The sequence below is a fragment of the Pinus tabuliformis genome, chromosome X (genome assembly GCF_031772625.1).
Source record: "Pinus tabuliformis cultivar Carrire ecotype Pingquan chromosome X, CPIR1, whole genome shotgun sequence".
NCBI classification, from domain to species: Eukaryota; Viridiplantae; Streptophyta; class Pinopsida; order Pinales; family Pinaceae; genus Pinus; species Pinus tabuliformis.
In genome coordinates this window covers 1,236,513,622-1,236,585,710 of record NC_142308.1, presented here as the reverse complement: position 1 = coordinate 1,236,585,710, position 72,089 = coordinate 1,236,513,622, and positions in this window count along the sequence as shown.

The window sequence follows — 72,089 nt, the reverse complement described above, 5'->3', positions numbered from 1 at the left end:
GTCCCTATCAAATTGGGGACTTGTAAGGATTGGGGTTTGAGTCAAGGCGGTCTTGATGCCCTCAAAGGCCTGTTTGGCCTCCAACGTCCATTTCACTTTGGAATCTTTTTTCAACATGTGGTTTAGTAGCCTTATCAATTCTGCTAGGTTTGGGATGAATCTTCTTAAAAAGTTGATTTTTCCCAAAAAGGCTTGCAATTCTTTTATATTTCTCGGTTGTGGGACTTGTAGAATGGCTTGAATTCTGTCCGGATCAATTCTAATTCCCCCTTTTGAAATAATGTGGCCTAGCAATTTACCCTCCTCTAGACCAAACAGAGACTTCTTGGGATTTAAGGAAATGCCATATTTCCTACATGTCATGAATATTTGCCTTAGGTGTCTAAGGTGTTCTTGGTCTGATTTTGAAAAAGGGGTGAGGTCATCAAGGTAAACAACTAGGAAATCATGTATCTCCTTGGCAAAGGCAATATCCATTGCCCGTTGAAAGGTAGCTCCTGCATTTTTCAGTCCGAAAGGCATTTTGACATATTTAAATGTTCCCCACGGGGTTGTGAATGTTGTTTTATCCTGATCATCCGGGTGGACCAGGATTTGATTAAAGCCTGAAAACCCATCAAGTAATGAAATTCTTGAAGCCCCCACCACTCTTTGGAGGATGTGATCCATTTTAGGTAAGGGGTAATTGTCTTTGAGGGATACTTGATTCAAATTTCTGAGGTCAACACAAAGCCTAATCTCACCTGTTTTTTTCCTTGTAGGGACAAGATTAGAAACCCACTCTGAAAATCTAATGGGCGCTATAATACCTGCTTCAAACATTTTCTGTACCTCTATCTCAATCAAAGGGAGAAGAATTGGGTTAATTCTCCTTAGTTTCTGCTTGAAAGGCTTTTGATTTGGTTTGAGAGGAATAGTATGTTGAATGACTGAAGTATCATAGGATTTTAAGTCCTCATAACTCCATGCAAACACATCTTGGAACTCTTTAAAGAGGTCAACATACTTCGGCTTCTGATCAGGGGGCAAAGACTTTGATAGTTTTATTATCTTGGGTTTTTCAACTGTTCCAATGTTGCATTCTTCAATGGCAGCATTTAGGGGCTGCATCTTTGGTTTCCTAGGAATATCATTGGAGTCAAAAATGTCTTCCAAAGGAGTCAGGCCTGTGGGTAAAAAATTGTCTTTTAATTCAATAACTTCAGACTCTGCCTCAGTTATTTCATCAAGATTGATTTTTTTAAGCTCTTGCACATTCTTGTTATCAAAGGTCGTAGGGTGCAGCATTTTACTTGCTGTTTGAGCTGATATGGTTTGTTGGTTTTGGTTCATCTGCTGTTGTAGGTCATCCATAGCATCAACATCAATATTTAAACCTGAAAATTCATGCTGTAAAGTTAGGAAGTTATTTATTTGTGCATCATTTTCAAAGACTTGCCAGTCTTTGACATTGTTTGGAACAGCAGGTCTGTGCTTTATCTCAGCTATGAAACAATGATTAGGCTCAAAGGGCAATTTACAAGTGCTAGCAAAAGTGGCTAGACTATGTGCATGGAGGTTATGAGTTCTTGATATCTTAGTAAGTTGGGATTCAGTGAAAGTGTCAAGTATTTCAGTTGCAGCAGATCTGTATGCTCTCAATCTATTGTCATTAGTGACAAAACTGCCTTTCATTTGTTGAATAATCAGGTCAGAATCTCCTAGAATTGACACTCTTGTTGCCTGTAAGGATTTGATTAATTTGAGCCCTAGTAGGAGGGCTTCATACTCCGCCATGTTGTTAGTGCATCTGAAATTTAGCCTATAGGCACGACCCTCTGCATGATTGTTTTGCCTATTGTGGATCCACACTCCTGCTCCTGCTCCTAATCTGTTAACTGAGCCATCAAACTCAAGGTACCAGAGGATGCCTTGATTTTGAACAGTATTAGGAGGCTCAGTTGAATTTGGAATGGACAATTGAGATTCTTGTTTTTTATGTGATTTATCTTCTAAAACAGTTTCAAGGTTTTGGACAACTGACTGCTTAATTGTGAGTGTTTCTTGTTCCAGGGCCAAAGGTTTATCATCAGCTATAGGGCAAGCATCATCATTAGACAGGATAAAAGAATCCATGTCAGAATGAATTGCATAAATAGGAAAATTTTGGGGTTTATCCTCACTGCTCACTACATATTTCATCAATGTCTCCCTATACAGTCTCTTTGGTTGCCCAAAGACTGAAATAGTGGCATAGGACATGTCTAATTGGAGGGATCCCTGGAGTTTGGCTCCCCAGGATCTTGATAATAGCATCCCATATTTAGGTGGGATATCAGCTACAACCACATCCATCAGGATGGTTTTGTTTGGGTATTGGACTAGAGAAACACACAAATCTTTGATTAGGCCCAAACATTTGACCTGGCTAGAGTCAAATGAAAATAAGTCCTTGTATGGTCTTGTAATGTCTAAGTTTAGTTTCTCCATTACAGATTTAGGCATGAGGTTATGTGAGGCTCCTGAGTCAAACATTGCATTGTGTAAAATCTTGTCATGGATGTGTAGACTGACATAAAAGGGTAAGACACCTGTATTTATTGTTTTTCCATCAACTTCTGGTCCAAAAAGTAACTCAGGTGTGTCATCCAGTACATTAACATCATCTCTATTCTCAGACATTTTAAGGGACTTTTTAATTTGCTGTTTATACACATCATGTTTGGCGAGTTCTAAGAGAGGAATGGTTATCTTCAATTTGGAAATCTCTGCCTCAAGATCAAAGGGTTTTTCAGATTGAATTTTGGTGTTATGAGTGACAGACTTTTCTTTTTCAACTGTGTTTTTAGTGACTTTGTCTTGATTGTCAGTTTCCTGTTGGAGTATATCTGTTTTGGAAGCTTTCTGAGGGGTATTATCAGGGTTGTCCTGTGAAGAAGATGTTACCCATGGCTGCTTTTTTGCGGGAAATATCTCAGTCACATCTTCTACTGTTATTTCTTTTGGGTCTGGATTTATTTTGTCAACTGATTCTACGAGGATAGCCTTCTCCTTTATCATCTTGGGCTGTTTGGTATCCTTTGTTTTGGCAGGTTCAGGGACATCTATGATCCTGCTTCTTAACTTATATTGCTTGTGAACTTCATAGACAGCTGTGTCATAGCCTTCTTTGAAGTCAAATGACTCCCCTGACTTGGTTTGAAACTGTTTGATATCATTATCCTCCTGGTCTTCTTGTGTTAGGAAAACCTGCTGCTCATCATTTAAGCCCATCAAGTTGATGTGAGTGTCATCTATTGGCTCATTTGATGTTGATGCTTAAGTAAAGTTTTCTTGGAAAGGAGGTCTTATGTCTTGCTCCAGGCCAGCCCTACCAGCATTTGTGTTCTGGGTTTTCCTAAAATTTGGGTTCCTTGTAGTATTGGACTGTTGTCCTTCCCATGAAGCTCTTCTCTCTACACTTTCTACTCTGTCTCCTAGTCTTTGCATGCCACTGATAATAGCATCAAGCTTTTGCTCTAGGGCTGAGGGTTCTTCCTTAAAGGTGGTTCTTCTTTCCATTCTGGCCCTATTTCTTTTGGCAATTAGGTTGGCTTCTACACTAACAGCAACATTTTGCATGTCTGCAAGAGTTTGAGGGGCTCTTTCCTTTAACTGGTAGGCCATATCTGGGTCAAATCCATCAGGGAATTTATACAAGGCAAGGTCGGGTGGAGGCCTTAAATTCTGTGGTATTGCATTATAGACATTATTGAATCTTGCACAATACTCCAGGACAGTCTCCTGTGGGCCTCTTCTAATTGTGTCATACTCAGCTAGTATGTGCAAGGGGTCTTTCTTTTTCTCCCATCTGTTGGTAAAGGATTGATAAAGCTCATCAGGAGTAGTTATGGAATTTGCAGCAAGTGATCTGAACCAAGTTCTTACATCACCTGTTAAACTTTGAACAAAAATTCTCATCCTCACACTATCATCATCTATTTCATAATTCTCGAAATAGTCTTGCATTTTCTTGGTATGCTGAAGGGCTGTGGAAGAACCAGTGCTATCAAAATATGTGATTTTGGACTGGTAATCTTGAGGCAAAGCCCCAGGATTAGCAGGTAGTTGCAGGGGCGCATATCTATTAGCCATATTCACAGGGACAAAAGGAACAACAGGAATAAAGGGAACAACTGGAACAATGGGGATAATAGGAGTAACTGGAAAAGCAGTAACTGCTGCAGTGGTAGTGGTAGTATGTGCAGGAAATGGAGGTGTAGAAGGAGTGCTTTGAGATGTGGATGATGAACAAGGGGAAGCAGGGGATGAACGAAATAAAACCTTGACAGGGGTTGGAACACAGCTTGGGTTAACTGTTTCAGGAGTATTGTCAGCAAAATCTTCTACTTGCTCTTGCTTCCTCAGGATCTTTGGGATTAGGTTCAGATTTTCAAAAGCAGCAGGAGGATTTGGATCTGGGTTGGACCTTGTATAACGAGAATTATTTTTGGGAGCCAGCTTCCGAATACATTTTGGTATTTTCTGGGAATACTTTTAGAACTAGCAAGGAACTGATCGAATTTTGAAACAGCTGTATAAAACTTAAGACTGAATAAAGATTGAGTGAAGCAGCTTTTATATACTCCTGCAAATGCAAAGCAAAAACAGTTTCCAAGGCTTTCTGGCTGTCATTCAGAATTTATCTACAGCATTAAGGAGTAGGCAGCAGTTGAAAAATTTGTTCGTTCCCCAGTGGAGTCGCCAATTATGTTATCACTCAGGTTGTTCCCTTTGACTCCTAAGGGAATACGGCCGAGGTAACCACAAACCAATCTTTGGATTGCAGGTTCTAGCCTACCTGCAATCAGAGAGGGCTCTCTCTTTCTGATTTAGCTTTGTTTTGGGAATTTTAGGCTAGCTATGAAACACTGAATTTTGTTTGAAGTTTGGTTGAATGATATCTTCTAAAAGAGGGGCATGCAATATTCAGAGAGTTTTATTCCATTGGGCAATGGGAGTCCATGATTGTGTGTCACTTAGAGTATGTGATAAAGATAGTGTCACTGCAGAGCCAGACAGGTATTCATGAAACAAACATTCGATTTAAAGGAAAAACAGTATGAACTCACACAATGAAAGGCAATGAAGATTTCTTTCACTGTAAAAATGAGAATAAAGGGTTGAATGCTATTCAAGAGAAAATAAGAATTCCTGAATAGATTTCACCATGGAAAAGTTAGAGTAAATGGGAGCATTTAAGAATTCCACATTTATAACTAGTTCTGGAGAAAACATAATTAGCAACAAAGATTGAGTTTAAGGTGCCTCTATGGACAAATCCTGAACTATTCTTTTTCCTTGCTGCTAAGATTATTAAACATAGAGCATAGATGGGTTCTGTAAACAAAGAAAAGACAAAACACAGTTCAGAAAAACTTATTGCATCATGAGATAACACGGGAATCCTGCAGTAGCCAGCAATCTCATCACAACATGTCCAAGCAAAGCCAAATTGGGAAAACTAACAGCATCTTGTATTCAACTCTGAGAAGATACAACAGAGCTCTCCAAAATAAAATCAACAACCCCAAATAAGTTATGTTTGGGGATATATATACAAAAGTGTTTCACAAAATATCTGAAAGATGAGTCATTAACTCATAACTTTCTTACCAACTTCCCAAAAATAGTAGATACAACAGTTATTGCTATTAAAATAGACAAACAACAGCTATTCATTTCTGTCAGAGTTCTTTGACTTTGCAACCAATTGGGCCGGCCGAGTGCTTTGCATCCATTTCGAGGAATTTCGCCTTTTGCTGCCTTGTCACGGCGCGGCTGCTTTAGCCCCGTCATCTGTACTCGTTCATTTGTGCCAAGTCACTATCCTTGTTATCCAGCTGCTCTTCCTATTGCCGCCCAGGTAGATTGAACATGTGAGTCATTTGAAAATGCTGACTCGAGATTGATCAAAAAGACTTCAAACAAAATTTGATTTATCAAAGTAATGTTTCTATCATGCCTCTCCACCAATCTTCAGTAGGCAATTGGTGTCTCTGTATTTTAATCAGAGTCTCATCAGCTTCAATGTATTTGTAGTAATTTGGAGGCACTTCAAAAAGGTGCTTGATCTCATGCTCAATAAAAAACAAATTTTCTAACTTCTCATAGAGAGTCTGCCCAGATGGGGGCCCTGTTTCCTCTGAAATGCTTGCAGATGCTGTTATTTGATTTGTTGCATAATTGTTGACCCTCTTGGCATAATGCTCATGTGATAATAACCTTCCTGCACTAGTTACCAAGCTGGGAAGACGTCTGTTATGCAATGCTGTGATTTTTGCAATAAATTCATTTACCTCTGTTTGCATTTCTTGACACTTTCTGTCCAAGGCCTCCAAATAATTCCTCAAGGTAAGCACCCTCTTTATTAGTAAAATGGTATCAGTCCTGTCTCTGATACCCATTCTTGCTAGCTGAAGGCTAGTGCGATTGTTAAGGACTTGAATCATTCTATTGGCTATTTCAGGCATATTCCCTAGGGATGCCCGGGCTCTTTGATTTTCTGATTTGGCCCTGCTTAGGAGATCCATTTGCTCATGGATAGTTTCAATGGACTGCCATTGGTCTGTAATGGATTGACCAATGTTGGCCCATAGAATCTTCTTGATTTCACTTATAGTTTTGTCCAGAGTAAGCTCTTTTTCTAACTCCTTTATCCTTTTTTCAAGAGCTCTTATCTCTCTTGCCCTTTCAGCCAAATTCTGCTTGGATTTGTCATATTTTTCTTCAAGCTTGGCTAACTTTTCTTTAGCCTCTTTCTGTTCAGCCATTTGTACTTCTAGAGCTTCAAGCTCCTTTGTCATATTCTGCATGCTGAGGCTGGGTACCTGTTTTGATGCTGTTACATGTGCTGTCACTTCCGGTGCTGGTGCTAAGCCTGAAAGGCCTGCCTCTGATGTTTTCCCGGTGGGAGGAGCTGGTGGAGTTATTATTTGAGGAGTATCCTCAATATTTATGGTTGCATGTGGTGGCTGAGGTGCTTTCTCTTCTTGCCTTTGCTTTAGGGTTGCCTCCAAGGCACCCTCTGTCTCTATCAGCCTCTTATGTAGGGTTAAGAGCAAAGCAACCACATCTTCATCTTTCTTTTGCTGGGCAACACCTTCAGTCTGAGCGTGAAGGGTAGGTGGTCGCTTAATTTGCTTTCTCAAAGCTGCTATGTCTTCATTTTTTTTCTTCATTAATGCCCGCACACCCTTAGGGTCATTTGGATCATGTCCCAGCTCTATAATAATTTCTTCCAAGGACTTGATTCTGTTGTCCTTGGCTTGAGATGAAGCCTTCTCTAATTCTAACTGGGCAGTAGTGTTATGTAGAGAATTTTGCAATCTGTGTGCTAATAGAGTTTTATCAGCGAATGTAGAATAGACCATCTCCCCTGTTTTCTTGTGTAGCTCGATCTGGTCCATGAGGTGGATGTCTTTGGCAAACACTTCCGAGTTAGTTCTGATGTAGTCTGCAGCTGACTGAGGTTGCTGTATGGTAGGTATAAAATCACTGAGAATCATCTTTCCTTCTTGAATATCATAGGCTGACATGAGCCTTTCTTGATTGGTTGGTGCCATTCTGAGCAACTGGTTATAGAGCTGGTATCTAACCGGCTCATTTCTTGCTTTTATGTCTGTGAACTGCTTTTTGATGCTTGATTCTGATCTTAATTGTTGCCCTGAGGAGCTGACCTCCCCTCCTTGCTGTCTCTCTTGCTCCTGCTGAAAGGAGCTGGCTGATGCTTCTGTGCTAGGAGGACCCATGCCCATAGTTGGTCTGTCAGGCATTTCCTCCTCAGAGAAAGGATTAAGTCTTTGCCTTTTCTCACCTTACTGATCTGTTGAAGTGGTAGGAGGAGTCTCCTCTTGTCTATCCCTTTTCTTCATTCTTTCCTCATTTGCTGGTGTTTGTAAAACTGTAGCTTCAACTGTTGCTTCCTGCATTGGAGGTATTTTTTCTTGAGAATGTTGGTCTGTGGAGGCAGGTTGCTCAGCCATTTCCTCTGGTTGCTCCAAATTGGGGAGTGGCTATTGTTGCTGTATTTCCCTTTCTTTAGCTGTGGTTGCTTCTTGGCCAGCTGCTTGGGCAAACTGCTGGGAAACAATGGAAAATGAGGCACTTTCTCCAAGATGCCGAGGGGGTGGGGAGCAAACCTGTCCAAAATATTCCAAGTCAACTGCCTTTTCCAATTTCTTAATTGCTCTTTCTGCTAATTCTTCTTCAGAATAATTCTCCACTAATGTGCCTTCTCTCCACTCCAGTTGGTTAGCATATTTTTCAATTTGTGGAATGCTAAGGTGATCATAGGTAGCAAGCCTATACTTGATTCTTCTGAGGCTTATGAAATGATTAGGGTCATATGGTGCCCAATAGAATCTTGTTTTGAGCTGCAAGCTTTTTAGGATCTTGTCTGCCTCTTCCCAAGCTTCTTCCCTCTTATTAAAAGTGAATGGACCCAGTTGGTGCTTAATTTTCAGCTGTGCTTTCTTATTTTTGCTATGGAAGTGTACCATGTCTGAATTGCCAAATTGTCGAAAGTACTCTAGGGAAAAAAGTCTCATGGGAACGTACTTTGGCAATTTGTATGGGGCGAGCTCACAGCCATATACTCTGATTACTGTGTGGTCATGGTAGAAGTACCAATCTCCAATGCTATAGTTCTTTGAAAGCTTGAGGATCTTCTGCATTTCATCGGTGAGTCTAGGAGGAGGAGAACTCAACAACAGGGACGAGGCTCGATGAATGAACATATCAATGAACTCACAGTAGTTGTATGGAGAGTAAAAGATATGGTGACAAACTGGTGTCCAGAATATCACTGACCTCCTGTTTCCCTTTGCATCCAGCTTCTTGAAGAAAATAGGGAAACTGTCAGGCTGATTGTATAATATCAAATGATATATGTATGAGGTATATTTGAATACTCTCTCTCTCTCCAGATTCATGAATTGCTCATGAATTCTGTCAGCAATGAATGTGGCATAATCATACTAGGCAGCAGGGGGCTGTCCTGGAGTGAACATGGATAGCATTACCAAGATAACGTCATCAACATACTCACTGGTATTGAATCCTAAGATGCAGGATATCATGTCTACTAGCAGTCTCCCTGTTTTATTGAACCAGACATGTAGATAAGGAGGAGGTTGCCGGGGCTGGTAATCTGGGAGCATGAACAATTGGCCAATCCTTGTGACCTCTGAGCTGGGCAGCTTGGTACCTTGGTCTATCAGGTGTTCCATAGAAAGAGGAGTCAATGGTTTTTCTGATTGAAAATGAAGCATTTGGTTGATGGCTTCAGGGGTGATGCGGAATAAAACAGAGCCTGAAGGGCTGAGGATAGCCCTTTGATTTGGATCATAATTTGCACAACATTGGTGAATCAAGTCAGGGAAGACATTCACCTGAGGAAGGTAATAAATTGGCAAGTTGGACTCCCAGATACCCATGTCATCAGTACCGCTTATGTGTTTCCTCTTTAGCTCACAAACGGTTTCTATGTGATATTTGTTGCTTATTTCAACCGTTTCCTTCATTTGATAATCCCTGTCAGCAAGAGCCAACCATTTTAGGTTCTTATGTGGGGCATTCAGGGGTGCAATATTCAATGCCACAGGGGTCTCCATTGCTTAGTTGTCACTTGGAGTTGAATTGTGCTTTGGTTTAGCAAAGCTGGCACTGAACAGTAAATTATGGTCGATGAAATAACTTGCAGAGATGAGAATGAAGGTGAATTGGGTTAACAGAGTGAAAATGCCGCTGAAAGAGGTGGAAGGGGTGAATTGTAATCCAGCGGGCTGCCTTGCGAAGTGGAATGTGTTTGCTAACGGATTTGAGTTGGAAATGGAGCAAGAATTGTGAGGATGGAGAAGAATGGGACCCGGGACCCCCTTTCAGATTTGCTCTGGTTTAATTTGGCAATTACAGGGTCTGAGAACACAGGGAATTTGACCGTTTGCTTAGAATTTCTTAATACAGGGAAACTGGAAAACCAGGTTGCGCAGAGGAAACGGTAAATACCTGATAATTATGAGGCCTGGGGTGTCGACAGTGGTGAATCCACAGTGGCAGCAGCTCAGGAGTTCAATTCTGGAGTTGGCGGACAACAACGTGAAAACAGCATGCAGGTGGTAAAGCGCTTCGTCAAATGAAAAAAGTGAGAAAAATCGTGATTTTGCGCAAAATATGGAGAAAATGAGATTTTTGGCGCCTTTTTAATAAATGACGTCAGCATGACGTCACTGGTTAGGTCCGGGTACGGCAGGTGACGTGGCGATGCGTGACTGGGCTGACGTGGAGGGATGACGCGGCGGCCATGTCGGATAGACAGCGAAATGGGAGTTGACACGACTGCTGACGTAATTATGACGCAACGGTGACATGGGCGGAAAAGAAACAGTGGTAAGCGGTTTTATCGGACCGCTTGTGGTACGGGTCCAGTATCTGTCAGAGGCCACCCGATTCAATAAGAAATGGACGCGCGTCCCTGGCAATACGTCAGCAGTCTGACAATTTCGGGCGCTAACGGTCGGACGGAGGAGGGGTTCCGAAATGCCCGATGACCGTCGGATGGGAGGGCCCAGATCCGACGGTAGACGGGAGACGAAACAGCCAGCGCGATTACGGCGGGACCCGGCCAATATTTAATTATTTTCCTTTTTTCGGTAAAACGCGCCGAGACATAAAAACTTTGGATAAATGATAATTGTGGGTTTTGTGAAAATTTACATAATCAACGAGGAAAACATGACATTACAGTTTATAAGGTGGGTAAGGGTTATTAAATCAACCAGGTGTTAATTTAATTCCTGATTATAGTATGAACAGATATTTACATGGGACTCTGACTTCATCACACTTCCAAACTTTGGGATATATGGCTAAACTGCCCAAGGGGAGGATATGTACATATTTTTGGGATTTTTACATAGAATGCTATAATAATAAGGGAAGGGGAAAACTTAGAGAGCTATATAGTAAGTTTAGAAGTTAATATGAATTTGGGATGTGAAAGAGGAACTGCGAGCTAAGTTTAAGGAGTAAACTTGGGTTTGGAAGCAGATGAGAGTGGGAAATGATTTTACACAGGAAATGTGGCTTTCTTGTGTGATGGAAACCAACTCTTTGACTTGATGTTTCTCAAAAGAGAAAGTGATAGCAGGACTTTGTTGGGAAGAACCCAATGGTCCATGGAGGGATGTTAGAAAGAGGTTTTATGGGGAAAAGGGGAAATTAGACATGCTTCCATATTTTGTTATCAAGATGCTGAATAGACAGCTCTGTTCTTGCCAATATAAACTTTCTTTGTCAAGCTAACACATGAAGAAAATCAGGCTTCAGCAACCCCTGTCTACCTACCCATCTTAGTACCTAGCATTTTTTGTTACTTCAGGGAGGGTGCACTTAGACTTGCAAACCCTCAATTGATCTTTTCTTTTTCTTTTCAAATGATTTGCTATCTAAAACTACCCTTATCACTTCCAAGGGCCCAGATTAAGCAGTTGGGTGCCTTTGTTCTCTACCTAACTACTAATCTGCCAAGCTTAAACTGTTTGGACAGATTCTCTTTCTCTATTCTACAACATCAATTTAAACATGGCATGATCCAGATTATACTGTTGGATCACCCATCAACAAGTAGGACATCAACAAAATTGTTTACAGATGTGTTTTTACACACAAATATGGGACCTTTGCATCATCAAAGCAGAACATATTTGGAATTTCCCCTGCCAATCATGATATATGAAACCTATTGGTATAGGAGGCTAACACATGGGTTGTATGCCACTTCTCCTCACATCCGTATGATGTCCAAAGCTTCTTTGTGTGTGGAAAACTTGCCATCTTTTGTTCCTAATATGTTCAATCCATAAAACAATGCATTCTTTTTTGGGCTCATTATGAGAGGCTTGAACATTCCCAGTGAAAAATTAGAGAGTGACTAATAGGCCTTACTGAGGTAGACCATAAGTTTCTATAGCCAAATCCACATTGGCAATGAGAAGGATTATAGCCGAATTTTCATGAATATAATGACTATAACTCTTTGGAATACCTTTCCTTCGTTGGTTCTTTTATTCATATACAATTGGATTTCAGAATGTGTATCGAGATCATCTTTCATTTCAACAATACGACTTGTCCAAAAATCCTCCATGTAAAACAAGATATGAACCTTTTTTGGAAAATAAATCAGTGATGTGAACCATCTGAAAAAGACTACCATCAATCCAAATAGCATGAACGCAACCTCAACACTAACAATAATTTTCTGAACGAGATCATAATCTGATGGAAGTTGCATGTTTCTACATTTAATGACTAAGATAACAATAGGAATTGAGACTAGTAGGCCTGCCAATGCACTAAAAATTGATCTGGCCATAATATAGTCAGGTTGGGAGGTATGAGTCATAATGCAATGTTTGAGGATGTGATCCTCGATACCCTTGCAATGTCTTTGTTGAGGGAAATTAGATTCACAACATGAGAGTGTTGAAGGAACCTTTTGAGACATGAGCCTATGGATGCTTGTACCAACTAGGACCGCATAGCTCAAGAGCAGAAGCAACAATGTGCTATCTATGAATAGGATAGCGGAGGAAACCATGAACCATTTTGATCGGGAATGGTAGGATATTTGGGAATGAGTCTTTGATTTCGAAACGAAGCAAATATCAATGCACATATGGAACATTACAAGCAACACTAATGCTCCAATATCGCTCCACACAATACACCAACCAGAACGTACCATTTGGGGGATCAAATAGCTAAGGAAGACACACATAGTAAGCTTCACGAATTACCAACTGATTTGCTTCCAACAAACTACTGAATTTCTGTTGTGTTTTGTATTTTTTGGCTGTATAACTTATATGGGAATATTCAATCAAAACGAAAAGTTGGATAGAAAGGCGCTTAGAGCGAGAGCTTCTGTAGGAATCCATAGTGCCTTCCTCTTGAACACCTTGATCACATCATGTAGCAAGAATATAATAAGTACAACTAAACAGGCATCTGATGACAACAGATTGGCATGCTCGTAATCCATATTGGAATAGGAAACCTAACATATAGGCGATGCCTTCACCAATGACAGGAGATGAGACGATATGTGGGCAACTCATATTTCAGACCCTATAGCATTTTAAATGCGGCCTGACATGGCCGCTCGATACCCAGAGCATATTGATCTCCGTTTCTTTTTCAATGGTAGTGGCATGGTGGTGTGTTATATCGTGGTATCGAGCGGCCATGTCAGACCGCATTTAAAATGCTATAGGGTCTGAAATAGGAGTCACCCAATATGTGTTCTTTGCATTTCCGAAATAGAGGGCCATCATTGTCACTTTTTACAAAGTGCGGACAAAATGAAACACATTGGACTAAAACAATATGTTTGTACAACGTGTTGAGTGGTCTATTGAATCAAATCTGAGGTTCAGCCGGCATTTTCCCGAAAAAGGGTTAAGGTGGTCCAAAAATGAGAATCAAATATGATTGGTCGGTGTTTATGTTAAACTTAGGCAAAGTTAAACATGCTTATATTACTTTTACTATAAATAATGATCATTAGACTAATTTATATATTTCAAAACCCAATGGTTTTAAGTGTTAGTTTTGGAATGTATTCTGGTTTATTTTTCGATCTAATTTGTCCAGAATTCAACATAAATTTATGTTAGGGTAAACAATGGGAAGCCACCACCCATGATTCGTTATAGAAGTTTTACTTTTGAGTGTGTCTCTTTTGAGTGTTGTTCATGTAGGCTGCTAGATGTTGAAATGCATGTTAGAGCATAGCATATGTTGAATCTTCAATATGGATGAAGTAGCTTCAACATGTCTAACATAATTCCAATCTTGGGTCACATCGTTTATGCAGGTTTTTATGTGCCTCATACAATCCTTAACTCTTTTATTTTGCATTGCCTTATGGGTCACATTGTTTATGCAAGTTTTTTGATGTGCCTCGTGCAACTCTTTCCTCTTGAATTTGCATTATCTTATGTTTCGAGGACGTTTATATGATTTGTCTTTTGATTATATATATACACATTCATTGAAAAGTTGTTTTATAATTTTAATTAAAATATGGAATAGGAATTTTAGAATTTAATTTAATTAGAGTAGTCACATAAATTAAAGGTTATAGAAGTACATGCAGTTTTGGATAGATGGTGATTGTGTACATTGTTAAGAAATTCATAAATGTAAAGTCACTAATTCGATTCGCCGTCTTATTTGGGTGTTATTCTTGAACATTGTCATGATGTACTTTCATTGTTGTTGAACTTACAAAAGAAAATAAAAAAAATAAAGGTTATAGAAATAAAATAAATAAAAAAACACATCCTAGATTAAAAAAAATTATAAAAAATTAACTAAATTATAACTTTATTTTAAATTAGTATTATTTATATTATTAATTATAAAAAAATTGCCTAGAATGGGGTGACTAGTGGCAAAAGGAAGTGGGGGGAGGAGCATTAGATGCCACCATCTCATTTGACCAATAAGCTAGGGGATGTGGCAACACACCCCCAACAAATGTAAGTTCCCGTAGAGAGGCGTCAATTGACGAGTGATGGGACATATGATGGTATGCCAAGTTATGGAGAAAGGTGGACAACAATGTGTGAAGGGAATGGTTTCAATGTTGAACTTGTGGATATTGTTCCATATGTAGGATTTTTCATATGAGAGAACATTGGAGATACTGGGACTGGGAGACTAGACTAAAGCTAGCAAGGAGGATTCAAGGGGGAGAGGGAAGAGAGGAATTCTAGAGAATTGCAGAGGGTAGAGACAAATTGGAATTGGGGCTATTGTGCTATGGAAGAAAGGCATTTCCAGTTGGAAAAGGGACTTAAATCTAGAAAAATATATGCCAGGAGAGGAAGCAGATTTGGGAAGTTGCAACATAATACACCTAGAACAAAAATCACCTAGAATAGTTGATTTCTTTTATCGATTTTGGCATCTCTACACAATGCTTATTTGTTGATTGCTCTACCTTAAATTAGCTTGAGAGACCCCCTCTTTCCTTGCAGGATTTTTGGAGGAAGTTAGTACTTCCCTTATAATTGCATCTCCTCTTTTGAGCTAGGAGTTCGACTAGGTATGGAGATTGAAGACAAGTCGGTCTAGTTTTCTTTAGGTGGGGTATCTTTGCACTACATTTGGTATCTATAATTTCTATGTCGTAGTTCCTTAGTCTAAAATTAGTCTTGAATTTGAGTGTGGTCTATTTGGTGAGGACTTACATTCTGAGATTTGGCAGAATTGGGTTTGGTCTATGCATATGTTGGATGAAAGATAGAACACATTTCTAGACTCCCAACATTGTATTTGGTGTTCTAAACATCATCCTTTTTCATGGGTTGAAAGAAACTTGGGTCTTTTCCCTTGTGATTCTTAGTGAGTGGGGCGGGACCTCTATGTTCTTACTCTAGGAAGATTATTGAATCTAGAAGGGAGTAGCTAGTGTGTGAAGAAATTTGAAGCTAATCAGGGGTTGGATGCCAGAAAAGGCTAAAACTGGAAATTTGAGTAAGTCAGGTGGTATATTGAACAAGGCACCTTGCTAGTCATCTTACGAGCCACATATCATGCAATAATTAGCCACTAAAAAGATAGCTAGAAGGGGAGGAGAGAAGCTCTATATTCATAGAACAACTCATATTATCAAATCAAGAGGCCTAGGACTACATTCATAATTCTAAGGGAGAGAGTTTGAGTGATAAGAGGAGCAACATAATATGAGGATCATGCCCACAAGGGGAACTCCCATTTACAAAGAGAAAAGGTTTTTTTCTAGATATAGAGAGAAGACCTCTATGAATGTACATGAAGAATTGGCGTAGTCATAGCAGGGAGCCTCCTCTTAATGAACTTCCCTATCATATTCTAAGGTGTTGGTAGAGTGGGTAGGATGTGTCCCTAAGACAAGACATACATGTAGCAGAGCTAACAAATATTTGCAATCAGAACATCTATCCTGGCAAATGAATTTTCTCCTAGGACCCACACTATTGGATAGCCAGAATTGTAGGATGGACCTATTGTGATCCTTGGACTATATGTAAGGACACATGAAACATTATTATTGTAGGTTGGAAATGATAGATTGCAGGTTAGAAAGGATCTAACTGCATCTCGACATCCCTCCAACAGCAGCTAGACTCATGGCTAACCCAAAAAACCCTATCCTAGTTGTAGGACCTAACTCTAAATTGCTTCCCTAAGTATGTGATGGATGGTGTTTATGGTTTTCCTTTTGTACCTGATTATGTATTTGGCTAGATAGGTCAATATTCTAGCATAGGCTTGCTTGAGTTCAGTTATGTAATCATATGTTTGTCTCTCATTACCCTTCAAAGGGTACAATTTTGGCTATGGTCTGGTCTCCCCTATGAGAGACCAGTGTGGACTATGATAAGATCTGATGTAATCTCTAGCTTTTTAAGTAATAGAATATATTTCATTTCACCATATATATATATATAGAGAGAGAGAGAGAGAGAGGGAGAGAGAGAGAGAGAGAGAGAGAGAGAGAGAGAGAGAGAGAATTAATATATGGATTAAACATATATACATTTAAAAACACATGTAACAAGATTCTTAATCATGAGGATTCACTCCCCACTTTACCATGGAAATTATTAACCTATAAATAGGTTTCATTACAATACTATGGGCCAATAATATCACATGCCCAAAAATCCATAACTCATGTTCATATGATATTTTTTAATAAAGATCAACCTTTGACCTATGAATACCACTAAGAATATTCTAGAATATTATTTGGCGGTTAAATCCATACCACTCATCTAATAGTTATTGATAATTAAATTAAAAGTTGAGAAGCTTTATCCCAAAAAATAAACATGCCTATCCACTTAACTATGGAGATTCACCCCCACTTTATCATAGAGATTAAGTTAATCCATAAATAAGTTGTGTTATAATACCATGGATTACTAATACTACATTCCCAAAAACAATAACTTATGCTCATATCACACATGTTCATATTACATTTTTTTTAACTAATCAATTTAATTAAAAGGGCATAACTATTTTTGAGAGAAATCTCAACCTTCGATATGGAATACCACTAAGAATATTCGAAAATATTATGTGGAAGTTAAATCCATACCATCCACATTAAACCTATCATAAAATAGGCATTCCTATAGGCATAATTAGGTGGATGTTAAAAATTTAATCTCCATGTAATATTCTAGAATATTCATAATATTAGTCACATTTCAAATGTTGATATTTATCTCAAAAGTAGTTATGCCCTTTTTAATTAAATTGATAGAATAACATTGAATTGGGTGTTTTCCAAGACGAAAAAAGGAGAGAGGGAGGAAGGGAGGGGGGGGGGGGGGGGGGGGGGGGGGGGCAGGGGGCGGCGCGGCAAGTTGTCGTCATCTCACCTAGCCCAAGGACCATTGGACATGGCAGCATGCCCCCATGATAAGTTTAATTTCTCTGAGCCAAAGCATGTTGATCGTCATTGAGTTCAATATGCAATCGGCCTATGGTGGTTACTCAAATGTTTTATCTCTCATTTGGGAGCTCGCTTGTGTTCTCCAGTGGAAGTAGCATTTACTCATGGCCCAAGGTTATTTTTCCATTATTTATGTAGCATTGTAGAGCCTTGGGGGTGTAGAAATTCCTTGTAGATTCAAACTGCTAATCGTAATTTACTAAAACAATAGACTTGAATCTACTCTACTCATCAGCAAAAACAATTAAACGATCATGATATCACGAAGCATACAAGAGAAAGAATTCAATCAATGCATTACATAATGATTTCCTGGGGAAATCCATAGCTAAAAACCCTTGCTATATGTATATTGCATTAGTTAGAAAATATGAGAAGATTACAATGCTTTTCTCAAGCTCGAGCAACCTCTACATTATCTCTATCTGTCTCACTACTTCCTAGAAAAGCCTAGGTCAATACTTAACCAAATTTTTGCTTTCCCAGGTCCATATTTCCTTGTGCTATTTCCTTGGGAATTAAACCCCTATTAATTAGGGAAATTCCTCAATATGAATTGTACAATCCTCATAGGCCTTCCTCTGACTGCATGCACCACTTGTACAATTCGGATGAATATAAAATTGATAGTACATTGTCCCTAGACTCTAATCTCAACTAGGTAACTCTTAGATCTAACATGCATGAGTTATTTATGAGTGAATCATCGGTTAACTGGTTGAACACATGAAGAAACACCCCACTCTATGACCCCCTACTAGTTCGTCCATCAGTTAGAACTAGTTTAACTAACTTTAACTCAGTTAAACTAAATTAATTAATTACAACTCAAAATAAACTCAATCAGGGCTCCTATTATGGAGGATACACTATACATGACTCTAGTTATACCCTCAACTCGAATTAACTGAGCCAACTAAGTCAATTTAACTTAGTTAACTCATACAAGTTGTCTTTTGATGTGGAATTACAATTTTATTCCTAATTTAATTCAAGGACAAAATTAAATTAGGATTTTCTTGTTGCATTTTCAACACTCCCTCTCAACAAGAAAGGGATTATCAGATACCCCAATCCTGCCTCTATGGAACTCGAATTTTCCTCTTGAAAATTCCTTAGTCAAGATGTTTGCATCATGTTCTTATGTAGGAATGTACTCCAGCAACATGATTCTCCTCTACACAAAATCCAATAGATAGTGATATCGAATGTCAATATGCTTGGACCGATCATGAAAAACTAGATTCTCAAAGAGTTTGATACAACTCTGGTTGTCACAATAAATCATTGTAGGATCCATTTGTTGACCAAATAACCGAACAAGGATCTCCCTCATCCAGATAGCTTCACAAGTTACTTGACTAGCATCCATGTACTCTCTTCTGTTGAACCGAGTGTAACTGATATCTGCTTCTTAATGTAGCAAGAAACTGTTGTTGATCCAATATTGAAGATTCACCCTGATGTGCTCTTCCTATCGGATGGACTCCTTGCCCAATCTGCATCTGCGAAGCCTTGAAGATTCACTCCCTTTTTCCATTTGTACCAAAGACCAAACTGAGTGGTGCCTATGAGGTATCTCAACACATGTTTAGATTCCTTCCAATAGAGTTTGCTTGGCTTAACCATTGCTTGACTAAGTTGGTTAACTGAAAACATATGTATGGTCGTGTGTTCACCAAATAAATAAGTGAACCCACAAGCTGCCTATAAATAGTAGCATCCACTACTTCACCTGAAGTAGCAAATTCCTTCCTCTAATTCCCTATTAGAGGACTCTACATGGGTTTGCTGCTCTCCATGTGGAACTTCTTCATTATATTTTTATCATACTTTCCTTGAGAGACAAACAATTCCTCATCTTCTTGCTATACTTCCATACCAAGGAATAATGCATGAGCCCTAGGTCCTTCATCTCGAATTCTCTTACAAGATCTTCTTTCCAATATTTTACCAGATTCTCATCACCTGTTAGAATAAAATCATCGACATATAATACTATAATCAATGATTTACCTTCAACCACAATATGGTAAAGATTTGCATCTACTTCATTTTTGGTAAGGCCCAACCTAGTGAAATATTTTTCAATCTTGGTGTACCAAGCATGCGGTGCTTGTTTCAATCCATACAATGCTCTCATGAGTTTTCACACAGGTGACTCTCTGTTGAAGGTCTCAAATCCTTCCCACTTCTCAATGTACACCTCTTCTTCAATAACTTTGTTGAGGAATGTTGTATTCACATCCATCTAATGTATCTTCCATCCCATCTGCATTGAAAGTGGTAGAATAGATATGATTGAAGAGTACCTAGATATTGGAGCAAAGGTCTCCTCGTAATTAATTCCGTCCACCCAAGAGAACCCTTTGGCCACAAATTTGGCCTTGAGTTTCTCCACACTCCCATATTATGCTTGCTTTACCTTGTAAAGACATATGGAACTCACCACTGACTTATCTGCTAGTCTTGGGACCACTTTCCAAACAATTTTTTTAAGAATGGAGTCATACTCGTCTACCATAGCATCAACCCATACTAGTTGTTGCACTACTTCCTTGAATGAGGATGGCTCAATATTTTCACTCTCACTCATCAGAGCCATGTAGCCAGTGTACCGATCTAGTGGCCTCCTATGCCTGTGCTGTGAAGTGGGTGCTCCCACATTGTCTCTAGAATCATGCATCAATCTATCAGCCTCTCTGGTGCACTTCCTTCCATCTCTAGAAGTCTCTGCATGAGTGGGTGCTTCCACTCTCTGCTCCTCTGCATGTGGTTGCTCCAGATCATCCTCAGGTTCTTCCTTTAGAGCTAAAAGCTCCTCATCTATATGCAACTTAAGCTCCCTCTCAAGGGAACATCTCATGGCCTTCTATTCATCGAACTTCACATTTCTACGAACCACTATCATCACTGATTGCAGGTCAAATAGAAGCAAATGGTTGGATAAGTTTCAGCATAGAAAGTGAAACCAAATTTGGAGGAAAAAGGAACATCGGTTAGAAACATGGGGAAGATTGACCCTACTGCAGTCCATTGTTATTAAAGCTTACTTCTCATAGTGATTGCAAAAGTAACGTGAGGTACATGACCTTATGAAGAGAAGGAGATGATTATTAGGTCCTCAGGATCAGTGATATGTGATCTAAGGCGGAGCTATACATGTGTATATATTGATGATGATTCACATGTTATTTTGATATTTATGTTGCTTATATTACTGACAATGCATTTGATGTAGAAACAGTGAACAGGAACATATAGTAAAGGCTCAAGGGGAGTTTTGGTTATAAAAATCCAACATTTTACTTTCTGTACGAGAATATTATGAAGGACAATCATGTATATACGTGAGTTTTAATCTAGAGAGTCGTGTATGTTTATCTGAGATGAAGAAACTGTGGGACAAACTCAGGGAGAAGTTCTGATATGCTTCAGTTAGTTATTATTTCGCTTTTTGGTTCTGACTGTTAGAAAATTATATATTACAGAGCAATGGAACACATAAAATATTGCAGAAATATAAACACAGAAAACGCACAAAACAAGAGAGACACAGATATACGTGGTTCACCCAGTTTGGGCTACGTCCACCCCGAACAGCCAATCCTTCCTTTCTATTATCCAGCAAAATGAAGAGACACAACCTACAACAGATCCTCTATAGTATCCTTTGTTTTCTCTCACAGTCTCACCTCTCTATTTCTCGCTCAGAGAATACACATCTATTACACAGCCTCAAATACAATGCCCTCATACAAAGAGAGGGGTTGCCTTCTAGGGCAAAAAACCCTAAACTAAACATAAGTTCTACCGTCAGATCATGCACCTAATGAACGGCCCAGATTGACTAAAATTACTATACTTTTACAAGGCAATTTTACAGTTGTTTTTAGCTTCGGGGGCGCTGCCCCCGAAAACCCCCGCCAGGGGGGGGCTCCCAAAGGTCGCAGCTGTCCCCCCTTAGACCCCCCCTAAAGCGAATATTTTACAGGCGGCGTTGCCGCCCCCATTTCAAACTAGGGTCCAATGTGGCGATACCTTTGAATATAGAAGATAATCAGGCTCCACACCCAACAATCTCCCACTTGGAGACTGATTGTAGCAACTCCACCGCTGCTCCATTTGTTGGACAATGACTCCTCTTTGGACCTAGTTGTTTCTCATCTTCATCATCATCCTTGAAGACCAATTGAAACTAAGCATATTCTCAGTTTCTCCCTGGTTACAACTTTTGTTAGCATATCTGCAGGATTCTGGCTAGTGCGTATCTTTTCCAGCTTCAACACTCCATTTTCCAACACTGATCGTATGAAATGGTACTTGAGCTGTATGTGTTTAGTCCTGGAATGAAATGCTGAGTTCTTTACAAGATGAATGGCACTTTGGCTATCACTGTATAGTGTGCCCATATCATGATCCTTACACAATTCACTCATAAACCTTTGTAGCCAAATCATTTCTTTACTAGCCTCTGTAGCAGCAACATACTCTGCTTCTGTTGTTGAAATTGCAACAACATTTTGGATTTTTGAAACCCAATTGACAGCTGTTACACCAACAGTAAATACATATCCTGTAGTGCTCCTCCTGTTATCTCTGTCACCTGCCATATTTACATCAACATATCCCTGTAGGGAAATGTTTGAACCACCAAAGCATAATGCTTGATTTGTGGTACCTTTCAAATATCTGAGAATCCATTTCACTGCCATCCAATGTTCCTTTCCTGGATTGTTCATGTACCTACTTACAACTCCCACTGCATGTGCAATATCAGGCCTTGTGCAGACCATTGCATACATTAAGCTTCCAACTGCTGATGCATATGGAACTTTAGACATATAATCCATGTCTTCTTGGGTCTTTGGGCACATTTCCTTGCTAAGTTTGAAATGGCTAGCAAAAGGTGTACTAACTGGTTTTGCATTGTGCATGTTAAATCTTTTCAACACCTTTTGTATGTACTCATTCTGAGACAATGTTAATTTACGATTTTTCCTGTCTCTAGTTATTCTCATACCAAGGATTTGTTTTGCAGCTCCCAAATCCTTCAATGCAAATGAATTTGCCAATTTTCTTTTGAGCACATTTATTTCCTGCATGTTAGATCCTGCAATAAGCATGTCATCTACATACAATAACAATATAATATAGCTGCCATCATTTTTCTTTTTCATATAAAAACAATGATCAGAGTGACATCTAGTATAACCTTGTTCAGGCATAAACTTGTCAAATTTTAGATACCACTGCCTTGGAGCCTGTTTTAAGCCATACAAGCTCTTCTTCAAACTGCACACTAGTTTCTCCTTCCCTTTCACTTCATATCCTTGTGGCTGCTGCATATATATCTTGTCCTCCAAATCCCCATGGAGAAAGGCTGTCTTTACATCTAACTGCTCAAGATGCAAATCTTCAACTGCCACTAGACTTAAAATAGTTCTGATTGAAGTCATTTTAACAACAGGAGAAAATATTTCATCAAAATCAACACCTTTGTTCTGTGCAAACCCCTTCACCACAAGTCTAGCTTTGTACCTCTGTTTTCCTCAATCTTCTTCCTTCAGCCTGTAAACCCATTTATTCTGCAATGTAGTTTTACCTGCACGAAACCTGACTAAGTCCCAAGTCTGGTTATGCATTAAGCAATCCATCTCTTCTTTCATGGCTACCTCCCACTTCTTCCTGCTTTCAACCTGCATTGCTTCTTCATAACATTCGGGTTCACCGGAGTCAGTCAACAATAAATAATACAATGAAGAAGAGTATCGTTCAGGGGGTCTACTTATCCTGGTAGATCTTCTAACACCACTTTCAGGTGTTTGGGGTGCCTGTTGTTGTTGTGGTGGTTGTTGTTGTTGTGGTTGTTGATTATTATTGTTTTCAGGCACCTTTACTTTTTCAGTGATTTCATCAAGAACTGCGTATCACTTGTTTTCTTTTTCCTGTTTCTTTTCCTGCAACTGATTCTTATACAAGACCTTTTTATTGAATATTACATCTCTACTCCTAATGATTTTGTGATTTTCGTAATCATATAAGTGATAACCAAAATCATTAACACCATATCCAATAAAGGTACATTTCTTTGACTTTGCCTTAAGCTTTGTTCTATTTTCTTTATCAATATGGAAAAGGCCTCACAACCAAAAGGCTTTAAAAAGGAGTAGTTTACCTTTTTACCTGTCCATGCTTCCTCTGGAACACTACCATCCAAGGAACTTGAAGGCCCTCTGTTTATTAGATAAACAACAGTATCTACAGCATCCGCCCAAAACTGTAAAGGCAATCCTTCATGCCATCTCATGCACCTTGCACGCTCCATGATTGTTCTGTTCATTCTTTCTGACACACCATTTTCTTGTGGTGTTCTTGGAACTGTCTTCTCTCTATGAATTCCATGCTCTGAACAGTACCTATCAAACTCTTTGCTACAATATTCACCTCCATCGTCTGATTTAAGACACTTCAATTTCTTCCCTGTCTCAATCCCAACCAAAGCTTTCCATTTCTTGAAAGTATCAAACACATCAGATTTATTCTTAATACAACAAATCCAAGTTTTTCTAGTTGCATCATCAATAAATGTAACATAATAACAAGAGCCACCGAGAGATGATACCTGAGCAGGTCCCCATACATCTGTATGCACAAGCTCTAATTTTTCGCTCTTCTTTTCTTTCCCAACTTTGAGAAATCTAACTCTCTTTTTTTTCCATAAATGCAGTTCTCACAGAAGTCCAAATCAAAATTCTTCAAACCTGGCAACAAATTCCTTGAGTGAAGAATCTTCATCCCCTTTTCACTCATGTGTCCGAGCCTATGATGCCATAACGCTGCATCTGCTCCTTTGGAAGTTAAAGCATTAACAGAGTTAGAAATACCATTGCATAAATACAATGTATCAACCTTTTTGCCTTTTGCTATTACCAGGGCTCCTTTGGTGACCTTCCAAGCTTTATTTGTGAAATTTGTCACACAACCTTCACTGCCTAACTGCCCTGTTGAAATCAGATTTTTCTTTAGATCTGGAACATGCCTTACCTCCTTTAGTAGCCATTAGTTTCCATTCTTCTGTTTTACAAGAACCTTACCCATTCCCATAATTTTACAGGGTTTATCATCACCCAAACGAACTTGTCCAAAATCTCCTTGAACATAGTCATGAAAGTATTTCTTATCAGGTGTGGCATGGAATGAGGCCCCTGAATCTACCACCCAGGAATCAGTAATATTTTCGAAATAAAGAATCAAGGCATCTTGTAACACCTCTCCTGTCACATTTGCTTCATGATTGTTTTCTTGCTGTGAATCTCCTTCTTTTCTCTTCCGAGATCTACAATCTTTCTTTAGGTGTGTTGTGGGGAAAAATGCCTATGCAGGACGATCCTATCCACCTAAGGTGTGACAGTGCCTTAGCAACAAACAGAAACAGCTATTCTAGTATTCTTCCTTTATGAATTAAGAATGAAGAGAGATAGATGGACTAACCGGTGTCTTCCGTTTGTCCCTCGATCCGGTTTCTCTTCTCTTTGAGAGTTCCCAGCTACTTGCCTTCTCGCTCGCCCAGCTTCAACAGGTTCCTGCAAGATCACAAGAAGAGAACACTACAAAAAGACATAGATTCATATTCATAACTAGTTCAGGATTAGAAATAAACTAAACACACTAATGAAATCATACATCAAAGACACATCAGCATATAGGAGAAACCAAGATAGCTTTATTGATGAATAACAAGGTTTAGGAGGAGATACAACCAAGAGGGCTCCAATCCAGCATCTCCTTCCCAACAAATGAAATTCCTATCTTCACCTCCCTTAAAAGCATTAAGCACCCAATGATTCCAATCTCAAACCAACAAAAATTCTTTGCAATAACAAAATTCCAGCCTCCTGGATCTCATGGAGGAGAGATCCATATATAGATGTTTGGAGAGAGGATGAGTCAGCTTGGGATCTGACTAGTGTCCTCTCCCTCTGTCAGTTCTTGCTTCCACTTGGAGACTAAGAGCCTCTTACTCATCACTAGTCGAATTCATTAAGGCAAGTGTCATTGGAGAAGATTTTGGAAGCTTCCAGGGTCTTTCCACCTCGTTGAATGAACTTGCCATTTGTCACTTCCCGCTCAGCGCACCCTGGTAGTGCTTCTACCTACGTTGCAGTGCACCTAGCCAGTGTAATCTCTGCATTTCAGCACAGACAGCTAGTGGAGCCTCTGAATTGATCCTGAATTGACTTGTTTTTGAGCAGTTTCTGGTGGAGAACTTCTATGAATTGCTGTGGTTTGCTAGCCTTGTTCCTCTAGGGGTAGGAACAACATGTTTTAGGGACTTTGGATCCCTTAGATTATGAACATTTCATGCTTATAGCTGTAAGGCACAAAAATGTCTATAACAGTTGCCCCCTAAAGTATGAGGCCGTTTATCGGGTGAAATGCTTTATCAGGAGGATCCGAAGTTCATCCAATGCTGGGAGGATACCTGTAATAAGATACAATACAATACATTATTTTTCATACTGCTTTCATGATCTAGCTGAGGCGGGCATTCCCATGCTCAGCTTTATAAATTCATTTTTCTGTACATAGAACAGACAATCGTCTGATGGTAGACTGATAATTTTGATGAAATTATCATCCTTTGGGTAGGATGATTATCTGCTGCAATGATGTACATGTCAATGTCTTTATCTTTCCTGAATATATATCATAGCCCGGATGGATGAAACTAAATCCGGGGTCTTCAAACTCGTTCGATCTTCACTCTAAGTACAAGTCGATCCATGTGAGAAATGTTCTGAAGTCGAACATGGAAAGACATCGCTTGATTACCGGTCAATGAGGTAAACCGTTAACAAGCGCGAGAGGAATCACCGATAATGATAATGACCCTCAAGGTACTACAGTACAATTCACGTGGTGTGAATAAAGGACTTGGCGTCAAAGACCACGCAAAATCTTTCGGTCGAAGGTCATTGATGTATACCTGTCGCCGGAAGTGAGAAACTTGCCATTGAGGCATGCAAGCTTCAAAGTACTGAAGGGGTTGTTCCTAGATCAACTTCTTGGATAATGAGCTGAGGTCGACAAGAAGCGATCCATCAAAGGAAGGCCTTAATGTATCCCACATCAGTGACACGGAACGGAGCAAATGATTTTGATGGAGGTGAAAACGATCTGATGACATATGATTCAAGGTGGCGGTCATGAAAGGATGAAGGATGATGTATGGCAGTGGATGGGACACGGTTGACTTCTCTGAATGACTTCTCTTGAACATATGGCGACACTTATGCGATGGATCGGTAGCATTACCCCAAATATGGATGGTATGGCGAGACCATGGTGATGTGACCGATGAATGAAACAACCCAACCCGACTGTGGTACGGAGGAAAAGTGTCATGTTCAAGAGCGGCGACTTGCTACCATCAAAGTTTTCTTGAGTTTCTCCCAATTTTTCCCCAGTCATTGCTGACCAGTACCTCTTTATTTTTGTCAAGCTTGAGGAGGATAACATATGCTTGTTCTATAACTTGCCCTTCGGGCAAGCCCATCGCTATGTTTTAACGAGTCTAGTGATAGTGAAACTCGTTCTCGTCTAAAGACAAGTTTGTCACTATTTAATGCATTTAACGAGTCTAACGACAAAGATAACTCAGTCCTTTTCATTTTTAGAGAGTCTGAAAAGGTACATAAAGTCAACTCCGAAAGTCCTTTTTCGTCATCTAATCCCTTAAGTCCGAAAAAGTATAAAACAATACAGAAGGGATGAGTTTTCGATAGTTTTAACGAGCTGAATAAAACAAGCGCTCGATCTTTTTGTGCAATAATCCCTCAGGTCCAAAAAGATTAAAATCTAGAGGAGGGATAGCTCTTCCGGTCGCTTTAACGAGCTGGAAGGCCAAAACTCGGCAATCTTTTCATATTTTACGAGTCAGATGAAAAGAGCTTAAAGAAGACTCGTCTTTTGAGGAACGAGTGATAAAATGTGTTAGCAGCTGATTCCAGGTACGGGTTGGAATTTTCCAATCACGGCAGTGTCACAAGGATGGCTAGTGAAATCACTCTTCGCAGCTGTTCCTCAAAATGGGTAAACAATCATATGGAGGTGAACGATCGGCCAATGGAAAAGTGGAGGTGACGGTGCAAACACGACCAAGGCTTTAATGGCTGATAATGTTACATTCACGGTGGTTATTTATCGGAAGATAGTTCATTTTTTAACGAGCTTAAACGCGGAAAAACACTGCTCAGTCTTATGTTTATTTTTTAACGAGCATGAACTATGTGCTAAAACTGCTCGGATCTTGCGTTTATTTTTTAACGAGCATGAACTGTGTGCTAAAACTGCTCGATAACATGGTCTAATTTTGATTTTTTACCATAACTAGCTTTGCCCTTTTCAAAGATAGTACTGTACCTTCAATTGCTGCATCAAACTTGTTAGAAATGAATAACATTGGTTTGAAAATGAGATTAAAACCCTAATATTTTGCTTTGAACTACGTAAAAAAAAATTAAAAAGTGTTTTTACCTCTCATTTTACCATTTCATTTGAACTTGGTTTGTTGGAGCTTTGGAGGTGCCTCTTCCCCCTTGATTTTCACCAGCTGATTTCGGGAGATTCTGTGGACGATTCTCGGTGCCGTCTGGACCAGGTAGGAGCTAAACCCTAGCTCTTTCTTTTCATGGTTCCCTTTTTGCATTCTGTGCCTCTTTTCCTGTTTTTCTGAGCCCCTGGGGTTTCATGAGCTCGTTTTCCTATCAACGCACCCTGTGCCTAGCGAAACCTACGCTGAATGTCAGCCAGTGTGAAGGCAGTTTGACATTCAACGCAGGTGAACCACTCCTGCAGGTGCGTTGGGCGAAAAAGAGGAACTTGTTGCACATTTTTTGATGAAAATTTTGCCTGTTTTGCATCAAAATCAGGATCTTACTCCTTCTCTTGTTTGTTTTGCAGGGATCTTTGAGCAAAATGACCCTTACATGGCGAGAACGAGAACATGAAGAAGAGGACATGATTGCCCTACATGATCCTGTCACGGTGAACGCGCTGCGGAACTGTGGCCTGCTGAAGTTCTTCCGTATCTCTAGCATGAGACAACAGATCTCTCTACTGCAGTATTTGCTCGACGCTTGGGATCCTATCAACCAAGTATTTCAGATTAGGGGCAAATCTATCCCCTTGACCGTAGTAGACATTTACTTCTTGACTGGCTTGTCGAGGCAGGGTGCCCCCATTTCTTTGTCAGGTTCGGCCCGAGGGAGTGACTCTGTGAGAGATTATGTCCGCCAGTATTGCAGGGAAGGATCTCAGCCGAGCAGAGATGGCAAGATCGTTATCCGTGAGATTGCTGACAGGTCCCTCAGGTCTATCTTGTATACTGTTTGTAGGATCGCCGGTAGCGCGTCTCTTCACGTAGCCAACAGATCCTATGTGCAGCATGCCTTGGAGTGTCTCCAACCGAAAGTATTCAACTGGTGTGATGCAGTACTTCTTCAGATGAAAAGTCAGTTAACCAAGGTAAAGGACGGGAAGCTGAAGAACTTTGGGTTTGGTTCTATTTTGACCGCCTTTGCTTTGGAGAAGATACCACTGATGCAGCCACAGTACATTGCACTCGACTTGCCTTCTCCTACTGAACCATGCATGCAGAGATGGGTTGATCACATGTCTAGGCATGCTGGTCAATCTCAGATCTCTTTCACTGATACCTTCTTCAGGTGGTTCGAGTGTCAGGAGATGGTCTATTTCGAGTATCCTTATGTTGGTATGGACTTCCGGGGTGATCCGGATTTGGTACTGCCGGATGGCGAGCAGTGGGGCGCTATTGGTAAAATCTTCGACCATATCATTGTTTACTGTTTTTATTTATAATGTCCTTGTGCTTTATTCTATCAATACTTTAATCAAACTCATGTGTGCATGCAGATGTTGGTCCTGTTCGTCTAGCAGTTTGCCCGAGAGTGCCAGCCGCTGCCCCAGCGGGGGAGACTGCTGGGAGGGTTATTCTTCGTGACCTTGATGTGGCTGAGACCCTTACAGCTGTGCGGGAGCAGGTTGAGAGCCTTACTCTTGGCATTCCAGACGTGAGGATCGACGAGTTGCCCTTACAGTTGCAGCGGCATACTACTGGTGTGCCTAGACGATGGACTCGTCTCTTACGCATGATCGCACAGGCCGTGACGTGCTATCATGAGCACCACTAGACTAGGGTGCCCCCTAGCACTTTTGAGTTTTTGGGTCATGTGACCGATTTTGTCTTGGTTACAAAACATTATATGTAAACCATAAACAACTTATATATATATATATATATATATATATCTATATATATATATATATATATATATATATATATTTTGATTTTCAGGGTTTTATTCTGGTTGAGTTATATGATCCATATGTACAACATTGATGATGTGTTTCTTTTTATAAATGTTGCAAATGTCTATCTAACACATAGTTTGCTAATGAGTCGGTTAATGTGTTTAAGTTTCTGGAAATATGCTGGTATTGAATTAAATCAAATTGTCTTTCCAAAATCTTAACCCTTAGGAACATGCGATAAATAGTTGGGTTGCGGACGGAATATATACCATTGAGTTGTAGTATTACAAGTTGTGAGTCTAGCCTGACGATTAGTCGGCGTATACCATGGGTGATGGCATCAGAGAGTAGTTCTATCAACGCGCTATACTCAGCGATGTTATTCGTTGATTGCCCAATACATACACCTCTGAAACTTACTAACTCGCCGCTTGGATCAAAAATGGCCCAGGCTGCGGAGGACAGGTTCCGCGAACTACGACTTGCTCCGTCGGCATATCCAACACATATCTCCAAAAGTTTTGACATCTGCAATAAATGTAAAAAGGTGGATTACTCGACCAAAACAAACACTTTAGCGAAAACAAAATACAACAAAAGCATACAGGTTACTATTTAAGCATAGTAACGCTTGAGGTACAACCCATTATGGGGCTGCGCCAGTGGAATTCCGTCATAATCCATTAACTCGTAGGCTCCTTTTGCTAACACTCGTTTAACAATATAGGGGCCCATCCATAAAGAATTAAATTTACCCGCTCCCAATTTATCGGATTCTTGGTCGTAAAGCAAGACCAAGTCATCTTCTGAGAAGACACGGGGTTTGACATTTTTGTCGAACTGCGCCTTGACTCGTTTCTTATGGGCTTCGTTAGCCAAAGCGGCGTCACGACGGGTTTCATCCAATTGGATTAATTCCAAGAAACGGGCCTCTTCTTCTGAAGTTCCGGGGAGGAGATCAATTGCAAGTTAAAGAGACGAGATTTCACACTGGATTGGTAGGATTGCTTCCAGGCCATACACCAGTTGGCAAGGTGTGAATCCAGTCGCATTCCTTACCGATGTTCGGTAGGCCCACAAAGCTGAGTACAGGATTAGGTGCCATCTTCTTTTGTGAACCCCAATCATCCTTTGCAGCATGCGCTTCAGGACTTTGTTGATCACTTCAACTTGCCCGTTAGCTTGCGGATAATATGGGGTAGAGCTATCGTGAGACAACCCTAGTTTGGCAGCTAATTCGACCATCATGTGATTGCGAAAATGCGATCCATGATCTGTAACTATGGCCTGTGGTACGCCGAATCTGGCAACTACATGATTGAAAAAGAAAAGGGCAGCTGTTTCACCAGTGTTATCTAATGTAGGCATCGCCTCGGCCCATTTGGTAAAATAGTCAACGGCGACTATAATATACCCATACCCCCCGGTCGAGGTGGGGTTACATGTCATGAAATCGATGCCCCATTTGGCGAAAGGCCCAACAGCAACTATTGGCTGTAAAGGTGCGGGTGGTCTTCTGGTTTTGCTATCAAAAATTTGACAAGCATGGAAACTTCTGACTGTGGTTATGCAATCTTTGAACATGGTTGGCCAGAAGTATCCTGCTCGTAAGATTTTCTGTGCTGTAGCATATCCAGATTGATGACCCCCACACGCGCCTGAATGACACTCATTCAGGGCTTTTTCGGCCTCCTCATGGGTGAGGCACCTTCTCAGAACTGTATCGATACCACGACGGTAAAGCGTATCACCGACAATCATGTAGTCTTTTGCTTGGTATCGTATACGTTTCTGTTCTGAGTGAGAGGTGTCAGGCCTGAACTTTTGGGTTTGGAGATAAATTATTATATCTCCATACCATTCATTGCTTGTAGATATCAGAAACAAATTCTTGTCCACGATCGATTCTTCGGATGTTTCATCGTTGGACGACGATGGGAGATCGCACAATAATTCTGCGAAAACTAGAGCTTTCTTTGATTTGGATTTTACGAATTCCAGATCAAACTCTTGAAGGATTGCTATCCATTTTGAATATTTGCCCCCCAGCAACTGTCGTGACAATATATAAGTCATGGGGTTGCAATCAGACAAAATGGTAGTTTTCCGAAAGAGGACATAGTGTCGAAACCTTTGTATCGCTTGAACAGCTGCAAGCGCTAGTTTTTCAACATACGAATATTTGCTTTCTGTATCATTTAAGTTTTTACTTAAATAATATATAGGATGTTCAATTCCATCGACTTCTTGAACTAAAACCATCGCAATGGTCGTATCCGCTGCAGCCAGATACAGGTTAAAATCTCTTTGATAGTCCGGGGCATACATTAATGATGCTTTTACTAGAGAATCTTTCAGAGCATCAAAGGAAGCTTGCGCCACCTGATCCCAGACAAAAGGTACATCCTTTTTCAAAAGACGAGTATAACCTTTAGCAAGTTCTGCGTAATTTGGAATGAACCTCCTCAGAAAGTTTGCTTTCCCTTGGAGTTTCTGAATCTGAAGCAAGTTTGAAGGTGGAGGCAAATTTATGATTGCCTGAACCTTACAGGGGTCGAGACGAATCCCATCCTTGGAGACTACAAAGCCAAGTAAACGACCAGAGCTGACGCAAAATACACATTTGTGTGGATTGAGTCGTATCTTGTAGTGTCGGCAACGTAGAAATATCGCTCTTAAATGCTGCGGATGATCAGTCCGCTTTCGCGAATGAGCCAGAAGGTCGTCGAGGTATGGTTGAATGATGTTCTTGATGTCATGGAAGGCATAATTCATTGCCCTCTGAAACGTCGCCCCAGCGTTCTTTAAACCAAAGGGTAATTTTCGATATGCGAATGTGCCCCACGGACAAATGAAAGCAGTCTTTGACTGGTCCTGTGGGCGGATATTTATTTGATTATACCCGGAGAATCCATCCATAAATGAAAAGATTTCACATCCGGCGCATTCATCAATTATCTGGTCGATGAAGGGTGTAGGGTAGTTGTCTTTTGGACAAGCTTGATTTACATCCCTATAATCGACGCACACTCTAATTGTTCCTTGTTTTTTCATAACAGGGACAATATTCGATACCCAATCGGTTAGCGGAACCGGGTAGATGAAACCAGCATGGAGAAGTTTTTCAACTTCTGCCTTAATGGCAGCGGCTTTCTTGGGGTGCACCTGCCTGAGCCGTTGTCTTACTGGTTTGACATCTGGATACATCTTAATTTCATGTTCAACGATACTCGAGTCGATGCCTGGCATTTCATCATATGACCAAGCAAAGACATCTCTGAATTCGCGAAAAAGAGCGTTATATATTTCCAGTTCTGAAGGAGAACAACATTTGCCAACATAAATATTCTCTACAACATCTTCTTTGGTTGAGATATTTATGGCTATAGTCTCTTCAATATTGGATAGATTCCGCTCGGAATCCACCGTGTTTACAGTATTTGATAGGAATTCAAAAACTGAAGGGTGATAAAGGTCGTTTTGAGTATCTTCTTCATAATCTTGAAGAAGGGAACGATGGTGGCAATCATTCCATGGTGCCCCTTCAATCAACATTGATTGTAGAATTCCTTCGTCGGTTCCATGCACTCGCGACCAAGGATCTAAAGGGGTACCATATTATCTAGACCTATCTACCCATACGCTTGATGAGCGTTGATTTGGGTTCGCCTCCCATGCCAGAAACATTGATTGCTACAAAATTTCTATTGGGCTCGGGGGAAAAACCATTGCATGATCCATGTCAATATCGTCTTTTGAGATCTTCGTGGAAGATATCATATTGCAGGCTCCTACCAACGCTACTTCTCCTATATAGATTGGAGGTGGAAGTGCGAAAGTTCCCATTAATGTGGGGTCTTTCAGTAGGCCTACTCCAATATCTTGAAGCAAATGGTTGCTACCATGGATCATAGGAATGCTTCTTGTAACTTGTGAACCATTAGGGAGGAAGTTTTGTTGGTCGACGATTGTAATCCCCCCTTGAAAGGGGAATGCAATCTTTCTAAAATAGGTCGACACAACAGCTACCATGGCATAGATCCACGGTCTTCCTAGTAGGATGTTGTAATCAAGATTCCCATCGATGACTTCAACATCTATTTCTACCGTTTTTCCCCCTAGTTCAACCTTCAAGTTATTTAGGATACCATATGGGGTATATGTCCTTCCGTCGAATGCTTTTAATGTTGTCGAAGATCGCGACAAGGTTGGAGATCCTAAAGTTTTCCAGCAACTCATCGACATAATACATGTAGATGCCCCCTCGTCAATAATTGTTTGGTGAACAGTTTTGTTGAGGGCTTTCAATTGGATAAGGAAAGCTAGTTGAGCTGGTAACTGAGGATCGTATCCTTTATGGTCAAAGGATACAATATTGGAATCCTTAGGATCAACCCCACCAATGGCTGATAACAAAGCCTGCCTTTGGGATGGGCAATTTTGTAGTACTTCAAGAGTCGACATAGAGGATGGTGATTGGGCCAAATATTCCACTATGTTATAATGTTGCGCTGCTCTGGCAAGAGGATTAAATGTCGACTTGTGTACTACTCCCTTTGGCGGTTTTATTGTTAATTCAGGAATGATGGGTGGTACAACTTCTGTTGAAGTTGTTGTCGAACTGCTTGGTTGATCTTTTTCCTTGCCGTTCGACAACTGCGGATTCCCGTAATCTTTGTTCCTTTTCGAAATAAAAGCATCATTTTGTTGCTTGGAAATCGACAACATAAGCACTTGCGACGGGGAAGCATTTCCACTATCAACCAGATTTTGACCTGGATTTGGAAACGGATCAGTTAACACAGCTGAGGTTTGCAAACTCTTGAAGAACCTTTTAAGCTCAGCTTTGTATGGACATTATTTCGTCCAATGATCCTCATCACATATCTGACACCCCGAGGGGGGAGTTTTCCTATTTCCAGGAGGGTTTGAAGAAGTTTTTTCAGGGGATGATTCACCCTGTTTCTTCTTCTTCCCTTTGTTTTGCTTTTTCTTGCTCCCTGGTTGTTTGGTTTCTTTGCCTTTATCTGCCGATACGGCATTTACTTCCGAGCAAGAATTTCTTCTTTTGCATTTTGATCTGAAATCTTACGGGCCTTCTTGGAGTTTGCCTTTGTCGATTTCGCGTTTGTTGTGCCAATCACGCCATCGCCGACATGAGAGTCATTGTTTGATTTAGGAGGAGGAGGAATTGAGAATTCCGGTCTAGGGGCGTCAGGTATTTTGTCATAGAGCGTGCCAGACTGAGTATAGACTAAGTCTAGATATTGCGCACGAGCGATAACTTGCTCTTCCGTTACGACTCCCCCTTTTGCCACATCTTCCGTTATAGTAGGAAGTAACGACTTGATAAACCATTCAGCTAATAGCTGATCGGGAACATACGTTTTTACCATCCTACGACGACGTCGCCACTCATGTATATGATCAGATATGTGAGTGGTTGTTGTCTGTTTGAAGTTGGTTAAGATTTCCGTTCCCGTTTCATACCTTATCGGTAATTGAAAATGGGTTAAGAATGTCGTGGCTAAGGTGCTGAAATTATCGAACGAAGCTCTAGGCAATTCAATATACCATTTTGCCGCTGGACCCGTTAACGTCCTCCGAAAGAGGCAAAGCCTTATCAAATCATCATTTAAGGTGTTTGACGAACACCATAGATGAAAGGTCATCACGTGATTCGATGGATCTTCACCCGGATTTCCATTAAATTTAGGAATGTCTGAAGGAAGTTTGTGAGGAATCGCTGGCCACCAAGGGGCGTAAGCAATTGGATCGTTTGTTAACCAGTGTAAATCGGGTAACTCTAAAGTTGCCACGAATGGTAACTGTTGATTCAGGTTAGGTGAAGCATACCCAGGATACGATGGGATCGCCTGAGCAGCTGGCCTTTGCATACCAGCATAATGTAATTGATGTTGGTATGACTGATACGGTTGGTGGACATGACCACCGTAAAGTGGTTGATTTTGACCATTTTGAATGTACGGTTGTCCACTGTTCGTAAAGATCTGCTGCTCAGAACCTTGGTATACTTGTTGGAATTGTGGTTGTTGGTATTGCACCAACCATGGTTGCGAAGCCATGTTCTGTTGCGCTATACTAACCGTTGGACCAAGGTGTGGGGTAATTGTACCCGTTTGGACCTGTGTCGCCCCACCAGTAGGCGATTGTGGTTGAGTCACAGGGTCAAGGGGCTGTTGCATTACAACCTGAGAAATCTGAGGTTGACATACAACAGGCAACGTTTGAACCTGCGACACTATCACAATAGCCGGCGTGGTCGGGATGTTCGACATAGGTACACATCGTTGCATAGAATACACAACCCTTGGTTGTTGAGGTAGCATAGGTACCCAACCACTTGATGTAACTCCAGTATAACCTGAATACTATTGTGAACTCCTGTATGGATATCCTCCCGGAGGGGGTAATGAAAGGGCATACTGCCCCCCATATGGTGGCAATCCGGAACTCAAGGGGATTGTTTGTCCTTGGGGACTGGATTGCCCAAATTGACCTCCAAATGGTTCAATCTGGTGAGTTTCAACATAAGAGTTGTCGGATATTATTCTGGAGGAACAAACTGGAACGGACCACACTGTCGAAATAGCCCCTGGGTGGACTCCTTCTAGCGGTTGAGAGCTAGTCGGGACAGATGGTATGCCGGCAAACATTGTCGGAGTGACGGCAGGGAGTTCTACTGTTGCTGTGTCATTCGACACAGTCCTAGATGTCGACGGTTGTGCAGACATTTTGAGTCTATCCAAGAGATTACCTAGCGATTCTACAGGAACTTCCACTGGTGGTAGACTAACTTCTGATGTTGAAGGAAATAGAGTGACCCCGACTCCAAAATGTCTTGGAGTACTTGCTTGCGGATCTTCTACAATTTCCTCTATCGCAATCAAACCAGGTGGAAGGGGAAGACCGTCAGGTCCGTAAAATACTTCTGGTGCCGAAGAAGGGGTTGAATCAATAGCGATAGATGTTTGAAGAACAAGACTCTCTGAACCGGTTACAGATGGAACTGGTTCAGTAACACAAGTGTTTGTTCTCAGACTAGGATCAGTATCACTGTCCCTCTGTGGCTGTTGAACTTCTTCTGTAGAGGCAGGGTTTCCAGAAATGTTTGGAGTAACTGGAATCTCAGAGGTTGTTGGAACACTTGTTCTAACTTTGATAGGAGATTTCGAACCGGTTAAACGAGTTCGCTTTGTCCGTACTGTTTTCGATTCTGGAGACAAAGACGGTTGACTCGTAAGCATCCGCGAACGACAGGGTTTCAATTGACTTTCTTCCACAATTGCGGATTACTCGATCAACCAAAATATAAAAAGGGGAAAGTGTGTTTCCGAATTAAATGAATTTTTTAACGCTTTAGACACAACTTGCTTTTTCAATTTTAAAGAGTCAAGAAAAAGCTAAAGATGACTCTAGTCTCCTTCGATGTTTTAACGAGCCCGAAGTGACAAATGCTCGGATGGACTTTTTCCGTTATCGAGTCTGAAAAAGGCCAAAAGGAACTGCTCTGGAGTTCTAGGTAGAGGGTGTGCCAAACTTTTCGCAAAACCACAGAATACTTTTTAAGGTACGGGCGGTCAATCTTCCTGAATGCTGTGTTCAGTGCATTGCGATTAGTAGGGCGATCGACACGGCTTCCTAAGGATAAAGGTTTTATGCCTATAGGGGTCTCCCAATATATAATCGACGGTACATGGGAGCACAATCCATACTGGCGCTATCGTCCCTCAGGAGGAATCACCCACCATCAGCGAGATCGATAGTCACCAGGCTTTACGACGCCGGAACACGTCTCTAGCCTAGACCTCTATGTTGTGCGTTAAGTTACAAAGCGTTGTTAAGTTCATTCAATTTATTTTAGGTTGATCTTTCTTAGAAGTTTTCCTTTTTGGATCACCACGAGATGTATGATACAATTCCTAAATGCAGTCTAAAGATGATAAGCAAGCTTTTATATCTTTTCAACAATGAAAATCCTAGCTACAAAGGGAAAAGAAAGACACCATCTTTTCTCAAAGAGCAATCAGCACACTCGAAATGCACTTTTCCTAAATCAAGCATGCAAACTATCAAGATGCAAATGCACAATGCAGGTGTTTGTTTTTCGCTCTCTTAATATTGATGCCTAAAAAGAAAGCTTTTTGTACAACATTGAATTTGCTTTTAAATGACAAATACAAACAAGTTTACTTTTTCGAAATCAGAAAGGGTAGAAGAGAATACAACACTTTACGACTTTCGAAATGAACACTTGTTTCAACACTTAAAAGAGACAAACTCAAACCAAAAGCAAAAGTAAATGTATAATCAACTGTAAACAGCCAATGAACTCTCTCCTAAGATCACAATCAACAGATCTGAATCAAGGGCTACAGGATGACTATTTCACTCTTGCAAAGGAAAACTGTAAATGACGCCACAAACACATAAAAACACTCACAGTCTTTTTGTACAAAAGGAGGCGGAATTTAAGCAGAGAAAAGGAGTTATCAGACAGGTACCTATGCTGGTTACAAGCTGCAAAAAATCAGAGATCAAAACAAGGCAAAACAGAGCAGAGAACCCCAGCTGCACAAGGCCTAACTGGATCAGCGCACCCCTAACACAGAGGTTTTGACATTCAGCGCAGGTATCCTTCACGGGACCTGCGTTGAAATGCAGAACCTCTTCACAGAGTCTGCGCTGAAGGAGAAACGAGAGTTCCTCACTGGGTTCTCGGTCACAGTTTGCTATTTAATCTACAGTTTCAGGCCAAATCAAAGCAACAAGCAAGGTACAATCAAAGGGATGCTTTGAGGGAGGACTAAGATCTATCACAAAGGATCATCAAATCATTTTTGAGTCCATTGTTCAGATCATAGACAAATCCAGTGATTGGATCAAAGCAGCAGCTGCCTACTTTGCATCTGAAAATAGCAGATGCAGTTCGATTGCTGCTTTTGAGTCTATGAAACAAACAATGATAGAGACACAAATAAAATGACTAAACAGATCTCCCCAGCGGAGTCGCCAATTTGTTGTGGGGAAAAATTCCTATGCAAGACGATCCTATCCACCTAAGGTGTGACAGTGCCTTAGCAACAAACAGAAACAGCTATTCTAGTATTCGTCCTTTATGAATTAAGAATGAAGAGAGATAGATGGACTAACTGGTGTCTTCCGTTTGTCCCTCGATCCGGTTTCTCTTCTCTTTGAGAGTTCCCAGCTACTTGCCTTCTCGCTCGCCCAGCTTCAACAGGTTCCTGCAAGATCACAAGAAGAGAACACTACACAAAGACATAGATTCATATTCATAACTAGTTTAGGATTAGAAATAAACTAAACACACTAATGCAATCATACATCAAAGACACATCAGCATATAGGAGAAACCAAGATAGCTTTATTGATGAATAACAAGGTTCAGGAGGAGATACAACCAAGAGGGCTCCAATCCAGCATCTCCTTCCCAGCAAATGAAATTCCTATCTTCACCTCCCTTCAAAGCATTAAGCACCCAATGATTCCAATCTCAAACCAACAACAATTCTTTGCAATAACAAAATTCCAGCCTCCTGGATCTCATGGAGGAGAGATCCATATATAGATGTTTGGAGAGAGGATGAGTCAGCTTGGGATCTGACTAGTGTCCTCTCCCTCTGTCAGTTCTTGCTTCCACTTGGAGACTAAGAGCCTCTTACTCATCACTATTCGAATTCATTGAGGCAAGTGTCATTGGAGAAGATTTTGGAAGCTTTCAGGGTCTTTCCACCTCGTTGAATGAACTTGCCATTTGTCACTTCCCGCTCAGCGCACCCTGGTAGTGCTTCTACCAGTGTTGCAGTGCACCTAGCCAGTGTAATCTCTGCATTTCAGCGCAGACAGCTAGTGGAGCCTCTGAATTGATCCTGAATTGACTTGTTTTTGAGCAGTTTCTGGTGGAGAACTTCTGTGAATTGCTGTGGTTTGCTAGCGTTGTTCCTCTAGGGGTAGGAACAACATGTTTTAGGGACTTTGGATCCCTTAGATTATGGACATTTCATGCTTATAGCTGTAAGGCACAAAAATGTCTATAACAAGGTGTCCTTTCTTTCCGCATTTCCAACACACTATCCCTGGTCTGGACTTAGATCTGCCTTTCCTTGATTTACTGCGATATCCTGAGCTCTTTCCTCTTTCCATTTTTCTTCCCCTAGACTCTGCACTCAAAGCATTTCCCGATGTCTCACCGGAGCCTTTCCGTCGCATTTCCTTGCTAAGGATAGCACCGACAACATCATCAAACTTTAAAGTGCTAGATCCAAACACAGAGTTACTAATGGACATTACCAAACCATTCCAACTTTCTGGTAATGAGCACAAGAATAAAAGAGCTCTAACTTCATCCTCAAAGTTTACCCCTACAGAACATAACTGACTTGTAACAGTATTAAAATCATTTAAATGATCTGCAACAGATCCACCTTCTGACATCTTCATATTAAATAACTGTTTCATAAGAAATACCTTGTTTGAGGCCGAGGGCTTTTCATATAGTTTCTCCAACGCCTTAATCAAATGCTCTGTCGTTGTTTCCTTCGAAATGTTGAAGGCGACCAACGCTGCGAGGCACAACCGTACTATTCTGAGTACCTTTCTATCGAGAAGGTTCCATTCTTCATCTGTCATAGCCGTCGGCTTCTTTGTTTTTCTGCTCAATGGTACGTACAGATCTTTCTGATACAGATAATCTTCCATCTGCATCTTCCATAGCGAGAAGTTTTGGCCATTAAAATTTTCAACCCTAAACTTACCATCTTGTGCCATTTCTCCCACTCGAATGAGGAACCCTTCTTTCGTGCGAGTTTATCAGCCAAATAGACCTTCGGCTCTGATACCAGTTGTTAGAAAATTATATATTACGGAGCAATGGAACACATAAAATATTGCAGAAATATAAACACAGAAAACGCACAAAGCAAGAGAGACACAGATATACGTGGTTCACCCAGTTTGGGCTACATCCACCTCGAACAGCTAGTCCTTCCTTTCTATTATCCAACAAAATGAAGAGACACAACCTACAGTAGAGCCGCTGTAATATCCTCTGTTTTCCCTCACAGTCTCACCTCTCTATTTCTTGCTCAAAGAATACACAGCCTCAAATACAATGCCCTCATACAAAGAGATGGGTTGCCTTCTAGGGCAAAAAACACTAAACTAAACATAAGTTCTACCGTCAGATCATCCGCCTAATGAACGGCCCAGATTGACTAGAAATTAGTATACTTTTACAAAGCAATTTTACAGCTGTTTTTAGCTTAGGGGGCGCTGCCCACGAAACCCGAGGGCTTTCATTCTAGGAAAAAAACACTAAATTAAACATAAGTTCTACCGTCAGATCATCCGCCTAATGAACGGCCCAGATTGACTAGAAATTACTATACTTTTACAAGGCAATTTTACAGCTATTTTTAGCTTCGGTGGCACTGCGCCCGAAACCCCCGCAAGGGGGCGGCTCCTAAAGCTCGTAGCCACTCCCACATGGACCCCCCCTACAGCGAATATTTTACAGGCGGAGTTGCCACCCCCATTTCAAACTGGGGTCCAATGTGGCGATACCTTTGAATATAGAAGATAATCAGGCTCCACACCCGACAATCTCCCACTTGGAGACTGATTGTAGCAACTCCACCACTGCTCCATTTGTTGGACAATGACTCCTCTTTGGACCTGGTTGTTTCTCATCTTCATCGTCATCCTTGAAGACCAATTGAAACTGAGCATATTCTCAGTTTCTCCCTGCTTACAACTTTTGTTAGCATATCTGCAGGATTCTGACTAGTGCGTATCTTTTCCAGCTTCAACTCTCCATCTTCCAACACTGATCGTATGAAATGGTACTTGAGCTGTATGTGTTTAGTCCTCGAATGAAATGTTGAGTTCTTTGCAAGATGAATGGCACTTTGGCTATCACTATATAATGTGCCCATATCATGCTTCTTACCCAATTCACTCATAAACCTTTGTAACCAAAACATTTCTTTACTAGTCTCTGTAGCAGCAACATACTCTGTTTCTGTTGTTGAAAGTGCAACAACACTTTGGATTTTTGAAACCCAACTGACAGCTATTACACCAACAGTAAATATATATCCTGTAGTGCTCCTCTTGTTATCTCTGTCACCTGCCATATCTGCATCAACATATCCCTGTAGGGAAATGTTTGAACCACCAAAGCATAATGCTTGATTTGTGGTACCTTTCAAATATCTGAGAATCCATTTCACTGTCATCCAATGTTCCTTTCTTCGATTGTTCATGTACCTACTTACAACTCCCACTGCATGTGCAATATCAGGCCTCGTGCAGACCATTGCATACATTAAGCTTCCAATTGCTGATGCATATGGAACTTTAGACATATAATCCATGTCTTCTTGGGTCTTTGGGAACATTTCCTTGCTAAGTTTAAAATGGCTAGCAAAAGGTGTACTAACTGGTTTTGCATTGTGCATGTTAAATCTTTTCAACACCTTTTGTATGTAATCATTTAGATACAATGTTAATTTACGATTTTTCTTGTCTCTAGTTATTCTCATACCAAGGATTTGTTTTGCAGCTCCCAAATCCTTCATTGCAAATGAATTTGCCAATTTTCTTTTGAGCACATTTATTTCCTGCATGTTAGATCCTGCAATAAGCATGTCATCTACATACAATAACAATATAATATCGCTGCCATCATTTTGCTTTTTCAGATAAACACAATGATTAGAGTGACATCCAGTATAACCTTGTTTAGACATAAACTTGTCAAATTTTAGATACCATTGCCTTGGAGCCTTTTTTAAGCCATACAAGCTCTTCTTCAACCTGCACACTAGTTTCTCATTCGCTTTCACTTCATATCCTTGTGGTTGCTGCATATATATCTCTTCCTCCAAATCCCCATGGAGAAAGGTTGTCTTTACATCTAACTGCTCAAGATGCAAATCTTCAACTGCCACTAGAATTAAAATAGTTCTGATTGAAGTCATTTTAACAACAGGAGAAAATATTTCATCAAAATCAACACCTTTCTTCTGTGCAAACCCCTTCACCACAAGTTTAGCTTTGTACCTCTGTTTTCCTCCATCTTCTTCCTTCAGCCTGTAAACCCATTTATACTGCAATGTAGTTTTACCTGCAGGCAACTTGACTAAGTCCCAAGTCAGGGTATGCATTAAGGAGTCCATCTCTTCTTTCATGGCTACCTCCCACTTCTTCCTACTTTCAACATGCGTTGCTTCTTCATAACATTCGGGTTCACCAGAGTCAGTCAACAATAAATAATACAATGAAGGAGAGTATCGTTCAGGGGGTCTACTTATCCTGGTAGATCTTCTAACACCACTTTCAGGTGTTTGGGGTGTCTGTTGTTGTTGTGGTGGTTGTTGTTGTTGTGGTTGTTCATTATTATTATTTTCAGGCACCTTTACTTTTTCAGTGATTTCATCAAGAACTGCGTATTCCTTGTTTTCTTTTTCCTGTTTCTTTTCCTGCAACTAATTCTTATACAAGACCTTTTTATTGAATATTACATCTCTGCTCCTAATGATTTTGTGATTTTCGTAATCATATAAGTGATAACCAAAATCATTAACACCATATCCAATAAAGGTACATTTTTTTGACTTTGCCTCAAGCTTTGTTCTATTTTCTTTATCAATATGGTGAAGGCCTCACAACCAAAAGGCTTTAAAAAGGAGTAGTTTACCTTTTTACCTGTCCATGCTTCCTCTGGAACACCACCATCCAAGGAACTTGAAGGCCCTCTGTTTATTAGATAAACAATAGTATCTACAGCATACACCAAAAACTGTAAAGGCAATCCTGCATGCAATCTCATGCACCTTGCACGCTCCATGATTGTTCTGTTCATCCTTTCTGACACACCATTTTCTTGTGGTGTTCTTGGAACTGTCTTCTCTCTAAGAATTCCATGCTCTGAACAATACCTATCAAACTCTTTCCTGCAATATTCACCTCCATCGTCTGATTTAAGACACTTCAATTTCTTCCCTGTCTCAATCTCAACCAAAGCTTTCCATTTCTTGAAAGTATCAAATACATCAGACTTATTCTTAATACAATAAATCCAAGTTTTTCTAGTTGCATCATCAATAAAGGTAACATAATAACAAGAGCCACTGAGAGATGATACCTGAGCAGGTCCCTATACATCTGTATGCATAAGCTCTAATTTTTCGCTCTTCTTTTCTTTCCCAACTCTGAGAAATCTGACTCTCTTTTGTTTTCGATAAATGCAGTTCTCACAGAAGTCCAAATCAACATTCTTCAAACCTGGCAACAAATTCCTTGAGTGAAGAATCTTCATCCCCTTTTCACACATGTGTCCGAGCCTATGATGCCATAATGCTACATCTGCTCCTTTCAAAGTTAAAGCATTAACAGAGTTAGAAATACCATTGCATAAATACAATGTACCAACCTTTTCGCCTTTTTCTATTACCAGGGATCCTTTGATGACCTTCCAGGCTTTATTTGTGAAAGTTGTCACACAACCTTCACCGCCTAACTGCCCTGTTGAAATCAGATTTTTCTTTAGATCTGGAACATGCCTTACCTCCTTTAGTAGCCATTGGTTTCCATTCTGCTGTTTTACAAGAACCTTACCCATTCCAACAATTTTACAGGGTTTATCATCACCCAAACGGACTTGTCCAAAATCTCCTTGAACATAGTCATGAAAGTATTTCTTATTAGGTGTGGCATGGAATGAGGCCCCTGAATCTACCACCCAGGAATCAGTAATATTTTCGAAAGAAAGAATCAAGGCATCTTGTAACACCTCACCTGTCACATTTGCTTCATGATTGTTTTCTTCCTGTGAATCTCGTTCTTTTCCCTTCCGAGATCTACAGTCTTTCTTCAGGTTTCCTTTCTTTCTGCATTTCCAGCACACTATCCCCGATCTGGACTTAAATCTGCCTTTCCTTGATTTACTGCGATATCCTGAGCTCTTTCCTCTATCCATTTTTCTTCCAACACTGATCGTATGAAATGGTACTTGAGTTGTATGTGTTTAGTCCTCGAATGAAATGTTGAGTTCTTTGCAAGATGAATGGCACTTTTGCTATCACTGTATAATGTGCCCATATCATGCTTCTTACCCAATTCACTCATAAACCTTTGTAACCAAAACATTTCTTTACTAGTCTCTGTAGCAGCAACATACTCTGTTTCTGTTGTAGAAAGTGCAACAACACTTTGGATTTTTGAAACCCAACTGACAGCTATTACACCAACAGTAAATATATATCTTGTAGTGCTCCTCTTGTTATCTCTGTCACCTGCCATATCTGCATCAACATATCCCTGTAGGGAAATGTTTGAACCACCAAGGCATAATGCTTGATTTGTGGTACCTTTCAAATATTTGAGAATCCATTTCACTGCCATCCAATGTTCCTTTCTTCAATTGTTCATGTACCTACTTACAACTCCCACTGCATGTGCAATATCAGGCCTCGTGCAGACCATTGCATACATTAAGCTTCCAATTGCTGATGCATATGGAACTTTAGACATATAATCCATGTCTTCTTGGGTCTTTGGGAACATTTCCTTGCTAAGTTTAAAATGGCTAGCAAAAGGTGTACTAACTGGTTTTGCATTGTGCATGTTAAATCTTTTCAACACCTTTTGTATGTAATCATTTAGATACAATGTTAATTTACGATTTTTCTTGTCTCTAGTTATTCTCATACCAAGGATTTGTTTTGCAGCTCCCAAATCCTTCATTGCAAATGAATTTGCCAATTTTCTTTTGAGCACATTTATTTCCTGCATGTTAGATCCTGCAATAAGCATGTCATCTACATACAATAACAATATAATATAGCTGCCATCATTTTGCTTTTTCAGATAAACACAGTGATCAGAGTGACATCTAGTATAACCTTGTTCAAACATAAACTTGTCAAATTTTAGATACCACTGCCTTGGAGCCTGTTTTAAGCCATACAAGCTCTTCTTCAACCTGCACACTAATTTCTCCTTCCCTTTCACTTCATATCCTTGTGGCTACTGCATATATATCTCTTCCTCCAAATCCCCATGGAAAAAGGTTGTCTTTACATCTAACTGCTCAAGATGCAAATCTTCAACTGCCACTAGACTTAAAATAGTTCTAATTGAAGTCATTTTAACAACAGGAGAAAATATTTCATCAAAATCAACACCTTTCTTCTGTGCAAACCGCTTCACCACAAGTCTAGCTTTGTACCTCTGTTTTCCTCCATCTTCTTCCTTCAGCCTGTAAACCCATTTATTCTGCAATGTAGTTTTACCTGCAGGAAACTTGACTAAGTCCCAAGTCTGGTTATGCATTAAGGATTCCATCTCTTCTCTCATGGCTACCTCCCACTTCTTCCTGCTTTCAACCTGCATTGCTTCTTCATAACATTCGGGTTCACCGGAGTCAGTCAACAATAAATAATACAATGAAGGAGAGTATCGTTCAGGGGGTCTACTTATCCTGGTAGATCTTCTAACACCACTTTTAGGTGTTTGGGGTGTCTGTTGCTGTTGTGGTGGTTGTTGTTGTTGTGGTTGTTGATTATTATTATTTTCAGGCACGTTTACTTTTTCAGTGATTTCATCAAGAACTGCGTATTCCTTGTTTTCTTTTCCCTGTTTCTTTTCCTACAACTCATTCTTATACAAGACCTTTTCATTGAATATTACATCTCTGCTCCTAATGATTTTGTGATTTTCGTAATCATATAAGCGATAACCAAAATCATTAACACCATATCCAATAAAGGTACATTTCTTTGACTTTGCCTCAAGCTTTGTTCTATTTTCTCTATCAATAGGGACAAAGGCCTCACAACCAAAAGGTTTTAAAAAGGAGTAGTTTACCTTTTTACATGTCCATGCTTCCTCTAGAACACCACCATCCAAGGAACTTGAAGGCCCTCTATTTATTAGATAAACAACAGTATCTACAGCATTTTCCCAAAACTATAAAGGCAATCCTGCATGCAATCTCATGCACCTTGCACGCTCCATGATTGTTCTGTTCATCCTTTCTGACACACCATTTTCTTGTGGTGTTCTTGGAACTGTCTTCTCTCTAAGAATTCCATGCTCTGAACAATACCTATCAAACTCTTTCCTGCAATATTCACCTCCATTGTCTGATTTAAGACACTTCAATTTCTTCCCTGTCTCAATCTCAACCAAAGCTTTCCATTTCTTGAAAGTATCAAATACATCAGACTTATTCTTAATACAATAAATCCAAGTTTCTCTAGTTGCATCATCAATAAAGGTAACATAATAGCAAGAGCCACCGAGAGATGATACCTGAGCAAGTCCCCATACATCTGTATGCATAAGCTCTAATTTTTCGCTCTTCTTTTCTTTCCCAACTCTGAGAAATCTGACTCTCTTTTGTTTTCCATAAATGTAGTTCTCACAGAAGTCCAAATCAACATTCTTCAAACCTGGCAACAAATTCCTTGAGTGAAGAATCTTCATCCCCTTTTCACACATGTGTCCGAGCCTATGATGCCATAATGCTACATCTGCTCCTTTCAAAGTTAAAGCATTAACAGAGTCATAAATACCATTGCATAGATACAATGTACCAACCTTTTTGCCTTTTTCTATTGCCAGGGCTCCTTCTGTGACCTTCCAAGCTTTATCTGTGAAAGTTGTCACACAACCTTCACCACCTAACTACCCTGTTGAAATCATATTTTTCTTTAGATCTGGAACATGCCTTACCTCCTTTAGTAGCCATTGGTTTCCATTCTGCTGTTTTACAAGAACCTTACCCATTCCAACAATTTTACATGGTTTATCATCACCCAAACGAACTTGTCCAAAATCTCCTTGAACGTAGTCATGAAAGTATTTCTTATCAGGTGTGGCATGGAACGAGGCCCCTGAATCTACCACCCAGGAATCGGTAATATTTTCGAAAGAAAGAATCAAGGCATCTTGTAACACCTCACCTGTCACATTTGCTTCATGATTGTTTTATTGCTGTGAATCTCCTTCTTTTCCCTTCCGAGATCTACAGTCTTTCTTTAGGTGTCCTTTCTTTCCGCATTTCCAGCACACTATCCCCGATCTAGACTTAGATCTGCCTTTCCTTGATTTACTGCGATATCCTGAGCTCTTTCCTCTTTCCATTTTTCTTCCCCTAGACTCTACACTCAAAGAATTTCCCGATGTCTCACCGGAGCTTTTCCGTCGCATTTCATCGCTAAGGATAGCACCGACAACATCATCAAACTTTAAAGTGCTAGATCCAGACACAGAGTTACTAATGGCCATTACCAAAGCATTCCAACTTTCTGGTAATGAGCACAAGAATAACAGAGCTCTAACTTCATCTTCAAAGTTTACCCCTACAGAACAAAATTGACTTGTAACAATATTAATATCATTTAAATGATCTGCAACAGATCCACCTTCTGATATCTTCATATTAAATAATCGTTTCATAAGAAATACCTTGTTTGAGGCCGAGGGTTTTTCATATAGTTTCTCCAACGCCTTAATCAAACCCTCTGTCGTTGTTTCCTTCGAAATGTTGAAGGTGACCGACGCTGCGAGGCACAACCGTATTCTTCCAAGTGCCTTTCTATCGAGAAGGTTCCATTCTTCATCTGTCATAGCTGTCGGCTTCTTTGTTTTTTCGCTCAATGGTAGGTACAGATCTTTCTGATACAGATAATCTTCCATCTGCATCTTCCATAGCGAGAAGTTTTGGCTGTTAAATTTCTCGACCCTAAACTTACCGTCTTGTGCCATTTCTCGCACTCGAACAAGGAACCCTTCTTTCGTGCAAGTTTATCAGCCAAATAGACCTTTGGCTCTGATACCAGTTGTTAGAAAATTATATATTACGGAGCAATGGAACACATAAAATATTGCAGAAATATAAACACAGAAAACACACAAAACAAGAGAGACACAGATATATGTGGTTCACCTAGTTTGGGCTACGTCCACCCCGAACAGCCAGTCCTTCCTTTCTATTATCCATCAAAATGAAGAGACACAACCTACAACAGATCCACTGTAATATCCTCAGTTTTCTCTCACAGTCTCACCTCTCTGTTTCTCGCTCAGAGAATACACATTTATTACATAGCCTCAAATACAATGCCCTTATACAAAGAGAGGGGTTGCCTTCTATGGAAAAAACCCTAAACTAAACATAAGTTCTACCGTCAGATCATCCGCCTAATGAATGGCCCAGATTGACTAGAAATTACTATACTTTTACAAGGCAATTTTACAGTTATTTTTAGCTTCGGGGGCGCTACCCCCGAAACCCCCCGCCAGGGGGGGGCTCCCAAAGGTCGCAGCCGCCCCCCTTTGGACCCCCCCTACAGTGAATATTTTACGGGCGGCGTTGCCGCCCCCATTTCGAACTAGGGTCCAATGTGGTGGTACCTTTGAATATAGAAGATAATCGGGCTCCACACCCAACAATCTCCCACTTGAAGACTGATTGTAGAAACTCCACCGTTGCTCCATTTGCTGCACAATGACTCCTCTTTGGACCTGGCTGTTTCTCATCTTCATCATCATCCTTGAAGACCAATTGAAACTGAGCATATTCTCAGTTTCTCCCTAGTTACAACTTTTGTTAGCATATCTGCAGGATTCTGGCTAGTGCGTATCTTTTCCAGCTTCAACTCTCCATCTTCCAACACTGATCGTATGAAATGGTACTTGAGTTGTATGTGTTTATTCCTGGAATGAAATGTTGAGTTCTTTTCAAGATGAATGGCACTTTGGCTATCACTGTATAGTGTGCCCATATCATGCTCCTTACCCAATTCACTCATAAACCTTTGTAACCAAATCATTTCTTTACTAGCCTCTGTAGCAGCAACATACTCTGCTTCTGTTGTTGAAAGTGAAACAACACTTTGGATTTTTGAAACCCAACTGACAGCTATTACACCAACAGTAAATACATATCCTGTAGTCCTCCTCCTGTTATCTGTGTCATCTGCCATATCTGCATCAACATATCCCTGTAGGGAAATGTTTGAACCACCAAAGCATAATGCCTTATTTGTGGTACCTTTCAAATATCTGAGAATCCATTTCACTGCCATCCAATGTTCCTTTCTTGGATTGTTCATGTACCTACTTACAACTCCCACTGCATGTGCAATATCAAGCCTTGTGCAGACCATTGCATACATTAAGCTTCCAACTGTTGATGCACATGGAACTTTAGACATATAGTCCATGTCTTCTTGGGTCTTTGGGCACATTTCCTTGCTAAGTTTGAAATGGCTAGCAAAAGGTGTACTAACTGGTTTTGCATTGTGCATGTTAAATCTTTTCAACACCTTTTGTATGTACTCATTCTGAGACAATGTTAGTTTACGATTTTTCCCGTCTCTAGTTATTCTCATACCAAGGATTTGTTTTGCAGCTCCCAAATCCTTCATTGCAAATGAATTTGCCAATTTTCTTTTGAGCACATTTATTTCCTGAATGTTAGATCTTGCAATAAGCATGTCATCTACATACAATAACAATATAATATAGCTGCCATCATTTTGTTTTTTCAGATAAACACAATGATCAGAGTGACATCTAGTATAACCTTGTTCAGACATAAACTTGTCAAATTTTAGATACCACTACCTTGGAGCCTGTTTTAAGCCATACAACCTCTTCTTCAACCTGAACACTAGTTTCTCCTTCCCTTTCACTTCATATCCTTGTGGCTGCTGCATATATATCTCTTCCTCCAAATCCCCATGGAGAAAGGTTGTCCTTACATCTAATTGCTCAAGATTCAAATCTTCAACTGCCACTAGACTTAAAAATAGTTCTGATTGAAGTCATTTTAACAACAGGAGAAAATATTTCATCAAAATCAACACCTTTCTTCTGTGAAAACCCCTTCACCACAAGTCTAGCTTTGTACCTCTATTTTCCTCCATCTTCTTCCTTCAGCCTGTAAACCCATTTATTCTACAATGTAGTTTTACCTGCAGGGAACCTGACTAAGTCCCAAGTTTGGTTATGCATTAAGGAGTCCATCTCTTCTCTCATGGCTACCTCCCACTTCTTCCTGCTTTCAACCTGCATTGCTTCTTCAGAACATTCGGGTTCACCGGAGTCAGTCAACAATAAATAATACAATGAAGGAGAGTATCGTTCAGGGGGTCTACTTATCCTGGTAGATATTTTAACACCATTTTCAGGTGTTTTGGGTGCCTGTTGTTGTTGTGGTGGTTGTTGTTGTTGTGGTTGTTGATTATTATTATTTTCAGGCACCTTTACTTTTTCAGTGATTTCATCAAGAATTGTGTATTCCTTCTTTTCTTTTTCCTGTTTCTTTTCCTGCAACTGATTCTTATACAAGACCTTTTCATTGAATATTACATCTCTTCTCCTAATGATTTTGTGATTTTCATAATCATATAAGCGATAACCAAAATCATTAACACCATATCCAATAAAGGTACATTTCTTTTACTTTGCCTCAAGCTTTGTTCTATTTTCTTTATCAATATGGACAAAGGCCTCACAACCAAAAGGCTTTAAAAAGGAGTAGTTTACCTTTTTACCTATCCATGCTTCCTCTTGAACACCACCATCCAAGGAACTTGAAGGCCCTCTGTTTATTAGATAAACAATAGTATCTACAACATCTGCCCAAAACTGTAAAGGTAATCCTGCTTACAATCTCATGCACCTTGCACACTCTATGATTGTTCTGTTCATCCTTTCTGACACACCATTTTCTTGTGATGTTCTTGGAACTGTCTTCTCTCTACGGATTCCATGCTCTGAACAGTACCTATCAAACTCTTTGCTGCAATATTCACCTCCATTGTCTGATTTAAGACACTTCAATTTCTTCCCTGTCTCAATCTCAACCAAAGCTTTCCATTTCTTGAAAGTATCAAATACATCAGATTTATTCTTAATACAATAAATCCAAGTTTTTCTAGTTGCATCATCAATAAAGGTAACATAATAACGAGAGCCACCGAGAGATGATACCTGAGAAAGTCCCCATACATCTGTATGCATAAGCTCTAATTTTTCGCTCTTCTTTTCTTTCCCAACTCTGAGAAATCTGACTCTCTTTTGTTTTCCATAAATGTAGTTCTCACAGAAGTCCAAATCAACATTCTTCAAACCTGGCAACAAATTCCTTGAGTGAAGAATCTTCATCCCCTTTTCACTCATGTGTCCGAGCCTATGATGCCATAACGTTGCATCTGCTCCTTTGGAAGTTAAAGCATTAACAGAGTTAGAAATACCATTGCATAAATACAATGTACCAACCTTTTCGCCTTTCGCTATTACCAGGCTCCTTTGGTGACCTTCCAAGCTTTATCTGTGAAAGTTGTCACACAACCTTCAACGCCTAACTTCCCTGTTGAAATCAGATTTTTCTTTAGATCTGGAACATGCCTTACCTCCTTTAGTAGCCATTGGTTTCCATTCTGCTATTTTACAAGAACCTTACCCATTCCAACAATTTTACAGGGTTTATCATCACCCAAAGGAACTTGTCCAAAATCTCCTTGAACATAGTCATGAAAGTATTTCTTATCAGGTGTGGCATGGAATGAGGCCCTTGAATCTACCACCTAGGAATCAATAATATTTTCAAAAGAAAGAATCAAGGCTCTTGTAACACCTCACTTGTCACATTTGCTTCATGATTTTTTTCTTCCTGTGAATCTCGTTCTTTTCCCTTCCGAGATCTACAGTCTTTCTTTAGGTGTCCTTTCTTTCCGCATTTCCAGCACACTATCCCCGATCTGGACTTAGATCTGCCTTTCCTTGATTTACTGCGATATCCTAAGCTCTTCCCTCTTTCCAATTTTCTTCCCCTAGACTCTGCACTCAAAGAATTTCCCGATGTCTCATCGGAGCTTTTCCATCGCATTTCCTCGCTAAGGATAGCACCAACAACATCATCAAACTTTAAAGTGCTAGATCCAGACACAGAGTTACTAATGGCCATTACCAAACCATTCCAACTTTCTGGTAATGAGCACAAGAATAATAGAGCTCTAACTTCATCTTCAAAGTTTACCCCTACAGAACATAACTGACTTGTAACAGTATTAAAATCATTTAAATGATCTGCAACAGATCCACCTTCCAACATCTTCATATTAAATAACCGTTTCATAAGAAATACCTTGTTTGAGGCCGAGGGTTTTTCATATAGTTTCTCCAACGCCTTAATCAAACCCTCTGTCGTTGTTTCCTTCGAAATGTTGAAGTCGACCGATGCTGTGAGGCACAATCGTATTGTTCCGAGTGCCTTTCTATCGAGAAGGTTCCATTCTTCATCTGTCATAGCCGTCGGCTTCTTTGTTTTTCCGCTCAATGGTAGGTACAGATCTTTCTGCTACAGATAATATTCCATCTGCATCTTCCATTGCGAGAAGTTTTGGCTGTTAAATTTATCGACCCTAAACTTGCCATCTTCCGCCATTGCTCCCACTCGAACGAGGAACCCTTCTTTCGTGCGAGTTTATCAGCCAAATAGACCTTCGGCTCTGATACCGGTTGCTAGAAAATTATATATTACGGAGCAATGGAACACATAAAATATTGCAGAAATATAAACACAGAAAACGCACAAAACAAGAGAGACACAGATGTATGTGGTTCACCTAGTTTGGGCTACGTCCACCCCGAACAGCTAGTCCTTCCTTTCTATTATCTAGCAAAATGAAGAGACACAACCTACAGTAGATCCGTTGTAATATCTTCTGTTTTCTCTCACAGTCTCACCTCTCTGTTTCTCGCTCAGAGAATACACATCTATTACACAGCCTAAAATACAATGCCCTCATACAAAGAGAGGGGTTGCCTTCTAGGGCAAAAAACCCTAAACTAAACATTAGTTCTACTGTCAGATCATCTGCCTAATGAACGGCCTAGATTGACTAGAAATTACTATACTTTTACAAGGCAATTTTACAGCTGTTTTTAGCTTCAGGGGTGCTGCCCCCGAAACCCCCCGCCAGGGGGGGGCTCCCAAAGGTCGCAGCCGCCCCCTCTGGACCCCCCCTACAGCGAATATTTTACGGGCAGCGTTGCCACCCCCATTTCAAATTGGGGTCCAATGTGGCGATACCTTTGAATATAGAAGATAATCAGGCTCCACACCCAACACTGACATTGGTTGGTTACAGTCAGTTGATGCTAAGATGCTACGTAGAAGTGGTGTAGAAGTGGTATTTCCTTATGATGGTTTATTTGTTTTTGAAGTATGACATTTTTGTTTTGGTTCTTTTGATAGTTTTACTGATTGATGAAGATGGATATGATCAGACTTGACAATGAATTGTTGGCACAGATTAAAGGGAAGCATTTGTTATGCTTCTAATAGTGCATTGTTGGCATTACAATTTCTTGAGCATTCCTTGTTGCATGATGATGTTCATGATATATATCATTAATGATGTGTAATTTTTGTTGTTGAAGACACATATGTTGTTGTTATTCTATTAGTAGTGATGATTAAGTCTTGGATATACATTGGTTAAAGTTGCACTTAATGGAGTTAATTCTACATGAAGAAGATATGCATGCCATGGTCCTTATTGAAATTGGTTGATGATGATGAGTTTCACTCACTACTTATGTGCTATTATCATTATGTCTTAAATGATACATAGGTTACATATTGTGCATTTATGGTGTTGTTCATGGTTCTCATATATGTTACATGGTGATGTTATGCTACATATGGTATGCTACTTAAATATTGTGGCTCTTCGTATGTAGAGCATGTTGATATTGATGATATGAGATCAAGAGGATGGGTTAATAACAAAGATTGATTGCACAGTCTTATGTTTGGTCGATGATGGTGAGTTCATATTGCTATCTCTATGTCACAGGTTGTCAATGAATCTTATTGATGATTACTTTAGTTGAATATTGGTGAAGTTGTTTATAATGTGATAATTCTTCTTACATAAATATAATGAGCCAAGATAATGATATTGTTTCCTATATGAGGAAAAGGCATGTCACATGAAGATAAGAGGATGGTTATTGATATACTACTGCTACAAATGTTGGGTGATGCTTGGAGACATTGCATATTTAGTCACATATTGATGATGTTGAAGGTTGATGCTACATTTCCCTATCTTACTTTATGATGATATCCTTGGTTCTCACATATGTTGTTGATGCATAAGAAAATATGTTGTTGTGCTGCAAAATATCTATATGTCTTTGATGTATGTAGATTGAGGCTCTTCCTACAAAGGGAAAGAGAAAGTTGACCTTGATGAGGTCAAGGGGATGAGTTGATAACATATCTCTATGGAACAATCTTATGTTGTTGCTACAATTTGGTAATGTTGCATACTTGGTCACAGGTTGATGATATTGAAGCTACATTTTCTTATCTTGCATATTGATGATGAGGATGTGCATGTTGTTGTTCATATTGCTGCTATCTATGTTGTAAGATCCTATGATGACTATTATGGTCTTGCTACCTCATGGTTGAGGTCCTTGTCTTTGGTTTTGGTCATAAATTTCATATATGTGTCTTGATGTAAAGGTCATGTAAATACCCATGATGTAATAATTGTAAAATTTAGTCGTATTTGGACTATTCAGGGTCAATTCAATTATGTATGTAATCCCATTTTGGGAATTTGATGTAATTTTGAGTCAAATATGTAACCCCACTAAGTTGGGTGATTGATGTAAGCATGAGTCCTTAGTAATAGGAAAGGTCATACTTGGTTGAGTCATAGAGTCATGTACTTCATTAAAAATATTCCAAAAGATTTAACATATGCTCATGGGAAGCATGGTCATTGTTCATATTCTTCAAATCAGACCTATAGTAATCCTCTCTACAAATGTATAAAGAAGTCTTCCTTCAACATTGGTCAGCCCTTTGCCCTTGATGTCAAAGGGGGAGAGTAACTTGGTTTTTGAAGAAGAATGCTTGGAAAGAAGCTTGGTATGTATATATATGTGTTTACAGGTATCTATAGGAGGTGGTAACCAAACACCAAAGTGGTTTCCATCAAGTCCAAAGGGAGAGATTGTTGGCATTATGACTAATGTGTTTTCCTTGATGGAAAACTACTTCATTAAGATGTAAACATGATGGTTATGCAATGTGAAAGAGAGAATGGACAAAGGAATATCATTTCAGAGACAAAGTAATGATAAGGTGAAGTTTAGGAAATCACACGTGAGTCATGTGAAGAAAATCCACATGCATACGTAGGTATGATGAAGATAAGTCACATATAGTTTCTGCACTATGGTATTGTCAATACCAGAGGTGTTTACCATGGTATTGGCCCATTGTAATGAGTGCGAGAACAAATATTTGATCCCGTCAAAGAATACCATTAGCATTACTAAGGGATTGACCTAAGGTGTTGGCTAAGGCCCATACTATATAAGGAGATGGAGATCTAGTGTTAGGGTGTGCATGTGATGGATTATTTATGAATGACCCTATCTAAAATAGGAGTGCACCAAGAAGTATGGAGATGGCTCAAATATAATAGATATGAAATGAACACATATTGAATAATTTGTTTATGGTTTGATAGATTTGTGATGATGATATTATGATGTGTGTTTGTAATGGTTTGCATGCCAAGATTTTGGTTTGACAGATTTTGCATTGCAAAAAAGGTATTTCTGAGTGATTACAGACATGTACGTGATTTTGACACTGAGAATTAGCGTACCTACACAGATCTGCTACTGGGTAGTCGTGTATATATTTTGCAGTAAGGACAAATATGTACGCAGGTGTGGTGAATGATAAGCACATACATATGTGGATATGCCTTATAAGAGTTGTGTACATCTGCTAAGGTTTTGTAGTATGAGTTGTTAATGATGTCTTATCAGTTATGTTATATTTACTGTTGTTTGTCGGTGAAATCTCTCTTATAATAATCTGTGTTTGACAACATTGATTGGGTTGAACTGATTATGAATTAGAAGTTGACTAAGTGATGATAATATTGTGTGATAATCTATATTTGGTTCAGTGATTTATGTTGGCTTTAGTATATATTTGGGTGGTTGATTCAGTGTGACTATGATTTAGATTCAACTATCAGTGTTTTGAGATCTATACAGGACTATGCTTTAAGAGAAGCACATACATATGCAGGTATGATTAAGAATAGTAGCATATACAATTTGATTTAAGATTGATCAGGGTTTGCAGTAGCAACAATTTGTTTATGTGATGGGTAACATTGTTTGGTTAGGTATATTGTTGAATGTATATTTTCTCTAATTGTTTTTATATGTTATAGATTGGTTTGATTCAGTTGTAAGAAATGGTAGAGATTTAGTAATTTGATTGGTTCAGTAATTAAGTGATTTGATACAGTGATTTCTTTCGATATTGTCATTTGGTATTGGTTTTAAATGATGGTAGTGGGTCTAGTCTAAAAATATGATGAAAATTGGCCTATAGGTTTGATGTTTTGGGTCAAGTGGATCTAGTATGAAATATTGTGAAACGTTGTCCATAGAGGTGTTAAGGATTGGAGCCTTCCATTTATTCAGTTCTTACTACTCATGGTTATTGTTTAATTAAAAGCTAATAAAGTAATGACACACTGGTTAAAGTAGAACAAATGATGAATTATATGAAAAGTTATTTAACTGGTTATATGTTTTTTTCCTTCATCATAGTGGCGTACATACGCTAGTTTACTTAATGACAGTAGCGTATAGAAATATGAATAAGAAAATGAAAGGTTTAAGTGACTTTTGAAATACATATTCACCCCCCTCCCCCTCTCAGTATTTTTCCCAACAATTGGTATCAGAGCAGGTCACTCCAGCAGAAGCTTAACCGCTTGAGAGTGGATCAGGGACAATGGGAAAGAAGCAAAAGAAGAAGGTATCTCAAAGGAAGAAAACAACTCAGAAAAATTGTGACAGTGAAAGTGATATATCATATGCACTAATAGATGGGAACAAATATTTAGATTCAGGAGCAACCCACTTTCTATTGATCAAGAATGAAGAATAATTAGCAGGTACTAGTTTTTGTTCTACTTATGATACATTTTCATATTCATGTAATATTGATGATAGTGAATCAACTGAATTTTCTCTTATGGGTAAAAGTAAAAAAAATCATTCAAAAATAATATCCCTAGAAGCAGAAATTAAAAGGCTTACAAATGAAAATATAGATCATCAAAAGTTACTACAACTATTTGATGAAATGGATTGCACCTATAAAGAAGAGATTATCATGTTAAAGAACCAGTTGGAAGAAGGAAACAAAATTGAAGAAGGAATGAGGAAGCAGTATAAGGAAAATGAAGATCAATGTCAAAAATTGCAGGATGAAGTAGCATCATTAAGAAATAAAGTGAACAAAGAAGATGCAACAACCAAGGAGCTTAAACAAAGAACCAGTGACTATGAGGAACTTGAAGCCGAAATCATCTCTCTCAATTTCAATCTTGAAAAATCAAACAAACAATATGAGGAGATTCTTCAAGCATTTAAAGAATAAGAAAATAGACTTAAGAAGGAAATTATTGAGTTGAGAACTCAATTGGAAAAGAATAGAGGTGAAAAAGAGGTTTGAGGTAAGTATTCTAGAAGGTAAGTTAACATAAATAGATAAGCAGTTAAGATTTCAAGATAGCTCAAAGTTATTGGAAAATATTATTAGAAATCAAAAGTCACCCTCCATTAAATTAGGTCTTCGCTTTCATGAAAATTTAAAAGAAGAATCTAGCTCACAAGCTTGTGGAAGCAATCATAAGGTTATCAAAGCAAATTCTGAAAATCTGGATAAAGAAGTAAGAAGTCAACCAATCCAACAACCAAAGAAAGAAAATCTTCAAAAGAAATCATTTTCTCCTAAATATAGAAGTAATAATCGATTCTCCCCTCTACACAATAATGTTGAATTTTTTATATGTCATAACTTTCGACACTTTACAGCCAATTGTAGAAGCATATTCACAGGAAGTTCATCAGGATTCTTTAAGGGATATTGTTTTCCTTGTAACATGTTTGGTCACAAAGCTACTAATTGCAATAGGAGGAATATGAAACAAAAATATTATGATTCCTCTTTTCCTTATTCTGGTCATATAAGATGCTATAATTCTAACAAAGTTGGACATAAGGTCACCAATTGTAGGTAAAATAGAAGCAAAAGGTGGGATAAGTTTCAGCGCAAAAAGTGCAAGCAAATTTTGAGGAAGAAGGAACATCACTCAGAAATGTAGGGAAGATTGACCCTACTGCAGTCCATTGCTTTAAAGCTTATTTCTCACAGTGAATATAGAAGTAATGTGAGGTACATGACCTCATGAAGAGTAGGAGATGACTATCAGGTCCTTAGGATCAATGATGTATGATCTAGGGGGGAGATATACATGTGTATATCTTGATGATGATTCCCATGTTATTTTGATATTTATGTTGCTTATATTACTCACAGTGAAACTGATGTAGAAACAATGAATAGCAACATACAATACATGATCATGGGGAGTTGTGGTTATAAAAAATCATCATTTTACTTTCTATACGTGGATATTATGAAGGGAAATTGCGTAGAAATGTGAGTTTTGATATAGACAATCAAGTATGTTTATCAGAGATGAAGAAATTTTGGGACGGACTTAGGGAGAAATTCTGATATGCTTCAATTAGTTATTATTTGGCTTTCTAGTTCTGACATTGGTTGGTTACAGTCTGTTGATGCTCAGATACTACTTAGAAGTGGTATTTTCTTATTATGGTTTATGAGTTTTTGAAGTATGACATTGTTGTTTTGGTTCTTCTGATGGCTTTATTGATTGATGAAGATGGATATGATCAAACCTGACAGTGAATTGTCGGCACAGGTTTAGGGGAAGCATTTTTAATGCTTCTATTTTTGCATTGTTGGCATTATAATTTCTTGAGAATTCCTTGTTGCATGAATATGTTCATGATATATATAATTAATGATGTGTAGTTGTTGTTGCTGAAAAAACATATGTTTTTATTATTTATTCACCGGTGATGATGAAGTCTTGGATATATATTGGTTAAACTTTCACTTAGTGGAGTTAATTCTACATGAAGAAGATAAGAATGTCATGGTCCTTATTGACATCGGTTGATGATGATGTGTTTCACTCATTACTTATGTGCTACTATCATTATGTCTTCAATGATGCTTAGGTTGCATATGGTGTAGTTATGGTGTTGTTCCTGGTTCTCACATATGTTACATGGTGATGTTAGGCTACATATCGTATGTTGCTTGAAGATTGAGGCTCTTCGTATGTAGAGTGCGCTGATCTTGATGATATGAGATCAAGGAGATGGGTTACTAACAAAGCTTGATTTCACAGTATTGTTCTTGGTTGATGATGGTGAGTTCATATTTCTATATCTATGTCATAGGTTATCAATTAATCTTATGGATGATTACCTAAGTTGTATATTGGTGAAGTTGTTTATAATGTGATAATTCTTCTTGCATAAAGGTAATGAGCCAAGAGAATGATATTGCTACCTATATGAGGAAAAGGCATGTTACATGAAGATAAGAGGATGGTTATTGATATACTACTGCTACAACTATTGGGAGATGCTTGGAGACATTGCATATTTAGTAACATATTGATGATGTTGAAGGTTGATGCTACATTTCCATATCTTGTTGTATTATTATATTCTTGGTTCTCACATATGTTGTTGATGCATGAAAGTATATGTTGTTGTGCTAAAAAAATATCTATACATCTTTGATGTACGTAGATTGAGGCTCTTCCTACAGAGGGAAAGAGCAACTTGACCTTGACAAGGTCAAGGGGATGAGTTGATAACAGATCTCTACAGAAAAATCTTATGTTGTTGCTACAATTTGGTAATGTTGCATACTTAGGTTGGTGATATTGAAGATACATTGTCTTATCTTGCATACTGATGATGAGGATGTCCATGTTGTTGTTCATATTGTTGCTGTCTATGTTGCAAAATCCTAGGATGAATATTATGGTCTTGCTACCTCATGGTTGGGGTCTGTGTCTTTTTTTTTGTCATAAATTTCATATTTTTCTCTTGATGTAAAGGTCATATAAAGACCCATGATGTAATAATTGTAAAATACAGTCATGTTTTGACTATTGGGGGTCGAGCGAATTATGTATGTAATCCCACTTTGGGAATTTGATGTAATGTTGAGTCAAATATGTAACCTCGCTAAGTTGGGTGATTGATGTAAGCCTGAACCCTTGGTAATAGGAAAGGTCATACTTGTTGAGTCATAGAGTCATGTACTTCATTGAAAATCTTCTAGAAGTTTTAGCATATGCTCAGGGGGAGCATGGTCATTGTTGATATTCGATAGATTCGACCTACGGTGATCCTCTCTACAAAGGGATACAGAAGTATTCATTCAGAATTGGTCATCCCTTTTCCCTTGATGTCAAATAGGGAGAGTAACTTGGTGTTTGAATAATAATGCTTGGAAGAATCTTGGTATGTCTATAGATTTGTTTACAGGTATCTACGGGTGGTGGTATCAAAACACCAAAGCGGTATTCATCAAGTCCAAAGGGGGAGATTATTGGAATTATGACTAATGTGTTGTCCTTGATGGCAACCTACTTGATAAAGTGGAACTTGATGGTTATGCAGTGTGACAGAGAGAATGGAAAAAGGAATATCAGTTCAAAGCCAGAGGAATGATAAAGGTGAATTTTAGGAAAGTATATGTGGGTCCTGTGAATAAAATTTGTGTACATATGCAGGTATGATGAAGAGAAGTCGCGTACAATTTCTGCACTATGATATTGCAATACCAGGGGTCTTTACCATGGTATTGGCCCATTGTAATGAGTGCGGAAATAGATATTTGATCCCATCAAAGAATACCATTAGCATCACTAAGGGATTGGCCTAAGGTATTGGCTAAGGCACATACTATATAAGGAGATGGAGATCAAGTGTTAGGGTGTGCATGTGATGGATTATTTATGAATGACTTAATCTGAAATAGGAGTGCACTAGGAAGCATGGAGATGGATCAGATCTAATAGATATGAAATGACCACATATTGAATAATATGTTTATGGTTTGATAGATCTATGATGATGATATTATGATGTGTGTCTATAATAGTTTGCATGCCGAGATTTGGGTTTGACAGATGTTGTGTTGCAGTGAAGGTATGTCTCATTAATTATAGATTTGTATGCGGGTTTGACACTGAGAAGTAGTGTACATATGTGGATCTGCTACTGGGTAGTCACATATATATTCTGCAATATGGACAGTTCTGTATGCAAGTGTGGTGAAAGATAAGTGCGCACATATGCGAATATTCTTTATAAGAGTTGTGTACATCTACTAGGGTTTTGTAGTATGAGTTGTTAATGATGTTAGATCAGTTTTGTTATGTTTACTATTGTTTGTTGATGAAGTATATTTGATAATAATTTGTGTTTGACTATACTTATTGGGTTGAATTAATTATGAATTAGAAGTTGACTAAGTGATGATACTATTGTGTGATAATATGTATTTGGTTCAGTGATTTACGTTGGCTTCAATATCTATTTGGATGATTGATTCAGTGTGATAGTGATTCGGATTCAGGTATCAATGTTTTGAGATGTATATATAGGTATGCTTGAGGAGAAGTGTGTACATATGCAAGTACGATTAAGAACAATAGCGTATACAATTTGTTGTATGATTGATCATCGTTTGCAGTAGCAATAGTTGTTTTATGTGATGGGTAGTAGTTTTTGGCTTGGTATATTGATGAATGTATATTTGACCTGATGGTTTATATATGTTATGTATTGGTTTGATTCAGTTGTAACAAATGCTATAGATTCATTGGTTTGATTGATTTAATGATTAAGTGATTTGATACAGTTATTGGTTTCAGTATTTTCATTTGGTATTGGGTTTAAATAGTCGTAGTGGTTCTAGTCTGAAAATATGATGAAAAGTGACCTACAGGTTTGATGTTTTGCGTCTGGTGGATCTAGTATGTAATATTATGAAACATGGTCCACAAAGGTGTTGAGGGTTGGAGCCTTTAGTGAGTAATTCATAGCTTCCTTCCATTTGTAGCTCATAAATATGTTCAGGGGGTTGGATCTCCATTCTAGTGGATGTCGGTAAACGAGATCAGGGGGTTGGAGCTCCCTTCTAGTGGGTTCTGGATAATGAGAGAAGGTTGTAGCCTTTCTACAGGTGGGTTATTGCGTGATGGTATGAATTTGTGCTAGTACAATATTGTAAGATGGTTTCCTTTATAATAAGATCAAGACAAAGATGACAACAGTGGTGGTTTTTCCCACATTGGGTTTCCACCTAAAAAAAAATTTGGTTTCCTCATGTGTTAATGGGTTGCTTATGTGTGATGGTTTATTTTATTCTTACTTCTCATGGTTACTATTTAATTAAAGGCTAATGAACTAATGACACATTGGTTAATGTAGAACATATGATGAATGATATGAAAAGTTATTTAACGGGATATACACTATTTTCCTTCATCATAGTCGCATACATGCATTGGTTTACTTAATGACAATAGCATACATAAATATGAATAGGAAATTTAAAAGTTCAAGTGAGTTTTGAAATACTGATTCCCCCCCCCCCCCCCCAACCCCTTCAGTATTTTTCCCAACAATTAGGCTTGTTTTGGTTGTTCTCTTGAGCATGCTTATCTTTTTTCTTATTCTTTTTCTTCTTACTGTAAATTTGTTGAGTATTCTTAGGTGATGTGGAATTCACTGTAAGAACCTTAGTGAACTACTGAGAAGAATAGGGTGCTTTCTGAGAAGCATATGCACTTTATAAGGCTTGAGAAGTGATAGTCATCTTCCCTAGTTGAGCAGCTAGCTGGCTCACAGTATATCGAAAGAAATAGAAATAATAACATCATTAGAGTGTGGTCCTAGCTTGGTTCATGTGGATATATATAAGGTTAAGGAGAATTGGGAATGATCTCATATAAAGTGTCAAACAAAAAGTAAATGATATCAAAATGTTGGGCACGTAAGATAGCTTGTGCCTCAATTCTCACCCCAATCATAGTGACATCCTTGGATATAGGGGGGGAAGGGATCTTGTGATCTAGTATCCAAGAACTGCATCAAGGATTCTAGTTCATACTAACCTCTTTCATCTGCACCACTCATTAATATGATCAGATATGTGAGTGGCATTATCTTGTTTGAAATTTGACAAAAAGTGAGTGTTGATATCCTAATTAATTAGTAATAGAAAGTGGTTCAAGAAAGTATGAGCTAAGGAATAAAAATCACTATAGGATTCTTGATTGAATTTGATATACCATTTGGAAGCATCCCCGTTAGGGTTCTTTGAAAGAGGTTTAACTTCATGAAATCATCCACTAGAGATTCAAATGAACACCATAAATGGTAGTTGGTGATATGTGTGGAAGGATTCTCTATTGGCTTCCCTTCAAACTTAGGAATATCATATGGTAACTTGGTTGGCATAGGTGGCCACTGAGGTTCATGAAAAATGGGGCCATTTGTCAATTTATCCAAATCTAGAAAACCAAGTGGTGTCATAAAAGGAATCTATTGTTGAACAAATTAACCATAAGGGAAATAACCCCTCGAAGGGCCATATGGTCCCCCCATACCATAGTTAAAGGAAGAAGAGTGTGAACCAAGGTTCTAATTCATCCCAGTATACTGATATCTTGGGCCAACAAATGAGGTGTAAGGATTATGTCCCCCAAGATAAGTTCCCCCAAAGAACAAAGGACCCCCAAAAGCATGATCTTTTATGGGGTTGTACCCAACAATAGAGGAGAAAAATCCCTGTATTGAAGCACCACAATAATTGTTGGACCCTGTTTTTTTCTCTGCTCATACACTTTTCATACTACTTTTTGCCCTATTTTAACCTACAGTCGAATTCTTTCATTTTGACCTCCTTGTGCCTGGACTATACCTAATTCCCACCCAAGGTAAAAGCATTACAAATGGTGTTGTTTTAGCTATTTTTATGATCAATATTAGGTAGTTGAATGTGTGCTTGTTTGTTTACTAATCATTATGGGTGATAGATGTGAATATTGCTTTCATAGGGACCCAGGACTTCAACATCAAAAGATAATTTTGCACTTAGAAAAGGAACTACACTTAAGGCAACAATCCATAATTGCACTCTAGGAAATTACACTTGAAGATTTGCACTTAAGGATGAGCACGATGGTCAACATGACCTCATCGAATTAAACGAGAAATATCGATGCTTCTTATGCATAGCCAGCTCTCAGCTTCCAAAACAAAATTTGGTCTTATCATTTAGATCTTGTATAGAAAATTGTTAGTTGCTAAGCCTGGATTAGAATGGAAATCCGATTGGCATCTCCATGATTTGACTTTTTACTAATTGTAATATGTAAACTGGATTATAAATCCTATAGAAACAATGTAGAAGCGAATAGATACATGCATCCATACTGAGGAATTGAAGCTCTTTTGTTATTGTTCTACTAAGATTTTTATCAATGGGAATGATATTTTTCTTGTTTTTGCGTTGAAGAGGAAATCGTGATTGCAAGAGCTGTAAATGTTTGATATAGTTATCTGATTCCCTTCATTTTATTGTAAGTTTCATACCCGGTAGTGGCAAGGGCCCACCATGACTAGGCAATTTAATTCTGTAGCTAGTGGTCGATTTGATTGTTTTAAGTATAAATTTATTTCTCTGAATTGTTCTGAAAAGAATTTAAATTTAGTTTCCAGCATTTGATTGATTGTGTTAATTTGTTTCTAGAGCTTCTGAATTCATTTTGCTTACATAACAACGTTCTGGCATTTGTGACATATCTTGTTTTGGTTTCTGAGTGAGCTAGTTTTCATAAGATTGGATTTGGTTATATGGCAAATGAGTAGATTAATTAACATTTATAGTTGATTGGATTGCACAGTCTCTACAAGTTGATCTCAACAAAAACGCATTTCTTTAATTTCTCTTAGGCACTCTCTATTTTCAAAGTGAATTAACGGTGAATGTTGTAACCTCTGTTCACTGCATCTTCAACCCAGCATGTTGATTCTTTGCTCCTAATCTAAAATGCCTTACATAGACTCTACATGATCGTTCCATCTCTTGCTACACATCAACATTGCCCAATCATAGGCACAACCAAAATCACAAGCCTGAATTACACAACAAGTGAATTGCACACTGATCATCTCAATTCCTCCATAAAAGTCCAATTACAAATACTTATCTAAACTCAAGAAATACTGAATGAATGTTGTGTGTGAGGTATATGCAGCAAGAGAATTAGATTTATAGTGTGGAGTATCCATTGATCAATCTCATAAAAATCATTGAAACTTAATATAAAAATCCTAGAATTGTCAATTGAACTTGGTATTATAATGATTGGGATAATTGAGTTGCTAAGATAGCTAATTCCACTTTCAATTTTCCATTCATAACTTGCAGAGCATGTGTTAAGCATTAAAAATCGATTTCCAGAATAGAATTTAAGAATAGTTAGTTACTAGAGGATCATTTCTCTCTTTGATTGATTGGATCGAGTAGAAGATTACTTTTAACTTGAAGGTGTTCACACTATCTTCTATACTGTTAACGGGAAAAGTATCTATTCAGAACGACCCTATCCCACTAAGGTGTGACAGTGACCTTAGAAACAAACAGAGAAAACTACTTTTGTATTCTTCTTTATGAACTATAAACGAAGAGGAATAGGATGAACCAACCTGTGTCTTGCGCTAGTCCTTTGATCCAATCTCTCTCCTCTTTGACAGCTTCCAGCTACCTGCTCCCTTACTTGCCCAGCTTCACCAAGTACCTGCAAGATCACAGAAGAAGGAAACTATACAAAGACATGGGTTTATATTCATAAAAAACTTAGGATCAGATTTAAGCTAAACATACAAATGTAACAAACATCAATGATACACAAGCATGTAGGAGAAACTCAAATAGTTTTATTGATATAACAAGAAGATCCAGGAGGAGTTACAACCAATGATTCCTGATCCAGCATCAACCTCCCAGCAAAGAAGATCCTCTTCACCTCCAACAAAGCATAAATCACCCAATACTCTGATATCTATCTCAAAACCAACAGCAATTCTCTGCATCTCTGGGATGAGGGATCCATATATAGATGTATGCAAGGAGGATGAGTCAGCTCATGAATTGATTAGTGGCTTCTCTCTGTCATTTCTTGCTTCCACTTGGAGACTGAGAGCCTCTTACTCATCCTTGGTCGAATTCAGTGAGGCAAGTGTCATTGGAGAAGATTCTGGAAGCTTCCATTGTCTTTCCACCTCGCGGAATGGCACTGCCATTTGTCATTTCCCGCTCAACGCACCTTGATAGTGCATTTAGGTGTGTTGCAACGCACCTAGCTAGTGTACTTGGGTGCTATGCAATGCAGCTAGCCAGTGGAGCAGCTGAAATGATCCTGATTTGACTGATTCTGAGCATTTTCTGGTGGAGAACTTCTGGGAGAAGCTGTAATTTGTTGACCTTGTTCCTTTAGGGGTCGGAACAACACTTTTAGGGACTTAGGATCCCTTGGTTTATGGACATTTCATGCTTGGAGCTGCAAGGCAAAAAAATGTCTATAACAGTTGCCCCCTAAAGTATGAGGCCGTTTATCGGGTGAAATGCTTTATTAGGAGGATCCGAAGTTCTTTCAATGCTAGGAGGAGACCTGTAATAAGATACAATACAATACATTATCTTCATACTGTTTTCATGATCTAGCTGAGGCAGGCATTCCCATGCTCAGCTTTATAAATTCATTTTCATGTACATAGGACAGACAATCGTCTGATGGTAGACCGATGATTCTGATAGAGCCATCATCCTTTTGGTAGAATGATTATCTGTGCTGAAATGTTGTACATTTCAATGTCTTTATTTTCCTGAATATATATCGCAGCCCGGATGGATGAAACTAGATCCGTGGTCTTCAATCTCGTCTGATCTTCACTCGAAGTACAAGTCGATCCATGTGAGAAATGTTCTGAAGTCGAACATGGAAAGACATCGCTTGATTACCAGTCAATGATGTAAACTGTTAACAAGCGCGAGAGGAATCACCGATAATGATAATGACCCTCAAGGTACTGCAGTACAATTCACGTGGTGTGAATAAAGGATTTGGGGTCGAACACCACGCAAAATCTTTCGGTCGAAGGTCATTGATGTATACCTATCGCCGAAAGTGAGAAACTTGCCATTGAGGCATGCAAGCTTCAAAGTACTGAATGGGGTGTTCCTAGATCAACTTCTTGGATAATGAGCTAATGTCGACAAGAAGCGATCCGTCAAAGGAGGGCCTTAATGAATCTCACATCAATGACACGGAACAGAGCAAATGATTTTGATGGAGGTGAAAACAATCTGATGATATACGGTTCAGGACGGCGGTCATGGAAGAATGAAGTATAATGTATGGTAGTGGATGGGACACAGGTGACTTCTCTGGATGACTTCTCTTGAACATGTCGGCAACACTTATGTGATGGATTGGTAGCATTTACCCCAAATGTGGATGGTATGGCGTGACCATGGTGATGTGACCGGTGAATGAAACAACCCAACCTGACTCGGACACGGAGTGGAAGTGTCATGTTCAAGAGCGACTTGCTACCAATAAAGATTCTTTGAGTTTTCTTCCCAATTTTTCCCCAGTCATTGCTGACCAGTACCTCTTTATTTTTGTCAAGCTTGAGGAGGATAACATATGCTTGTTCTATAATTTTCCCTTCGGGCAAACCCATCGCTATGTTTTAACGAGGCTAGCGATAGTGAAACTCGTTCGCGTCTAAAGACAAGTTTGTCGCTATTAATCTTTTTAACGAGTTTAACAACAAAGATAACTCGGTCCTTTTCATTTTTAGAGAGTCTGAAAAGGTACGTAAACGTAACTCCAAAATTCCTTTTTCGTCATCTAATCCCTTAAGTCCAAAAAAGTATAAAACAATACAGAAGGGATGAATTTTCGATAGTTTTAACGAGCCGAACAAAACAAGCGCTCGATCTTTTTGTGCAATAATCCCTCAGGTCCAAAAAGATTAAAATCTAGAGGAGGGATAGCACTTCCCGTCGCTTTAACGAGTTGGAAGGCCAAAACTCGGCAATCTTTTCATATTTTACGAGTCAGTTGAAAAGAGCTTAAAGAAGACTCGTCTTTTGAGGAACGAGTGATAAAATGGGTAGCAGCTGATTCCAGGTAAGGGTTGGAATTTTCCAATCACGACAGTGTCACAAGGATGGCTAGTGAAATCACTCTTCGTAGCTGTTCCTCAAAATGGGTAAACAATCAAATGGAGGTGAATGATCGGCCAATGGAAAAGTGGAGGTGACGGTGCAAACACGACCAAGGTTTTAATGGCTGAAATGCTACATTCACGGTGGTTATTTACCGGGGAATAGTTCATTTTTTAACGAGCTTAAACGCAGGTGGAAACATTTGCTCATGCCTTATGTTTATTTTTTAATGAGCTTGAACTATGTGCTAAAACTGCTCGATTAATCCACTCATATGATAAGAAAGTCTCATATAAAAATGGCAATTTTTAGATTTTTGCCCCACACCCTTTCTTTATGCAAGTTAGGAGACGACTAATCCTACGAGTTTAAAGGGTTAGAGGTCCTAAAAATTTAAAAAATAAATAACCGCCCCTCGCTTGCACTCCAAAAGGTTTGCATGCCCCCAGGTATAAAATATGGTTTCAATGTTACCCCTCAATTTGCAGACAAAACATTTGTTCTATCAGGAGAGGCCTACCTCTTACAGGTTACCAAAGATTGTCTTATTCGCGTTGCAAATGAAACATTTATTCGGCGATGTCTACCGAGATAAACAAAGGTGAGCGACGATGCCCGCCAACTCACATAACTTTGACAAGAGAATCTTATTCTAGAATAACCCCTCTTCCAATCACGGACGGGGTACAGACTAGTCATATTCTCCCGCGGAAACCTACCCTATACCTGAAGTTTTCCTGCCGAAGCAAACCAGGATGCATGCCCCCTGGGTTTCAGTCATATCCCTCCAAATTACTCGTGCTTATCGGGAGGACGGACTGGGGATTGAGACATTTCTTGCGTGAAGAGACCATTTAGGGATGGTATATGACTATTTTCTATGCGTGATCCGGGAAATGAAAGCTGGTCCACGAGCTTGACCACTCTTCCTTCGTGTGGAAAACACATTACTCTAAAGAGTGAGGAGATGATGGCTCCCAAGCAATAAATATAGTCTCGTCCAAGGAGTAGTTTATAATCCAAGGGTCCTTGAACTACCATTACGTTCATGCGAACTGTCTTCCTTCTCAATCTTATGGGCACATCGGGAAGGATCCCTAAAGGTCGACTAGTTCCTTTATCAAAGCCTGTTAGATTTCTCATCTCAGGCAAAAGCGATGGCAAACCAAGCGCTTTCCAAGCAGTAGAGGAAAGGATACTCACAGAAGCCCCCTCATCTATGATGGTACCAGCCATGACCATTCTATATATTTGAACGATAATTCGAAATGGTATGCTTGCTGGTAAACGGGGTCTACCTAGTTGATTCCAGTCGAAGGAGACAACTAGGTTGCTTGGAGGTGGGACCGAGTAGACGACCGGGTATGGCTCTGACGAACTTCCTTCCTGCGGTAAAGGAATGGGTAGATTGCCCCCATGTTCGTCGGAGTCTGTGTTGACGAAGAGAATTTGGATGGTGTCATCTTTGTTCTCTTCAGTGACTGTATCATCTGAAGATAAAACCTCTGAAGGCAAGACCGGGTCAACTTCCGCCTCGACCTTTTGACTTTCGTCTGGTATGGATTCAGATGGTTTATCTTCAATGATAGGCGCTTCAGCCGACCACTTGAGCGGGCCAGCTGGATTCTCAACTAGCGACGGACTCGGCAAGAGTTTTTTATATCCAGGAGGAAGTCGTAATGGTGAAATCGGACGATCATCCAAAACTCTTTTAGCTTCGTCTAAGAAGGGGCAACGGTGGATGGCATGACTGCCTTCGCACAGTTTACAAGGAAATCTAGCTTTCCCTTTTTGTCCTGGGGCTTCACTTTCACTAGTTGACGGTGTGCTTTCAACATGATCATCAGAGGTTGATGACACCGGATTGTGCAAACGAGGAGACCAGTCCCTTAGTATCCGAGGGATGCAAGGACAATCTCTGTGAAGGTGGTCTCCTTTGCAAATGACACATGGCGATTTAGGCCTGGTCGGTGCAGTGTGTGGATTTTCCTTAGACAACACTCGTTTTCCCCCATTCGCCTTTGCTCCTTCTTCTTCTTCTCTTTCTTCTTCTTTTCCTTCTTCTCCTTAGGAACATGGCTTTTAGTTTTACCAGTTCCATCAAGCGAAGAGGAAGGAGCAGAGGAAGAATTAGAGGAAGTAGAAGGCTGGTGGGAAACTCTGGACTCGTCTAATTGCTGATTCGATTGTTCAGGAATAGTGGTGTTCTGAACGAAATTGGTTGAGAAGAGCCATACCGACAAGCCAATTGTCAGTCCTGGAAGCGACAATGTGGCCATATGGGGTGCACCAACATCTCCCCAAGAGGAGAAGGGACTAGGATTTCCACCAAGGGGAATTCCTTGGTTGGTAGACTCCATTTTCTCAACCTAAGATCAACGTAGGAAAAGGGTAATGAATATTCCGTTTAAAATAAATTTTTAGACGCTTTGACACAACTTGTTTTTCAGTTTTTAAGAGTCGAGAAAAAACAAAAGATGACTCTAGTCTCCAATTTTTAATGAGCCTGAAGTGACAAGTGCTCAGATGGACCTTTTCCGTTAAGGAGTCTAAAAAGGAACGAAAGGGACTCCTCTGGAGATCTAGGTAGAGGGAGTACCAAACCAATCGCAAAACTGCAGAATACTTTTTACGGTACGGCAGTCAATCTTCCCGAATGTTGTGTTCGGTGCATTGCGATCAGTAGGGCGGCTGAAATGGCTTCCTATGGATAAAAGGTTTTAAGCCTATAGGGGTCTCCCAATATATACTCGACGGTACGTGGGAGCACAAGTCCGTACTGGCACTTATCATCTCAAAGTGGAGGAATCACCCAACCATCAGTGAGGACAACAGTTACCAGGCTTTACGACGCCGGAATACGTCTCTAGCCTAGACCTCTAA